Source organism: Opisthocomus hoazin, chromosome 7 (genome assembly GCF_030867145.1).
Source record: "Opisthocomus hoazin isolate bOpiHoa1 chromosome 7, bOpiHoa1.hap1, whole genome shotgun sequence".
NCBI classification, from domain to species: Eukaryota; Metazoa; Chordata; class Aves; order Opisthocomiformes; family Opisthocomidae; genus Opisthocomus; species Opisthocomus hoazin.
The window spans coordinates 58,874,862-58,946,950 of NC_134420.1; the positions used below are offsets into that span (position 1 = coordinate 58,874,862).

At 39.9% G+C, this 72,089-nt stretch overlaps 1 protein-coding gene across 2 annotated transcripts; it reads left to right on the top strand.

Annotated features, from left to right (window-relative positions):
- The first annotated feature begins 8,552 nt into the window (after nt 1-8,552).
- VRK1 (VRK serine/threonine kinase 1) lies at nt 8,553-46,543 on the top strand. Of its 2 annotated transcripts, none has more exons than XM_075427030.1 (13): nt 8,553-8,636; nt 15,756-15,914; nt 17,030-17,085; nt 23,899-23,968; nt 24,361-24,448; nt 25,815-25,923; nt 26,066-26,158; nt 27,119-27,251; nt 28,534-28,654; nt 29,536-29,594; nt 31,061-31,239; nt 35,461-35,551; nt 45,245-46,543. In XM_075427030.1, the coding sequence occupies exons 2-13, from the start codon at nt 15,761-15,763 to the stop codon at nt 45,325-45,327; spliced, it is 1,236 nt and encodes a 411-aa protein (XP_075283145.1). In that variant the 5' UTR covers nt 8,553-8,636; nt 15,756-15,760; the 3' UTR covers nt 45,328-46,543. The 2 variants fall into 2 exon arrangements, with proteins under 2 accessions (XP_075283145.1, XP_075283143.1); XM_075427028.1 differs by lacking the exon at nt 8,553-8,636 and adding an exon at nt 8,662-8,945.
- The last annotated feature ends 25,546 nt before the right edge of the window (nt 46,544-72,089 follow it).

Consider the following 72,089-nt stretch of genomic DNA (forward strand, 5'->3'; position numbering starts at 1 on the left):
GAGGAGGAGGTGGCATGTGCTGAAGAGGCCCCACTGTATAACCAGCTGCCAGAAGATGAGAAACAGTATGCCCTGTTCACGGATGGGTCCTGTCGCATTGTGGGGAAGCAGCAGAGGTGGAAGGCTGCTGTGTGGAGCCCTACACGACAAGTCGCGGAAACGGCCGAGGGAGAAGGTGAGTCCAGCCAGTTTGCAGAGGTGAAAGCCATCCAGCTGGCTTTAGACGTTGCCAGTCGAGAGAAGTGGCCAGTGCTCTGTCTTTACACTGACTCTTGGATGGTGGCCAATGCCTTGTGGGGGTGGCTGCAGCAATGGAAGAAGAACAACTGGCAGCGCAGAGGCAAACCTATCTGGGCTGCCCCATTGTGGCAAGATATTGCTGCCCGGCTGGAGCAGTTGGTTGTAAAAGTCCGTCACGTGGACGCCCACGTCCCTAAGAGTCGGGCCACTGAAGAACATCAAAACAACCACCAGGTAGATCAGGCTGCTAAGATTGAAGTGGCTCAGGTGGATCTGGACTGGCAACATAAGGGTGAACTGTTTATAGCTCGGTGGGCCCATGACACCTCGGGCCACCAAGGAAGAGACGCGACATACAGATGGGCTCGTGACCGAGGGGTGGACTTGACCATGGACACTATCGCACAGGTTATCCATGAATGTGAGACATGCGCTGCAATCAAGCAAGCCAAGCGGGTAAAGCCTCAGTGGTATGGAGGACGATGGCTAAAATATAAATACGGGGAGGCTTGGCAGATTGACTACATCACACTGCCACAAACCCGCCAAGGCAAGCGCTATGTGCTCACAATGGTGGAGGCCACCACCGGATGGCTGGAAACCTACCCTGTGTCCCATGCCACTGCCCGGAATACCATCCTGGGCCTGAAAAAACAAGTCCTGTGGCGACATGGCACTCCCGAAAGAATCGAGTCGGACAACGGGACTCACTTTCGCAACAGCCTCATAGACACCTGGGCCAAAGAACACGGTATCGAGTGGGTGTATCACATCCCCTACCATTCACCAGCCTCTGGAAAGATCGAACGTTACAATGGGCTGCTAAAAACCACTTTGAGGGCAATGGGGGGCGGGACTTTCAAAAATTGGGATACCCATTTAGCAAAGGCCACCTGGTTGGTTAACACCAGGGGATCCACCAACCGGCCTGGTCCTGCCCAGTCAAAACCTCAGCGCCCCGTAGAAGGGGATAAAGTCCCTGTAGTGCACAGGCGGAACGTGTTAGGGAAGACAGTTTGGGTTAGTCCTGCCTCGGGCAAAGGCAAGCCCGTCCGCGGGATTGCCTTTGCTCAAGGACCTGGGTGTACCTGGTGGGTAATGCGGAAGGATGGGGAAGTCCGATGTGTACCTCATGGGGATTTGATTTTGGGCGAGAATAGTCCATAAATAAATTGTACAAAGTTAATTGTTAAATAACCCTGTCACTGTCTGTTATCACTGTTGTTATATGTTGTACCAGTAGTAGCATAGTAAGAATCGTCCAGATTAAAGAAGGATGGACTTTTCTCGATGAAAACCTAGCAGAGCACAGCGATGATGGAACTGGACCTGGTTTTCAACAACTGGCATCCAGCAACTTCATCAAGATCAACATCTCCTGCAGACTGTGGGCACGGGCCACACCAGATACATCAGCCGTGAGCTCTGGATGCAGCAAGTGACCGCCCATCACCACACATCACCTCCCCTGCCACGGAAGACCATTACGACAGATGGAGCCTGAAGTCATGGATTAAATGAACTCGACGGACACTTTAGAGTGATGATCCATAGACTAAGGGAATGATATCTGGAGACAGGAGAAGTGGTGGTGATCAGCTGGACAATGGGGGACCTGGACATGACGTAGATGGTATGGAATAAGGGGTGGATAATGTCCTGGGTTTGGCCAGGACAGGGTTAATTTTCACCGGACTCCAGGAAGGGGCACAGCCGGGGGGTGGGGGCTGACCCCACCTGGCCAAACAGAGCCCGGTATTCCATACCATGTGACATCACACTGGGTTCCGGTGGGGGGGCGGCGCAGTGGGAACTCACTTGCGGCTCGGGAGCATGCGGCGCCGGTGCGGTCTGGGAGAGCAGGTCTGTTTTTGTCGTGTTTTCTCCTTATCTGTATCGTTGTTGTTCCTGTTTCCCTCTGTTTGCTGTTCTGTTAAACTGCCCTTATCTCGACCCACCGGTTTCTGCCTGTTTCTTTTCATTCTCCTCCGCATGCCAGCAGGGGGAGGGGCGGCCGCGTGGCGCTTTTGTTGCCGGCGGCAGCCGAAGCCAAAACACTTTGTCATGTCAAGCTAAACAAACTTCACTCAGCATCTCTGTGTCTGATTCTTCATCTGTAATAAGGGGTAAATATTTATTTGGTGAAGTGATTCTTTATTAAATTCTTTAAGAACTTGATCCTATCATGAAATAATATTGTACCTTCCTTTGGTGAGCAAAACTTAGGTGACAGCCTTATCTCATGTAACTTTTTAGACAGATGTGTAGTAACTCTATTGAGCAAATAAACTGTCTCATCAAATAGACTGAATATTCAAAATAATAGTTGATGCTCTCTGGTTTCTTATTCACTGCATTCTGAAGGAATTAATAAACAAAAATTTAAATTCCTACCTAAACAAATACAAAAAATAATGTAACTTGTAAAGATACCTGGAAAGATCTTAAACACATGGCAAAACCAATTATATTGCTAGCTATGTTTTACCAACACTCAGACACAATAGGATGTTGTACTGGTCTCCTACGATACACACAAGCTCTGAGGTTACTGGGCAGATCATCTTAAATACTATGAAAATGTACGTTAATGGATGAATAAAGACAACTCCAGAGAGCCATACTGCTATTCTTAGAGAATAATGATTACCCTTTTAAAATTTAAGCAAAGCACATTAGAGGAAAAAACCCACACCCTTCGTTTAATTTACACACATCTTTCCACTGAGGAAAACAGTGTGAAATGTGAATGAGAGGAAAAAAAGAAAGTTTACAGTAACCACATTTTTCCCCTGGTGTCAGTATACTCACACTACAGGGTAACACACAGATATGATGGGAAGCATAATTCTTTGTACACCACAGTAGGTACACTGGGCGGATGGTAACACAAGGCTACTGAGTCAAGAACTGCTTCTTGGAATGTGATCACACCACTGTTCCTTCTCAAACTGCTTATGGCCTCTGACCACCAACTTTTTAGCAAAACTTCTTAGGTCTAGCACTTCAGGAGGACTGTAATTTGAAGCAAATACTGTGGTGATTTTAGCAACAGTAGTCTCTGATCTCTACTCCCATCTGAGCTCCTCGAACCCCAGTTAGGACAGCCAAGTGCAGTGCATGTGTACTCTTTCATCAAGCATCTGTGGTGGCACAGTCTCCTCATTCATTTTGGAATTGTCTGCTGATTGTTTCTTAATTTTTTTTTTAATTTTGCTTTTTTTAAAGCATTGTGTGTAGTATGTAGTTTGTGCAATGTATAAGGATTTTTCTCATTTGACGAAGCAGAAGAATAAAAGGACTGCAGAAAGGGAATACATGCTGGAGTTCTGAGCCATTTAATTCTGTAATTTTTGGAAGACTGGAAATGTGAAGAACATCGTGTAAAAATACCACTGCAGTCTTTAATAACTTTTAAATCCAAAGATCATTTAATGTTTCTGTAAAGAAGTAAACAACAATATTGTGAGGTTTTATGGTAATCATTTTCAAGAACAAAACTTTAATGAAATGTATTATTTTTGCATTTCTAGATTGTTGCTTGTTTACTTGCATCTGTATGTGGAAATGCATGTGTGCATGTTTTGCTCCAATATTCCCTTCCGATATCTGCAGAACTTTAGTCCATGAATCACAGCCTGAAAACCCCTATGGTAAAACAGAATGAGCAAGTATAACACACCATCTCACTACCCACAAACATTTCGCATTCTCTTCTTTGGTTATTTTTACTGGAAGCCTCACATTCATGTATTCATAGAATCACAGAATAGTTGGGGTTGGCAGGGACCTTTAAAGTTCCAGCCTTTAAAGGTCCAAACCATCTAGTATAACCCCCCTGGAGTGAGCAGGGCCATCTTCAACTCGATCAGGCTGCTCAGAGCCCTGTTCAACCTGACCTGGAATGTTCCCAGGGATGGGGCATCTACCACCTCTCTGGGCAACCTGTGCCAGTGTTCCACCACCCTCACTGCAAAAAATTTCCTCCTGCTATCCAGTCTAAATCTACCCTCTTTTAGTTTAAAAACACTACCCCTTGTTCTATCACTACAGGCCCTACTAAAAAATTTGTCCCATTCCTGTGCTGCATTCTACCCAAACTTGTGAAGGGTTACAGTGGGTCTGAACCCACTTAAGAGATTTGGGCTACATTTCTGACCTTGCCTAATAATCTCTGAAGACCTTAAGCAAATACTGTAATCAGTCTAGCCTCAGTTTTCTTACTGTGGAATGAAATTGTAAGGCTAAATCATTTGGAACATTTAACATTTTTTTTCTTTTTCTTTTGGTGAGGTAGGAGGATTAAAATTTTCTTTGTTCTATTTTGAGTCTTTTGAGGAACATTCTTAATATTCTCCTAGTAATGAAAATGTAACTTGCATGTCTTCTGGAACTGATGAGTGCATGCAGCTCTCCCGAAAGAACAGCGATTTGTGAAATGGCTATTCTCCATTTACTGTGGAGATTCGCCAAAAACTTTTAAGGTTAATCAATCTAGGTTATTTTATGAGATGCTGGTTTAGAAGAATTTATACTGCAGTTTGATCACTATCTCTTCAGATGTCCTTTTCAAGCCGTATTCAAAATGTGATAGTTTTTGTCCCATTGCTAAATTAAAAGTGTCTAACAGCTTATATACTACAGTACAGTATATAATGCATATTTATTACTATTTAAAAGCAGAATTTGAACTGTTCTTAACAGCTGTATCTGTAGTGCACACATAGATTGGATTGCCCATTTCACTTAAGACTAGAGATCTTTCAATAAAAGATATAAGGTCCTCTCTCTGGAGAAGAATCAAACACAATTATCAAACCTAAAATAATTCTTAAAGCATACTTGAAAGTTGTAGTCAGCACATTCCAGGAATGCTCTTACTACACATGACAGTGAAGGATGATATTAAGAAACCCATTCAACACTTTCGACTGTTTGGTCAATACTTGCTGTTCTGAGATATAGTCAAATAATGGACAGTATATAAGAAACATCTGAGAAAAGTTGTGGCCACTTCAGATTTGGTTAATATTTGAAGAATCTCCAGCTGTAGCAGTATTAAAGCAAACTGGCTAAACAAAAATCCAGCCCTTTACTGTATGGAAACATAATATATGACAGCCTCTGCCCTGATAGCTTATTGGCAGAGTCTTTCTGTTTTTGTTTATAAGAAGTAGGATTGGTACACTGAAACTGTGCCTTTTGCTTAAAACTGAACTGATTATTCTGGCCTCACTGAGAAAAGTCAGAGGCACAATGAGATCTGTCTGGGTTTCTCTCTTCATGCAAAAAAACAAATATTTTTTGGCCAAACTTCTAGATTAGGATAGTAGAGTTTACTTTAGATCTCTATGGCTTCATTGTTAAGAGTGTTTTCAGACTGACATCCTGATGCTTTTCACTAAAGGAATGCATGGAATATCTATTAAATTCTTAATTTTATTTTCTATATCAGAACCTTAAACTGTTTTCATGATCCCAGTAATCTGATATTAAAGTGAATAGTATATTAAAGAGAACAATATTGAAGAGAAGGTGAAATTCTATCATGTGTGGTAGTTTCCTCCACTTCTTTCAAACCTTTTGGTCTTTCCTATGAGCAGTAATGCCCTACAACATTAAGAACAGCTCAGATTATTGAAGTTCTGTAGGAATCGTGGTATATGTTTCTATTGTTCCTAATGTAGCCCAGGTTTTCAAAGAAATATTCAGTGCAGGCACTATCATGATGAGCATACTGTGGAATTACAGAATCATAGAATCACAGAATGGTAGGGGTTGGAAGGGACCTCTGTGGGTCATCTAGTCCAACCCCCCTGCCAAAGCAGGGTTACCTACAGTAGGCTGTAGAGGACCTTGTCCAGGCGGGTCTTGAATATCTCCAGAGAGGGAGACTCCACAACCTCCCTGGGCAGCCTGTTCCAGTGCTCCGTCACGCTCAGAGGGAAGAAGTTCTTCCTCATGTTCAGACGGAACTTCCTGTGCTTCAGTTTGTGCTCATTGCCCCTTGTTCTGTCGCTGGGCACTACTGAAAAGAGCTTGGCCCCATCCTCCTGACACCCACCCTTCAGATATTTGTAAGTATATATTAGGTCCCCTCTCAGCCTTCTCTTCTTCAGGCTGAACAAGCCCAGCTCCCTCAGCCTCCCCTTGCAGGAGAGATGTTCCAGTCCCCTCACCATCCTCGTAGCCCTCCGCTGGACTCTCTCCAGTAGCTCCTCATTTTTCTTGAACTGGGGAGCCCAGAACTGGACACAGTACTCCAGATGAGGCCTCACCAGGGCAGTGTAGAGGGGAAGAAGAACCTCCCTTGTCCTGCTGGCCACACTCCTCCTAATGCACTCCAGGATGCCATTGGCCCTCTTGGCAGCCAGGGCACACTGCTGGCTCATGGTCAACCTGTCGTCCACCAGGACACCCATGTCCCTCTCCGCAGAGCTGCTCTCCAGCAGGTCCACCCCAAACCTGTACTGGTGCATGGGGTTGTTCCTCCCCAGGTGCAGGACCCTGCATTTGCCTTTGTTGAACCTCATCAGGTTCCTCTCTGCCCAACTTTCCAGCCTGTCCAGGTCACGCTGAATGGCAGCACAGCCTTCTGGTGTATCTACCACTCCTCCCAGTTTGGTGTCATCAGCAAACTTGCTGAGGGTACATTCTAACTCTTCATCCAGGTCGTTGATGAAGAAGTTAAACAAGACTGGGCCCAGTACTGACCCCTGAGGAACACCACTAGTTACCAGCCTCCAACTAGACTCCGTGCCACTGATGACAAACCTCTGAGTTCTGCCATTCAGCCAGTTCTCAATCCATCTCACTGACCACTCATCCAGCCCATACTTCCTGAGCTTCCCTAGGAGGATATTATGGGAGACTGTGTCGAAAGCCTTGCTGAAGTCTAGGTAGACAACATCCATGGCTCTCCCTTCATCTACCCAGCCAGTCATGTCATCGTAGAAAGCTATCAGATTGGTCAGGCATGATTTCCCCTTGGTGAATCCATGCTGACTACTCCTGATAACCTTCTTTTCCTCCACTTGCTTGATGATGACCTCCAGGATAAGCTGCTCCATCACCTTTCTCGGGATGGAGGTGAGGCTGACCGGCCTGTAGTTCCCTGGGTCCTCCTGCTTGCCCTTTTTGAAGACTGGAGTGACATTGGCCTTTCTCCAGTCCTCGGGCACCTCTCCTGTCCTCCAGGACCTCTCAAAGATGATGGAGAGTGGCTCAGCATATGACAGCTCTTAGTCAGTTTTGAGCTATTTAGTACTTCTAGAACTGCAGCATGTTAAGACGGTGGCCATGAAAACATAACACTTATTGTAAAGGTTTAAAACCCCCAGCAAATTAACAACACAAAGACATCACTGTTTTCTTTTCCTGCCTCACCCTGTAAGTCCCGTTTTGTCATCTTTAATCTTCCATGCCTGTCTCCCACTTCACAGCTCAGCAGAAGCAAGTGTGGGTGTGCACTCATTTGTGCTTGACAGCAAAAGAAGGAGATGTCGTGATACCAGATGACAAATGGATCAGACCTGCTAGGTGAACCAATGCTGTATGATTTGACTTGGGCCTGAACAAAAGGAGATTGGGATGGGGAGAAAAGAGAATCAGAAGGAGAAAGAGTCAGAATCTATGCTGACCCTTTGAAGGCATGGGTTCTTTTTCACGAAACTTTGCAATTATTATTAATTTTGCAAATGTTCTTGTGCTGTCAAACCAATTGAAGTCTCACAGAACCCGTTAAAAAAAAAATCAGTCAAAGCCAAACAAACACAGGCTTTGTCCCAGAGTAGACAGAAAGCTTCTTCAGAGCAGGGAGAAGCTCCATTGCACAACTGTGAGACAGTAGTAGGTAAAATCATGAAAGGGTCTGACAGGTAAGTAGGTAAAATCATGAGGTATTTAATGCTTTGTAATGAGGTAATGTGCACCCACAGCCTCTGGTGCTGAGGGGCTCGGTTTTGGCGTGGGCACCAGCCATACAAGATGGAGAAACTTATCCCCCTCCCCAGACATCCGGTGGCCTGCGTCTTGCCCTGTCTCCCACTCAGGGGTTATGGCCACAGGGTCTCAGCCTGACGAAGGCCTTTCCAAACCTATCTTAGCTTAAAACGCCGAGATTTTGTACTAAAATACGTCGCCTCTTGGCCCATCGCGGGCGCGGTGCCTGCCGGGTGGTGTAGTCCGTGACCTCCGCCGGCGACGGACTACACCTCCCGGCAGGCACCGCGCCCAAAGGCGGGGCGAGGGCGGGCACCCCAGGCACGGCGGACCAATGGGCGCGGGCGATGCTGGGAGGTGAGCGCCGGGGCGGGCGCGCTGCCTCAGGGCACTTCGCAGTGCGGGAATTTCGGTCGGGGCGGAAGGACCGGCGGCCGGGCCTGGGCACAGAGGAGGTATTTGAAGCCGGCGTCTGCGTGTAGGGTGGTTTTTTTTTTTTGAGGAGGCGAATTTTATGGTGCTGTTTCGCCTCCCCTTCCGCCTGCCGTGCGTCCCCGGCCCTTCTAGCGGCTTGCGGCCCGGTTTTCCCGCTTCCCTCGCTGAGGAGGCTGGTGGTACCGCCGAGGCCCGCTCGGGCCCTCTTGCTCCCGCTTGTCTGCTACCAGGGGTGGGGAAGGCACCCTCCCTGCTCCCTCTCGTCCCAGCCCGTGGCGCCGAAGACATCTCCTTGGGCCGGCAGGGAGGGAAAGCATGGGGGCATGTGGGTAAGAGCTCCCTCAGCTTCACTTCTGGGTTCTGCTGCACTCCCGCTTCCCTTGCCTTCGTGGGCTGTTGGTTCTAAAGCTGCCTTTGGTGGTAGCGGCCTAAGTTGCTTTCCTTCGTGTTTGGGTTTTTGTGGGGTTTTTTTAGCACTAAGGCGTGGTAGGGGAGGCTGAGTAAAAGCTATACTCTTTGCCACTTAAAGGTTCGTCACCTTCAGGAACATACCAGTGTGTCTAACAAACAAAATAACACCTTGGTTGGGAGTTATTCCCGAGTTTTGTTTTAAAATAAACGTAATATTTATTTTTTTAAAAATACAAACCTACAAATCACAAATTAAAATCTCCAATTTTAGGATCAGGGCAGCCCTGTTTTGTAAGAACTGAGCTGTACTGGTTTCTGTCGGTGAGTGGTTGTGGTTTTTCTTCGCTTCCTATTTCTCGCCATTTGCCTTGTGTAAGGCTTGTGCGATTGCGGGCAGGGTGAATCCTGTTGTTTTGTTTGGTCTTCAGTTAGTGCTTAAGGTTTTTATTCATAGGGAATCCACAGGCCCTTTTTATTATTAGCAAAAATATAAATGCTGTTCTGAAGCTTCCTGAAGCTATTACTGTATCAGAAGACTTGTGCCTTTCACTGTAGGAATAAGCTGTCCACCTAATTCTTGGGGATGGTCCCCAAATAAGGTACGATTCCTGATGAATTTCAGAGCTGTTGATTTTTATACAGTGTGACTAACTATCAAAAAGCCTTTAAGTGTCTCACATGCATAGGTACTTGCTGTTAGTTTGGAGTGACAGATGATTTGGCACCTTATAAAGCTCACTGTGTTTTTTATTTCAATAACTCTCCGAGTGATGCTCAGGATTTTCGGGAGAACCTGAAATACTGTTCAAAACAAGACAATGTATTTCTTGACAAGGCAATTTAAAATTAGTTAGCAACACGGTAATTATTCTTGTAAATGACTGTTCCCTATCTCTGAACAAGCTGCATTCTGGCATTTTAGAAAGTCTGCCACACAGCAGTGTGTTTAAAAAAAATTTAAAAAGTTCAGTTGGCCCCGTATAGTGCTATCGTGACGAAACGCTGCTCATTAATTGTGATCCATCAATGTACATTTATTCATTTTGTCTGAGAAGTAGTTTTCTTAGTTCTTGAGGACAGAACTCTAACTCCTCTTCTTTCATAAGTGCCATTACTTGTCAGATGCCTTAATCACCAGGAAATGAGACTATAGCAATACTCAAAAATGTTACACAACGAAAGACCAGTCACAGAAAGTCCAACTTATACAAGAAAGTCTTTGTTCGCTATTTATATCACTTGGTATTACAAGTCATTGATACTTCAAGTACTTTTTTTTTTTTTGTGGTCCCTCCTATGAAACAGTTCTACAGTATTCGGGTGTCTTAAAGTGTCATGTTCTTTCCCTTGCACTCCTTGAGCAAAAACTTCTTTTTGTTTTTTGACTGTCTTTATTTCCTTTTTTGCAGGCAGAGTTAGATGTTTTGCTGTGACTGATGAACAGTATTAATGATGCATAGATTTCAGGTCTTGCTGGGACTACCTATTCAAGAAGAGGAGCACAGGTCACCAGCATGCCTTCTCTGTGCTGGGAATGAAAATAGGTCCTACTGAGATAAACAGCCATAAAAATGGCAATTTCCAGAGAATAAAAGAGGAGGATCAGGAAGAAACCAGTCTGACTTGCCACACAGCAGAAAGACTTATTTCAACATAAATTTGATTTATATTAATTTTGGAGTTTTATTGAGAATGGATGCCAACACAAATTGAGAAGTGGCTATTCACATTTATTCTAAGAGTTCAAGTATCGCTAGAGCAGCAACCATTGCAGACAACATTTGTAAAGATAACACCACTAATAGCACTATTGATGCAAAATTGTCTGCATATCTCAAGTACAGTGTATTCAACTTCTTCCAAGATGTTTTATTAGGGAGTAGCAGGAGAAATAGCCTTTGTAGTACTAAGAGGCTTTTGGAGAGAGTTTAGACAAATAGACTGTTATTCATGCTTGTTGGTAGCAAAATCTTTGTGTTGAGCATATTGTAGCCACATAAAATGCTGCTGTTTACAATCATGCACCTTGAAAATTGTTCTTGTGAGATACCTTAGCTAAGTAGGGTCAGATCTGTTTGATACCTGAATGATAGTATAGTACTTGACATCTGTGGCACTCTGTTTCCAAGAACTTCAGTATGGTTGCAGGCACTAATGAATTAAGCTTCACAATACCTGTGGGATAGAAAATATTTCCATTTAGTGATGGGGAGAGCTAACCAAGATGCAGGAAAGTTAAAGGTGATTTTTTTTTGTGAGTGTGTAAGTGAATTTTTAAAGGTGATTTTAGGGAGAAGTGGATGACTTTATTCCAGTTGTGCAATGTACAGTAGGCAGCTCTATGTTGTGTTTGCTGCTTCATAAGTTTCCTGACAAACCCTTCATCTTTGCTGTATTGTGAGTTGAAAAGCACATAGAATGATAGAGTTTGCACCAAAATGTCGTTACCTATTTTCATTATTTTTTGTCTTTTTTTTTCCTGGTGCTAGATTTTCATGTAGATTTTTTTTTTTTGCAATCTCCAGGTGTTTTTGATTTCAATCAATAGAAGATCCTTGAAAGGATTTATCCAAATGAATGTGAAAGTATGTGCAGCCATTTCTTAAATATTTCCATGAATAACAGCTTTTTTGCAAAAGAGTGAGTGCTTAGTATTGTGCATGCTGCCCATTGAAAGCGAGCAGTGTTTGGCACCTATGGCCTACTGATAGTTTGACCAACTTGTAAGTAGGCACACTGCCATTTTAACAGATGGATATGAATACAGGCAGCCAAGAAACCATGTATGTGTATCTAGTGTATTTGTTAAGGGCAGGGTTCCCAGCTGGGGATGTTCAAGCTTATGTCCATTTTGAATTTTTGCTTTTATGGATAAAGGGAAGTTGTGATTAATTTATAGTTTTTTTTTTTTTTTTAACTAAATACCTTCAGGCATGCAATTCTTGACCATGTTAAACAAAAAAGGGGGAAAAAAAAGAGGGAAACACCAGCTCCTTCCTTAATACTCTTGAGGAGCTATTTTAAATAAACTTTATTCCTTTTTAAGCGGGACTGCTATCAAGAGACTTACTGTGAATGTTAGAGATGTGAAGTGTATGAATAGTTTTATTTCACCGACTTGCTAACTTTATTGAAAAAGAGGCTACTAATTTTTCTTTTACTGGGACAGCAGTCCATCCAGCATTCAAGCACCTAAGCGCCTCTGTCCAAATCTTTTTGGAATTATTTGTAGTAACTCGGAGATCAAGTGATGCAGCCCTTCACACCCTCTGCATGTCTCTTACATTGTTCTTAGCTTGAGGACAGTATGCTCTTTAGATGATAGTGAGTGTGATCTTGTCTCACATCTGAGCCATTAGACAACACTGCTGATTTTTGTGCTTTCTTTTTCACCTTATCCGAGTCAGTCTTTGGGCTCCTGACTTCTGGTTTATTTTGCCATTACTACGTCTAATGGTTTCAGTCTCTGCTTTGTTTTAATTGTTTTCCTGATCTGGGCGTCCTGAGAAGCTGCTTAAAGGTCTGCCGTGATCGTTTTGGCCTGCTCTTGTGATACTAACACGTAGCAATTCCTACCACTCTCTCTTCTTTCTGGTGGTTTGACACCATTACATTCTCATTGGTATGGTCTTAGCTGAGCTAGCTGGAATTGCATTTGGTGCTTGGAAGTCTCATTTTTCTCCTGTACAAAATCTGGAGGAAGAACCTTCCTCTAAGACAGTACGTCATGTATCATATTGAAGATTTAAAAAAAAAAAAGTGAAGAGGTGTGCAGAGGAGTTTCTTGAAGACAGGGTATGGAAAAAGCTGTAGGTGAAGTTACTCTTAAAATTTAAGTGTAAAATGTCAAAACTATATCTTGACTATAGAGGAGAATGTTTCTGTATAGAAGTAAGTGGAAATGTGGGAAAGTAATGCAGGATTAAAACATCCTGTTTTGTGATAATGAGGAAGCCCGTGCAACATAGGTATCGCAGTCTCTTCCTGTGGTGTGGGTATTTCATAATACTGTTGTGTTGAAGTTGCTCGTTTAACCACAGTAGGTGTTTGGATGTGGCTCTATAATATAGAGATACTTCTGAGATTAAGGACCCTGAAAAAGCAGAACTTTTCTTCAGTGTGGAATCATACCCCTTCTCTTCTGTGTTCCTATAGTGAATGTCTGTGGTGTCTGCAGACTGCTTGCTGCCAGAGCCCAATACTCTCTGACCAGGTTCTTGTAGATCTTCCATGCATGGAGGGGATAGTATTTAGTATCAGATTTACTTACCTGAAGATAGTTGATGTTATATGGAATTTCTGATTTAGGAGAGAGATACAAAATATACTGAAAACAATACAAATGTAAGTTGCATTTAGCAAAATACAGCAATTGCAATATGCAGTTCGGTCACAATACTGATGGGATTCCCATTACCGGTCTCTATAATACGCTCACTGTCACGATGCCGGTATCCCCAGCTGCTGGTAAGGAATAACGGGGTTGAAACCATCTCAAGCCCATTGCTCTCTTCAAAATTCTTTTGCTAGTTGTTTACTTTTTATACTCTTATGTTGAGCTTAGCATCATATTCACTCCCCCCATGCTGGCCTGGCTAACTCAGGGAGACATTTGCACCAGCGTTTGATCCACTCAACAATTTTTAACTTCACCCAACTGTTGTTTAGCTTTTTACCCAAAACAAAGAGTGCCCATTGGTCCTTTTTGTGTTGAACTAAAGTGAGCTCCTTTGCGTTACTACCTGAGCTCCTTGGGCTCATAACAGTTCCCTGTCTCCATGGAATGTTACATCCATCGTCGGACTTCATTCGGTCATATTGCACAGCTGCAGACTTGAGTATTAGCGGCAATAACATTTTCAGGAAACTTGACAGTTATCATTGCACTTACTAATGGGACAAATGTAGCGTATGGGTGTGTTGTCCCAAAATAAGGGTTCTTTTACCCAGTGTGCAAGAGCAAATCAACACACTGAGTCAAGATGTTTGTATGTATTTTGATTCCACGGAAGCGGGTGCTAGACATCTAACAGCCAGCACACCTCTCAGAAAAACAAAGCGTCTCTTATACAGAACAGTAACAAAGAAGAAGTTACAGTAAAGCAGTTGATTGGTCACTCATACTTTTCTTCACCATCCATGATTGCATATGTTCGTGTTTTAAACAGTTGGGGAGGTTCTTTTCATTACCATACTCATTAGTGATAAAGGGGTGTATTTTTTAACATTAAAAACATCTAAGGTAAATTCGGGACATGAATTTTGTTTAGGGTCCAGTCGAAGCTTATGCAACAAACCACAGATCACTATATACAATATACACTTGACAGGCCTATGAATATACTGTTGTCCTTAACCAGGATGCATATCTGCTGGTAGGGGGAGTTTCCATCTCTGTCTCCAAGGATACCTAATCTTGGTGATCATTATTTGATCCTATCTGCAACAGGTGTGAGCTGCTCACTTCAGGTGTTAGTTGGATGACAGATTATTTGGGAAGAGAAGTTGCTAAAGATATTACCCAGTCAGAAAAGAGGCTTGTAGAGCGGGGAGTGCTTTTGGAACAGCTGTCATAGTTACGTAGTTTTCTATTTGGGAAATTAAAAAAAAGTCCTAGGGGAACATTAGAACTAAAAGAGGAAAACTGATGTTAAGTAACTGCATTTGGCTTAGGGTTATTGTATTGAGTAGCTAGACTAATGGGAAAAAGATATTTTGATATCCAGAAACTTCCTGAATTGTGTATTAATACTGCTTCCTGATTCCCCAAGCAAAGTAAAATAATAATAAAATCCCACCAGAGAGAACGACATCTTTTAGAAGATAACGGTGGCTCTGTCTGCCTTTCAGCTTCATAACGTAGAAGGAAAGATCAGTTCTTTGTAAAACAAATCATTAAGGCCTTTTGTGTAAGGAGATCCTGTGCTCTTTCCTGTATCATGGCTGCGTATTCAGTAACTCCTTTTGGCTCTGCTAAAAACTCAAGATATGTATTTGTTCAAAACGAGGCCTGTTCTGAAGAAAGATGCACGTGTTTGATTCCAGTGGGCCATGATGTTATTTCTGAAAATATTGCCTATCTGAGACCTGAGACTGGGAGAAGGCAGTGGTGATACTTTTACATTTGTGGTCCCAAAGTAGGTAGTTATGTGCTAGTTTGTTGGTGATCTACTAAATGCTGCCCTGTGAACAATAAGCAGACTTTCCCTTTTGTTACTTGCACTTACATAGCAGAAAAAATAATTAACTTTGGCTTAATTTTATTTGGTATTTTTTCCAGCTAAGAGGAGTTCCTCATATTATTACTGAAGGCTTGGACTATATGACATTACTTCAGTAAGCATATTTCACTCCAGGAAAAGTGATGAGCTTTATTTCATTAGTTTACTTATTCCTAACTTTAGACCTATGATTGGTTGTGATTGATTGAGTACGATAGATTCTGAGATTTTTCTAGCGTGTATTATACAAGGTCTTATAATAGGTTTCTCTTGTGAAGATTTTTGCTGTCAAATTTTTTTTTTGTGATGACTGGAAAAATTATTTGTTTTTCACTTGGAATTCACACCAGTGAAACTACTTTATTTGTTTTTTGAAGTATCATTGTAGTAACAAAATGAAACTTAAACAATCCACACTTGTTCATGCTTCTAACAGATTTTTGCATTAAATAAGTCAGCAATTAACCTACGCTTTTTTTTTCCTTCCCTTCCCTCCTCTCCCTCAAGAGAAAATGCCAAATAAGAAGACTGCTGGAAAAAGAGCCCCTGCAGAACGGAAACTTGCTGAAGTGTTTGCTCTGGGGGAGGTTCTAGCAGATACATCAAGAAAAGAATGGAAATTAGGTGTCCCTATAGGACAAGGAGGCTTTGGACGCCTGTACCTTGGTAAGTGTAATTATCTTTGATAATGCTTTAAAATGGACAGCGAGATGTTTATCCGTATTCAAAGCAATTAAAAACTGACACCGAGGTAGAAACGCAGAGTATCTTCAAGTGATCTTTTTTACTAGAACCTTATTTTGGTTCATGGTGTTGAAAAAAAATGGCAAGTGGGCAAATGATTGTTGTAGGAACTGTGGTTGTATGGGATTCCAGTGGTAGTTCATTCATATTTTTTAAACCAAAATATTTTTTACTTCTTAGCAGTGAAAGGATAGTTTAGTATTTGTGTAAATTTGATTTTTGGTCTGGCTGAAAGAAGGGATTTTTGCATGAGTGTCCTTACATCACAAATTCTGCACTGAAACTGTCTAAGCTTATTCTATGGAGGGTACTGATCAGCCAGTATTTTGGCTGGTTCTGACTTTTTCATTGTCTTGTGAACTTCTGACATAAGTTGTATAATTTTTTATGTAACCAATGCTCGGAACAAATTGAACTCTTGGACCTTACAACTTAAAGCATTAGCACAGATCTTGTTTTGCAATATTGTTTATTGAATTCAAGGAAAACTTTTAGTGGATAGTGTTCATACTTAGTATCTCTGTTGTTTGAGCAGATGAACACATAAGAGAGTTCTTGAGAATACTCAAGGAATTAAAAAAAAAAATTGGTTGCCCCTAGTCATGTTGCAAACAATTTTGAAGGGATGAAAGTTAATGTGACCATGATAATAAGGTTTTCTTTTGCTATGCATTTATGGTCTTCCTCCTCTTGGTGAAAAAGTTGCACTCAATTCATACTGAGTTGGAAAAAAAAAAAGTAATCTGTCCTGCTTTCAAAATGAACAGGCTGCTGTATAAGTGGGTTAAGAAGAAAAACAGGACCAGTGGGTGGCTTCTTGCCAAAGAAGCTCGCTACTACTTACTCAGCCTTGCTCAATGTGCTACTAAATTTACTGAGACTGGAGTTCCAGCTCACTCAAAGTGTGTAGTTCTTTATGTTAAGAATTACTGCTTTGTTCAAAGCAAAGCTTGTCATTTGTTTGTCTATGCTGCACAGTAAACAAGTTTTGTGACAATTGCCTCTCCTACTACTAATAAGCGCTTCTTTCTTAACAGCTGATGTTAGTTCTTCAAAGTCGGTTGGCAGTGATGCACCTTATGTGGCGAAAGTGGTAAGAGAACATTTGAATCTTTACTTCACAACTTGAAAATGTTTGTTCTGGAATAGCATGTGTAACTTAAACCATCTTCTGACTGAAAATAATACAATTGCGTAGTGCTCTTTAGGATAAAAGTATGGTGATATATGGGAGCGCTGTTGAGAAATGGGACTCTTGTGTATGAGGGTGGATAATGGAACATCAGCAGAGTTGAAAAAGGTTCATGAAATGCATCAGATTCTGTTTCATTTGCTGCTTCCTGTAAACAGCCCAAATATCACAAAATGAATGAAATCTGGCTAGCTTTTGGAGAATTTCTGTGTTTCAGCAGTGAGTCTGTGTGAACTGTTGCTCACCACTGGATGTTGGTAAGCTGACATATGGCTTGGGAGTAGAAACAGCAAAACTTTGATTCCCAAGGTCTCCACAGATATAAAGTCCTTTAAATGTTTTATCATAAGACACATACATATTCTAATTTCTATGGAATTAAAATGGTATTGACACATTTTTTTTAACCTAATGATTAGAGAGAAGAAAAAACATTGTTAGCCTATTGTAGCAAATCAGCAAATTCTTTTTATTAGTTGACATTTTCTTATGTTTTCAATCTTAAAATAAAAAAGATTTATGTAAGTTGATTTGGCTATAATATTCTTTTCCTCAGGTACAAAGTATTTTTTTCTTAAATTTTGCTAGGTTATTTTGTATGGATGCTACAGTTATATATGGTTCCCTGGTAAAGTCTTAGTAAAAAAAACTGGGAATACGGGAATTGCCACAGTAGATCCAGACCATTCGTTTTCTTGGTGTACTTCTGGTCCTGTGACAAAAGTAAATACTGGAAACTGTACAAGAACTTCACAATGTAAAAAAAAATAGTTCTTCAATACAGTTCAGAACTGCAATGTTTTAATCACTTACTAAACTATGTGGTGATACTGAAATGCTTTACCGCAATAGCTGGCCACTGATGTAAATATGCTAATACTTTTAACATTTGTTCCTGAAACTAAAAGATCATGTTAAGTTAGAATAAATACGTTGTAGTTAGTATGTGCCTTTAATCCTGGTATTTATATCTGCTGACTACAGGGAAATCTAGAGAATCGGGTTTGATACTGTTCAGATACCCCAAGATACTCTTGGTGATGACCCTCTTTCCGAAATGGTGTCACTTGCTGAAAAAAAGCACTGCTTAGTATGCAAATATCAAACTGCCACACTTTCAGCATCAGCAGACTGGTACCGCCTTAGGTGTTTGTGGGCAGAAATTCCACACAGACCAGGAGCCTCAGCCTGCAGCTATTGCATGGTGGCAGCCTGCTTCTGTATGTCCAGCCGGTGCCATCAGGGGCAGGGGGTGTGCATTATGCAGGGCACCTGCTGTGGCTTGGTTTAGAGGCCGATGACAGACACTGAAGTTATCTGCAGTGGCTTGCTGTTGAGAGGCAGTGGCTCCTGATTCCCAGCTCCTGATGAGTTTGGACTGATCAGGAAACAGGGAGCCATTTAACTTTCATGGAAGAATCCAGTTTGACTTGCTTGGAATTTTGTCAGATATGCATTATTTTATACTTCTGTAATTGCTGTCCTTCGTTTTCCCTGAGGTTGAAACCTGTCCATCTGCTTCTCTTCTCCTCTACTTTGGGCTCTGAATATAAGAAGAGTTGTCGGAATTTTTGTGTTGCTTTTATGCTACGTTCATTTTGTTGGAGCAATTTGTAAATACCTCCATTGCTAATCTCCCATATGACTACTCGCTTTCAATTTGTCTTTTATAATTTTGTCTTTATGGCAGTAAAGAGTAGCCCCAGTCTTTGTGCTGCCCTCACAAATGACCCATAATGTATTATGCCTCTACAGTCTAGTATAGCACTGCTACAGATAAGGGCCTATTTTCTGATGCCTGGGTGATTCCTAGTTGATCCATCAGCTGAAGCAAAGTGGTTAACAGCTTTGAACAATTATTAGTGTTTAACAAAATATGTGCTTCTATAGTAATGTTCTTCAAATTAAGCTATTAAAGCTGGATGGAAATTGGCTTAGTCTTTGACATATCCTCATAGTATTGATGTCTGAGCAGTATGAAATGAATCACAGTTTTTATTAAAAAAAAGAAATGCTTTTTAACATGTGGACCTTTCAGATGTCATTGTTCAGGAGTGGATGCAGAGTTTAATAACACTTCATTAAACTGCTGACTGAAAAATATCAGAATTCTTAAAATACTACTTGAAGAAATTTGTTGGGTTTTGACACGTACTCCATAATCTCTTTCATTATGTTATCTTTCCTAATTAGACTTTAATTTCAGTTTTGCAAATCATGTGTTTAGAATGACCCTGGGCATAAAGTTGTAGAAATTTGTGTTTGAAGTATTTCTGGTTTTGGCATATTACAAGGTGATTAGTATGGCAAATATTGGACATCATTACATGAGCCTTTTTAACATAGCGTATGCATTTTTTTATCTGTATGTGGAATTAATGGTATTGCGGGGAAACAGCTTCGTAGTCAACATGATGATCTGTTTTGTGGTTAAATCATTTATCCATCCCATTAAGTATGAAAAGATACCAGATTTTCAGCATTTCACAGAATCACAGAATCACAGAATAGTAGGGGTTGGAAGGGACCTCTGTGGGTCATCTAGTCCAACCCCCCCGCCGAAGCAGGGTCACCTACAGCAGGCTGCACAGGACCTTGTCCAGGCGGGTCTTGAATATCTCCAGAGAAGGAGACTCCACAACCTCCCTGGGCAGCCTGTTCCAGTGCTCCGTCACCCTCAGAGGGAAGAAGTTCCTCCTCATGTTCAGACGGAACTTCCTGTGCCTCAGTTTGTGCCCATTGCCCCTTGTCCTGTCACTGGGCACCACTGAAAAGAGCTTGGCCCCATCCTCCTGACACCCACCCTTCAGATATTTGTAGGCATTTATAAGGTCCCCTCGCAGCCTTCTCTTCTTCAGGCTGAACAAGCCCAGTTCCCTCAACCTCTCCTCGTAGGGGAGATGCTCCAGTCCCCTCACCATCCTTGTAGCCCTCCGCTGGACTCTCTCCAGTAGCTCTTCATCCTTCTTGAACTGGGGAGCCCAGAACTGGACACAGTACTCCAGATGAGGCCTCACCAGGGCAGTGTAGAGGGGAAGGAGAACCTCCCTTGTCCTGCTGGCCACACTCTTCTTGATGCACCCCAGGATCCCATTGGCCTTCTTGGCAGCCAAGGCACACTGCTGGCTCATAGTTAACCTGTCGTCCACCAGGACACCCAGGTCCCTCTCCGCAGAGCTGCTCTCCAGCAGGTCCACCCCAAGCCTGTACTGGTGCATGAGGTTGTTCCTCCCCAGGTGCAGGACCCTGCACTTGCCCTTGTTGAACCTCATCAGGTTCCTCTCTGCCCAGCTCTCCAGCCTATCCAGGTCACGCTGAATGGCAGCACAGCCTTCTGGTGTATCTACCACACCTCCCAGTTTGGTGTCGTCAGCAAACTTGCTGAGGGTACATTCTAACTCTTCATCCAGGTCGTTGATGAAGAAGTTAAACAAGACTGGGCCCAGTACTGACCCCTGAGGGACACCACTTGTCACCAGCCTCCAACTAGACTCAGCGCCGCTGATGACAACCCTCTGAGTTCTGCCATTCAGCCAGTTCTCTATCCACTTCACTGACCACTCATCCAGCCCACACTTCCTCAGCTTCCCCAGGAGGATATCATGGGAGACTGTGTCGAAAGCCTTGCTGAAGTCAAGGTAGATAACATCCACAGCTCTCCCTTCGTCTACCCAGCCAGTCATGTCATCGTAGAAAGCTATCAGATTGGTCAGGCATGATTTCCCCTTGGTGAATCCATGCTGACTACTCCTGATAACCTTCTTTTCTTCCACTTGCTTCATGATGGCCTCCAGGATAAGCTGCTCCATCACCTTTCTCGGGATGGAGGTGAGGCTGACCGGCCTGTAGTTCCCTGGGTCCTCCTTCTTGCCCTTTTTGAAGATTGGAGTGACATTGGCCTTTCTCCAGTCCTCGGGCACCTCTCCTGTCTTCCAGGACCTCTCAAAGATGATGGAGAGTGGCTCAGCAATGACATCCGCCAGCTCCCTCAGCACTCGTGGGTGCATTCCATCGGGGCCCATGGATTTGTGGACATCCAGATCGCTTAAGCGATCCCTCACACAGTCCTCCTCGACCAAGGGAAAGTCGTCTTCTCTGTAGGCTTCCTCTCTTACCTCCGGGGCCTGGGATTCCTGAGGGCCAGTCTTAGCACTGAAGACTGAAGCAAAGAAGGCATTCATTAGCTCTGCCTTCTCCGCATCCTCCGTCACCAGGACACCCGCCTCATTCAGCAGCGGCCCCACATTGTCCCTAGCCTTCCTTTTGCTGCTGATGTAGTTGAAGAAGCCCTTCTTGTTGTTTTTGACATCCCTTGCCAGCTTCAATTCCAGGTGAGCCTTGGCCTTCCTCGTCGCATCCCTGCATGCTCTCACTACGTTTCTGTACTCTTCCCAAGTGGCCTGTCCCTCTTTCCACATGCCATGCACCTTTCTCTTCTGCCTGATCTCCGCTAGAAGCTCCTTGTTTAACCATGCAGGTCTCCTTCCTCCTTTGCTAAATTTCTTTCTCAGGGGGATGCATTGCTCCTGTGCATGGAAGAAGTGTTGTTTAAAAAGCGACCAGCACTCATGGACCCCCCTGCCTTCGAGAGCCCTGGCCCACGGGATTCCTCCCAGTAGCTCCTTGAAGAGGCCAAAGTCAGCCCTCCTGAGGTCCAGGGTTTTGATCCTGCTTATCGCCCTGCTTCCTCCACGCAGGATCCTGAACTCGACCATTTCATGGTCACTGCAGCCGAGTCTACCTCCAACCTTCACGTCCTCCACCAGTCCCTCCTTGTTTGTTAACACAAGGTCCAGCAGCGCGCCTTTCCTTGTTGGTTCCTCCACCACTTGCATCAGAAAGTTATCATCGATGCTCTGTATTTGCTCTGACTAGAGAAAGATATATCTCTTTTTCAGCACTGAGACATAATTTTTTGTGGAATAATTTATTTAGAGATAAATATTTTAAGATTTTTTTAACACCTACTTTTTTTGCTGTAGTAATTTAGTAAGAAAATAACATTCTTCAAACCTATGTAAATTGAATCAAAATAATATGTATAATTCATATTCTAATTAAGTTAGAGTATTAATGCATTGTGCTACAGAGAAACAAATGAATAGGTCAAGTAACATTTGTCTGAGAACTACAGTAAAAGAATTCAGCTATTTAACCCTTCTTCTCTGGATATATAATTCCTATATCACTAATTTGTTGTCCATAGTGGATAAATAAACTAACTGAAAGTAAATATGCGTGTATTGAAATTTATGTGCATTGATCAGTTGGTCTAGTTGGTTTTGTTTCAGATTCATGGCTTAAGTCCGAACGTTGGTCCCACAAGGAGAGGCCAGAAAACTGTTGTCTTGCCTCCATTGTTTATCAGGGCAATGCTGCCTGAGAAAGTGAGGTGGAGACAGGCAGTAGCTTTGTAATCAAGTGTACAGGCCTGGGAGTGGTGCTTAAGCTGGTATCTGCTCTCATCCTGACCGGTCTTCCTGCTCTGCTTCTGAGCCAGTACATCAGGAGCACACTAAAGCCCACGTTCATCAGTGTGTTTGATCTCTTTACGTTGCTTTGTTAATGTTGAACAGCAGTAAACCTCTATTAGTGGAGTGGTATGGTCGGGCCTTTAGCAATTTTCTGGATCACTACATCTGCATTTAAAAGTTACAATTAAAACCATTTGAGATTGCTGTTATATATCTTGGAACTTTTGCTAATATCATGTGATTATATTCTCTCTGGGTTTCTTTTCCAGTAATCACATACTTTTTTTTTGGTTCATTTGTTAAAGTGTAGGATATTCCAAAACAGCTATTTTCACTGAGATAGAATCAATTTGGGCATATATGAGTAACTAGACTAAAACAAATTCCTTAAGCTTATCACAAATTGATCAGTTGGTCTAGTTGGTTTTTTTCAGATGCAAGAGTTGAAATCACTTTCAACTTAACAACGCAGGAGTTGAAATCACTTTTTTTTTTCCCCTGCGCTAAGTTCTGGTTATTTAGAGTCAAGGTACCTACCCATTTGAAATTCTTGCAGTATTTCAAAGCCTTGGTGTTTTTAAACCAATTCTCTTGTACTTTACTTGTAATGTGTGCTTACCGTAGATTTGTCCATAGAAAGTGGAACTGAAATACCTTACGTTCGCTTAAATACAAGGTAGACTCTGAAGTCAAAATAGGTGTAGTTCTTACAATTTAGTTTAAGAGAAATTGTGAAATCCTCTGTAATAATTGTTACCTTGATCAACTAATGTATGAAGGGAACAAAATACCTTATGTTCAGCAAGAATTTAACTTTTGTTATGATTTTTCTATCAAATCATTCAGGTGTTACTTTAGGCTCACTAATAGCTACTGCAGCAGATACAATCCAGCTTTAATCTGGAAAATCTGAAGTAATGAATGTTGTTTAATGTTCTCTGCTAAACTTTTGCTGCCAGTTATTGGTAATATTTCTATACATTTCAGATAATTTGTTATTCTTTTTGTTCTGGGAAAGGATTCTTTGATACCCTTAATGTTAAGCAATTTATAATAAAAATCACTTTTTAGAGGCAACCTTCTTTTATAAAACAAAGATATTCTATTGAATTTATCAGCACTGGGTAGAGCATGTGAGGGATAATATGTTTTTATAGGGTGAATGTTGTGTTTTGTGAGCTTTAAGTACTTATTAGGCACTAACACGGCAGTTCTTAACTAATTTTAAATTGTCTTAAAGGAACCCAGCCAGAATGGACCTCTTTTTACTGAGTTAAAGTTCTACATGCGAGCTGCTAAGCCAGATGAAAGTAAGCAGTGTCTATTAAAATGTTTTTAATGAACTACAACCATTTAGCAAAGTAGAGCCTACAGGACTAAGGTCAAACTTTAAGAGAATCTTGTTAGGTCTTTTTCAAATTTGTTTTTGAATGATTGAGATCTAATTCAGACATACATTAAAATTAGAGGTTTTTGGTAAGATGTTCTTTACACTTGTGTTGTCTGGTATTGTCTGAATTGAAACTTAAGTTGTATCTCTGTCGCTGCAATGGAGGCATCATTAACTTTGCAGTATACTTAGCATACAAGTTTCCATGAAATAAGCAGCTCACATGTATGCAGAAACTGTGACGCGAGTAGTCCCTTTTTGTATGTCTCTGCTGATGTGAATTCCTGAATTTATCTTTATTTACATTTTCAGTTCAGAAGTGGACTAAGTCCCATAAACTGAAATATTTAGGTGTACCAAGATACTGGGGTTCTGGCTTGCATGAAAAGAATGGAAACAGGTGAATATATCTTTTCTTGGCATATATTGGGATTTATTTCATAGATGACCACTATCCCTTTTAACCTAATTTACTTTATAAGATGTATTTTCCACCTGGGCTCATGTTGTTCGTTTCTGCTACAAAGTTTCATGTTCATAACAGGGTGTGTTTAAGTAATAGATACATTTTATCTCTACTGTTACTGGTATTTGTGTCTATTATATTCTTTGTGACTTAGTTTTCATTTGTCTCGAACATTGCTGTAATACAGTGATGCTATATGTGTGTGGTTTAGAACTTTTCATATTTGAAATAAAATAAAGTCAACTTTTAATGTAAAAGTCCTTGAATAATATGACTACCTTTGAAGTTTTTCTTCTGTTATAATGTGCACTTAAAGGGTATTTTCACTCGTATATATAAAGGACGTGGTGCTGTCTCTAAATCTGTTTTATTTTCCCTAGGTGTAGGTTTGTTGACTCAGTCTGTGAGCTATAATAATTGTTAGTCTCATGTTAAATTTGTCTTAAGTCTAGGGATGGTTTTTAGTATTGTTCCATGTCATGAAGGGTTTTTGTTATGTTATGTGGTCTTGAGTAGTATGCCTGTTTATGTAACAGTCCTTGTTTCCTAGTGGGCTTTCTCTAAACAGCTGTGTTGTAAAGGAGTTTTAATAGTTCTCTGGCAGTTTATAGTAGGTCAGGCTTCTTTGTGTGGATGACTGGGTAGGGCAGTTGGTACGCACGTCAAAAATATCTTTGTTTCAGTAGATCCTCAACTTTAAAACTAATGTAAAAAGAACATTAATTTTGAGAGGCAAAAATAAATATAACAAAATGGTATTTTTTTCCTCAAATAAACTTTTCTTTGCATTTGGTGTTTAACACATGACTTTAACGTAGCTGCTATGAGCTCTTACAGTAATAGAACTTTTAGAGACTTTTCTTTATAATAATAGGTTCAAAAATAAATTTCAAGAAACAAACTTTAACCATGTTCATTCACTTTGTCATTTATAAAGCAAAAAATGTATTTCTGTAAGTAAATGATGCTTGGTTTTACCTATAGTGAATTACAATACAGATATTATTCTCTGTGGATACTTGTTACTGTACTGCATAACTAGCCAGGAAAAAAAGAACAGTTCTTTTAATGGACGAGCTTTTGACTAGCTGATGTAAAGAAGTTAAGAGTTGATGCACAATGTTAAAAAACAAGTCAAGTATTTCCCACATTTATTTTCTGTGTACCTGCAGTTTATCTTTTGAGATAAATATTTCCAATCAGTGATTTGTACAATTAACACATAGATAAAACACTTTACTAAGTACAATTCAGTAACTTTGCTGTTTTGGGGTTTTGTTTTTTTTCCCCTCGAATTTAGTTATCGATTTATGATAATGGACCGATTTGGCAGAGATCTTCAGAAGATGTATGAAGAGAATGCAAAGCAAATTCCCCGTAAAACTGTACTACAATTAGGCCTGAGAATAGTAAGTGTAAAAAATATAGTATATTTTTACAATCTGGCTTCCCCATGTAAGTCTTTCTGTTAAATCACACTTTTGTGCTGAGTACAGGTCCTCTGCTGGGTGGAGCTGGGTACTGCATTAACGTGACTGTTTGTTTTGTTAGCTTGATATTCTGGAATACGTCCATGAGCATGAATATGTGCATGGAGACATCAAGGCCGCAAACCTTCTTCTGAGTTACAAGAACCCTAATCAGGTATTTCTGATGCATTTTATTCCTCATGTTTTAAACCTTCTATTTGACAACACATGGAAGTGCTTTGAACCTGTGAAATCTAGCAGAAGCTCATTTTTAAGAATGTGTGTGATAACATTATTTCTGCTTGACATTTATACCTAGTTAATATTCTACAATTTCTTTTTATGCATTTTGCTGTAGAGTTATCAAATTGACTATTTGGCCTAAATAATATTCTGGAGAAATTCTAAAGATTAAAAAAAATTGACTCACAAATAGGTATTTGCAGGTGGAAGCTTAAAATTATATAGCACACTGGTAAATTATGTTTGCCTGTCTGCATTGTTACCTCATTCCTTTGTTAAAGAAATCCATCAGATAAGTGTTCTGTTACTTGGAAAAATTGGTCTTTCAAGTGTTGGTTGTTCCACTTGATTTATGGAAGTCTTTCGTTTTTCTGTGTTTTTTTACTATTCAAACAATGCATATTAAAGCTTCAGAATTATGTATGTCTTCCTGCTCAAATTTCTTAGCTCATGAAATAAGTAAATAATCTCTCTTCTCTTAAAGTAACTGTAGTGTTAGTGAGCATTAATAGTGTGTAGCAGTGTTCAAATGGGACAGCTGACTATAAAGAGGGTAGGACAGTAAGTGTATTTGTAACTCTATGAACATTACTTTTTTTTTATTTAGTCTTACTGATAATAACTGACGCTATTACTGTACTCATCCTCTGCATCAGCAAGAAGTGACTTCCAGATCAGACTGCTGTATGGAAAACAACAAAAACTATCTAACATGTTGTTTTCAGATCATATGTAGTAAGCTCAATAAAGCATTGAGGATTGCTTAAAGTTGAAAAACCATTTTTAATACTTTTTATGAAGCGATGAGAATGGTTGAGTGTGACACTTATTATTTGCATATTTTCTGTATTTCTAGTTCTTTAATCTTAGAATTCTGTGTGGAAATTACTAGGTGTACTTGGTGGATTATGGACTTGCCTACCGATACTGTCCTGAAGGAGTTCACAAAGCATATAAAGAAGATCCTAAAAGGTGTCATGATGGAACTATTGAATATACCAGTATTGATGCACACAAGGGTGTGGGTAAGGATGTAAAACTTTGTTCTCAGCAATAGGCATTTGTGCATCCATTTCATACAAATACAGAAGACTTTATTTGCTGCACTGAGTTTTGTAAACAACCAGCTTTCTAAATCTATAAAAATATTTTTTTCTTCTCTTAAGGACCATGCTGGCATTTTTCTTTTTTTCCATTTACTAACTTTTGCTTTGATATTAATTCACTGTAGGTAATGTAGTTTTCTTAAATAAAGTTCCTTAATTTTATAAAGACTGTTAAGATATTTAGTGTGTTGCTCTTTATTAATGAAGTAGAAATGGAATAGTACTTATCAGATCTTGATAGAAAAATGGGCCTTGTTTTCAGGAGTTTTTGTTACCAGTGTGAACATTTTTCCTTCATGTTTGGCAGCAATGCAAAACATTCTTTATCTTATTTATGGCTTAATATTTAGCAGTTTTTTAAACAAAACTTCATTTAATCATGAAATATTATTTCTTAATTATGCCTATAGTCACTGAACATCAAAAAGCAAGAAGTGAGAAAAGGTTGAACGTGAAAAGGACAGGTCTATGATTAAACATTGAGGATTTATAGTGAACACTAATTTTATTTTCTTCGTTCTTAAATTTTGTTCTATTAGAATAGAAGGGTGTCTTGCAAAAATAGCAGTTATTGATAGTTGTTATTTACTTGAGGTTGAACTGTTGCACCTATGCTTAAAACTGAACATGAACAAAGATGACTTGCCGTTTTCTAGTGTAGTCTGTGGTAAACGTACATGTGGGTTGGTTTTTTATTTTTTTTTTTTTTTTCCTTTTTCTTTCGCAAGGCTTAGTGATCTGATCTATTATTCTCGTCTGTTCAGCTTTCAGGCCACATAAAATATTTCAGCTTTGTGGAATACTTTTTTCAGGAGATGGGGTTTCAGCACTATTACCTTTTTATAGAAGAAGGGAAGTAAAAACTGTTTTGAACAGAAAGTCAATCACTTCACTAACTTTCTCTATTTTTTTCTACAATCTGAGTACTTAAAAAGCATCCCAAATTGGGATAACTGCAGCATGTCATGTCCTTGAGTAGAAGAAAGATTGAAAAAGGACTTGAAAATGAAGTTATCCTTCCAGAAGTAGGAACAATATTTTTTCCTTTCTTGCTTTCACACTGAAATAAAGAAATAAATAACAGATACAGTAATGTTGCATTTTTAGAATTGGCTTTCTATTGCCATAAGATATTTACAACTGTGTGTGCTTTATTAGCTGCTCTTATGGTTCTGGTTTTTATGTGTGCTTGTTTATTTAGCACCATCGAGACGTGGTGATCTGGAGATCTTGGGTTACTGTATGGTTCATTGGCTTAGTGGCCATCTGCCATGGGAGGATAATTTGAAAGACCCAGATTTTGTCAGAGACTCAAAAATCAGGTGAGAAACTACTTGTTTTCTTTCTCTTTAGAAACTGAAAATAGGAATGAAAATGTCTTCATGTAGAAATGCTTTGTACTTTCAGTATGTTCCCTTTTGAATAGGCTATTGTTTTGTATACTCCCCAGCTTCCCTTCATTGCGTCTCATGTATCCTTGGCTTGCTTAATCAAACTTCACTTGTACTGTTCTACTGTCCTCTTTTGCATGTGAGGGATGCTTATTTATCCACCGCAGTACTGTCGCTTTAGAGTACCGCCACAGTTAAGCCAAAAAGCACTCTTACCAGTATACAGGTAATCATTAGTCGTGCTTTACAGAAAGAGAAGCATGGAGTATGCGTAGACGTTCTAACACCATGCTCTGAAGTCAGTGGCAGAGATGGGAGCTAAAGGTGGATATTAAACTTCTTTGAGCATCATTCCAGCTAGAGGATTACTAATGTGCGATTTTTTTGGCCTTCATCAATCTTAGCGAAGCCCGCTCTCCCTCCCCCCAGTTATTGTTTTGGCAGGGAGTCTGCTCTGAATAATATCAGCTAGAGAAAGAGCCCTGTAGCAGGAAGAAGTGAGAGCATTGGTGTGTGAGGATTTAAAATGGACCAGTTCTTTTCCTTAGGTCTTCTACTTGCTTGCTTTTACAAGAATAAAAACCTGTTGAACAAAAACTTAACTATATTTCAGATAGCCTGCCTGGCATTCGTCAGGTTCTTAAACGTACTGCACTCCTGAAAATGGCTGTACAAAGCCATACCAAGGGTTTATCTAGTAGTGTCTCCTGTCTCTGACAGTGGTCCAAGCTAGGTACTTAGGAAGTTTATCAGAACAGGGCAAGATTCAAACTGTGAAAGAAACAGTAAATTTGAATAATTTTGTTTTTCAGGTGTAGAGATAATATTTCAGTTTTGATGGACAAATGCTTTCCTGGGAAAAATAAACCAGGTAAGAGGAGCTATTTTAAGTTAAGATGCTTTGATTTGTACCATGTGGTAAGCATTTTCTAGTATTTTGTTTTAATGTCCTTTTTCTTTAAAAAAAAAAAAAATCCATCAATCTGTTTGGGTGCCATCACCAAGCTGTAGAGAACTTTAGACAGTGGGTAGAAGCTCTGAAATCTGTATATGCGTGGCGCATGTGGAGTGCGTACAAGGGAAGGCGATGTTACTTTGTATTCAAATAAAAGCAGATAAATTCAGTTGCAGCAAAAGGTGAGGAGTTGTCAGATTTTCAGCATCTTTTCTCCCGAGAGGTGTGTCTCAGGCACTGTACTTTAAACTGTTGCTTCTTTAAGACCTCCTTGTTTACTGAATCGTAGAATCATAGAATCATAGAAAGTTTTGGGTTGGAAGGGACCCCTAGAGGTCATCTAGTCCAACACCCCCGCAGCGAGCAGGGACACCACTAACTAGATCAGGTTGCTCAGAGCCCTGTCCAACCTGGTCTTGAATGTTTCCAGGGATGGGGCCTCCACTACCTCTCTGGGCAACCCATTCCAGTGTTTCACAACCCTCATTGTAAAGAATTTCTTCCTTATATCTAGCCTAAACCTACCCTGTTTTAGTTTAAAACCATTACACCTCGTCCTGTCGCTAAAGTCGTCACTGAAGTTTGCCTATTTTTCTTCTTACTTTTATCAGCAAAAGTGAAGTGGCATCAATTAGATTGTTGATTAGGAGAAGTTTAGACTCTCCCTTTTGGCTGCAGTTATGAACTTGCGGACATTGTTGCTTCTGATAAAAGACAGTACTAAGTATTTGCAAATGTGAAATGTGTAAGTTGGTTTCTCACAATTGAAGCTTAGAAATTCAAAATATAAAGGTACGCAAACTTGGAAGTCTAGATTGTTTCTGTTTGGCACTGGTGATTTGCTGAGTAGTTTTTTAAATTTTTATTTGTTTTTTATTTATTATAAATACAGCTTCTTGTGATTTTAAACTTAAATATTTAGCTACTTCTGTCTACTCGTGACTGGAAGAGAGTTTTCTCTGTCAAGTGTGACTTGTCTGGTTTTACAGTGGTCAGGTGTTTCATGTATCTTTTAATATGTTTCAGTCTTGAACTGAGGAGGTTCTGCGATAACACTGAGTTTTCCATATTTTTAAATATAGACATAAGAAATAACACATAATCATTCATTGGTGAAGACTGGCCTATTATATTTTTTTACGACTGACTGTTTTCTTCATTGCAAAGAATGTGTAAAAAACAGTGATGCTGTCATCACTAGGTAATGAACATTGGTATAATATTTTTTCTAAGTGTTGTAGTAAAGTCATAATTATGGGCTTAGAAATAACCATTTAAAAATGGCATAAATAATGCATGCATAAGTTCTGGTCCTTTTGTGGTAAAAGTGAATGATTAAAATGTTTTCAAATAGAAATTAATTGAAGGTACCATTTCTTTAGATGAAATAGCCAAATTTATGGAAAAAGTGAAGCTACTGAGCTATGAAGAGAAACCTGTTTATCAGCATTTCCGAGAAGTACTTCTGCAAGGTCTTAAGGCCATTGGGCAAAAAGATGATGGAGTACTTGACTTTGGCTTGTCAGAGAATGGAGACTTGCAGACACATCCTATGCAAAAGGTTTTTATTCTGAAATTTATGCCAGCTTTTAATGCATTTTTTTTTTTTTTTAGCTAAATAAGAGTTAAAGTGGTTTTGGAAGTAGTCATAACTGCATCCAGTAGGAAACAAGCAAATAGTGAAACGTTTAAGTCATACTCTTAGGCATTATTTCTCTAATTAAACTTCACTAATTGTTATTAAAACTTAATACAGAATGTTTATACATGTACTTTCGTAATAGATAATATATTGCATAACAGAATGTGTATATATGGTTGTAATGACATTTGAACAGATGAATGTTCAGTTAATTTACTTCTTTTCCTTTAATTGGTAAAACCCCAGCTGCGTTAAAATACATGTAAGATAAAGGAAGTCTAATTTTTGTTCCAGGTTAGTTTCCTTTGCATGACTAGTTCAAAGCTTAGTCTTTATTTGGTTTTGGGATTCACATGTTGAATTCACTATCATCTAATATGTTATTTATGAGTCTCAACTGTAGTGGTAGGCTAGGGGTATTTTAATCTTTGTATTTAAGAAGCCTTAAACTCTAGCTTTAGACTCCCATTTGAATACAGTGTAAGAACTTTTTAAGACTTAGGGAAATCACACGTTAAAACAGTTTATAATAACAATAAAAAATGGGCATAGAATTATTTAGGTTAGAAAAGACCTTTAAGATCGTCACGTCCAACCGTATGGAACCATAAATATTATCCTGTACTTCAGATTGCATTTATTGCCCATTTATTTGCATTTGTTAATAACAAGTGCGCAGTTTACTGGTTCCTTTAGCATGAACCAGGGAACTGCGAATTGTAATGCAGCATAATAGTACAAGAATTCTGCCTGCTTACTGACATGATCAGCAAAATAAAAAAAGCTGTAGGATATCAAAGTCTTTTGAGGATATACGTCCAACTTACTTCTTTTTGCCCCCTAAGTAGTACTTTGGCTAAAATCATACAGCCGTAGTCTTTATACTAGTATAACTGAGTGTAAAGATCTGTGCAAAAGGAGAGTTCATTAGCATAAATTCTTTTGTTCCCCCTGTGGATCAACATGGCTTGAGACCTGTGTTTTTTTGGGGGGGTGGAATCTTTTTTTAATGGTTGGCTGGTTTCTTTGCTAAGTAAGTTGGCCTGCTGCACAGCCAACATCTGTGACCTTTTATGTCCTTGTCCAGCAGAGATGGCTGATGCACGTTTCCAATGGAATAAAACTTCAAAAATCTTATTTTTTTAGCCAATATCAGTCAAGACCATTCCCAAAGGGTGAGATAATACTTTTCCATAGGTTCTTACCTACCAGCATCAATTAGGAGTTAATTTTTACATTGGGTTTCTTTTTTTTCCCTTTCAGAGATCATATGCGTAGTCAGCATATGTTCAAGCACTATATAAAACAATCAGTGTTACTGGCCCATTTGCGCATCATATTGCAGTGGACTTTGTGCTAGCTGCTTCATGCCAGCTGCTGCTAGGGTGCCCAGACAGAATAAGACTGTTTTCTTGAAATCAGGTTGACATAGCCTGCTTGCTTTTGATCAGATACCGGGGCAGATGACTCTTCCTTCTATGGTGGATTTTTCTAGGCCTTGTAACATCTGTGGTGTAGGCTAGGGTAGAAGAATAAATTGTTTCAGTCCTCCTTCCTAGGGTGTATTTTTCACTTTTCTTCAAGAATGAAAGAGGGTCTTCAGCAGGATGTCTTCCTTCCCAGAATATATGTTTGGGAACTCATGGTGCTGGGTTTTTCTTCCAGGGGGTTTCAGGCGTTGAGAGGCTGGGTGACCAGGAAGACAATTTCTGCTAGTTGAGAATAGCTGGACATTTAGATACACGGAGGAAGAAAGGAAGACCATAGAATGCTAATGAAAATTATATGTATTTCCAGCTGTGACAGGAAGCTGAACTTGATGACTGTTTTAAAGATAAGCTCCAAACTCTGTTAGATTTTCCATAAAGACAATGTACCATTGATCTGTAGCATCTTTAGCATCTTGCCTCTGAGAGCCAGTATCTTCTAGCACGTACTAAATTTCTTTCAGCATGCTTAATGTCTAATTTGGAGAAGAAAAATACAGTGTGGCATCCACCCTTGAGAAGGTGGTGGTGTCTAATACAGAGTATTTATGGTATTTTGCTTGTACTGATCTTTGAATCATGACAGGTCTTAAGACACCTACTCTTCAATTCCTTTGGGGCAATCTACCATAATACTTTCTTAAAACCATGTTATTTGGTGTTCTGAAGTTATGCTATTTCACAGCTAGGAAACAATATTTCTAGCTTCTGTGTAAATAAATTCTTAGAATGTAGGATTCTGCTGTGTTTTCAACTTGTACAGCTAACTGAGCCATGATGTGCATTGTATGTTGCATATAAGCATGGCTGTTTTGGAATCTCAGTCATTCTCCAGTATTGGTATCTGGCTAAAACTCAGAGATGTCCGCTGTATTAAAAGTTAACGTTTTATTTTCTATATCATGACTCAACTTTCCCCAGATGTATAAGTAAATGAAAGACAGCCCATAGTTCTGCTGGAGTTGTTGGCTTGGTTTTTTTTCCTGTGTAGTAAATGCTTGTTAGTTTGTGTGTGGTATTTTATAATAGTTCTAGCAAAACATGAAGGTTTTACTAGAAGTGTATTGAAGGAAGTATCTGGAGCTCCTGACTAAATTATTTAGGGCAAAGACCACGTCTTACTTTTGTTCAGTGCTGAAGAGTTGCTGGGAAATACCGGGAGTAAACTAAGCTGGAAGAATATGGATCTTAGTGATTTGTTGTTCCTTCTAGTGTTCAGCTTCAGATGTGCAGGTGTTGCTTTTGTCAGATGAATGCTGCCTGATTTCTACTACTATGTAATTCACCTGAATCAAGATTAAGAAACCACTTTTTATAAATAAACTTGGAAACAAGATAAATGTATTTTGCTTTTGTGTCGCATGTATTGGAGATCTGTTTTTCTGATGAACGTTTAAAATGTTTTCTAGTACAATTGGGAGGAATGCATTATCTCATATAAAAGCAGTACAGCACTGAAATAGTCCTCTTTAATTTTGGTCAGAATGAACAAAAGTGTCTGTGTTTATTCCTGCCTAATGCATCACAAATCTGCTGACATGCTAACCTTGGAGTCTTGGCTGGCAGTAATCAGGCCTGTGCACCGGCAGGAAAGATGTACCTAATGCACTCCATCAGTGCAGTTTGCATATGGAAGTTCTCACAGGGGAGCTGCCCTGTGCCAGCTGAGGGTTACCTGCCCACTGCAGTTATTGTATGTAATTATCGAACCAATCTGTTCAGCCCAGCAGGGTTTAGATGGTAATCATGAAGCAACACTTTGGAAAGGAAAGATATAATGCACTCTCCCCTTCTCTCAGGAGCTATGTGAAGTTGTAGCCACTTTTAAAGCTATATTAGTAGAGCTCTAGTCTCACACAATTAAAAAAAAATTAAAAGGAAAAGGTAAACTCTGCCAGTGTTCATCAAAGTTATTATCTGTGTCTGATACAGATACAGGTCAACTCATCCTTTGCAAAAATCACATGGCTTTAGAAAAAAAATCTTTCCATAACCACCTTAAGAATACTTTGCAGTAGTAAGTTTAACTGTAATACACAGATAATAACGGTTCTATCCATTTAGAGGCTTTAAGATAATGTACTTTGAATAGAGTTCAGGTTTCCCAAGTACTTCTCCTTGGAGCAGAACTCATAGTTGCTATTAGAAAAAAATAATAATGTACTGTCAGTGGGTGTTAGATACTTTTAAGCTGTGCAAAGAAAGCCTTAAGAAGCAAGGATCCAGATAAACTTGAATTTAATGAGGTGTAATTGCTTTTAAAAAAGCAATTAACATCAGCTTTGGGTAAAATGTTTTTCTGTGTTCTTCAAGATTTTTCAGATTGCTCCTTTTGTAACAGTTATTCAGTGTAAACAAAAAAAAAAGGTTTTGATCATAAAAACTTGTGTTTTCATACATTAAAATTTCAACTCCTAATGTGATCCATTGCCTAGTACTAGTATTCTTGCATTAATATATGAATAAATTTTCTCTACAACTGGAGACGTTTTATAATATGTGAAGAAATAATGCTTTAAAATTGGGGAATACTTTGTGAGTATAAGATATTTTGTACTTCGTGTGGTGTTTTCTGCTCTGGATTTCAGTTGCCCTGCTGCTTTTTTAGTCTTTTTTTTTTTTTTTCTTTTTTTCCTTTTTTTTTTCCCCCCAGAAAAAAAGAAAGGCAGCAGCTGCATCCAGTGAGAGGACTGAAGCAGAAATGGAGGATACAGAAAGTCCAGAAAAAAAGAAACGTACTTCTAGTAAGCCAAAATATCGTTCTCAGTCACATGTATTGGTGCAGTAGGTTAACCCTGGCTAAGGGCCAAACTCCAACCCAGACACTTGTTTCTCTCCTCAGCGGGGCAGAAGGAGAAAACAGGATGAGAATACTCATGGGTCAATACAAAGATGGGGAGATTGCTTACCATTTACTGTTGTGGGCAAAACACTCAGGTTGGGGAAAATTTATTTAATTTATTGCCAATTAAAATAAAATTGGTTAGTGACAAAGACAAACATTAAAACACCACCTTACCTTCCCCTTCTCCCAATCTCAGCTTCTTCACTCTAGACTCCTCTACCCCCTTCCCTGAGCAGTGTAGGGGGGTATGGAGGGGAAGTGTGTTATAGTCAGTACAGAGTGTTTTCTCTCTGCTGCTCCTCCCCCCTCACATTTTTCCCCTGCTCCGATATGGGCTCTCCCTCCTGGGCCACCCCCGTAGCTGACCCCAGCTTAGCAAAACCTGACCGCATGGCCACATATACCCAATACAACTGTTTACCTTTAGGAGTTCAAGTGCTTTTTGTCTTTCATAATTTCCTTTTAGATTAATAAAACTGAAATATTTAAACTTTCTGTGTAAGAAAGGTATGCTCTCCAATTATATGCTGCATAAACCTGGTAGAAATGATAGGTGATACAAATTGGTGGTTGCACCCTGTTCTTTTGCCATCATTCACTCTCTCTTCCATTCTTATTTCTGTCCTTCTGTCTTGTCCAATTCACTGTCAGAATATGCTGACTCCTCAGGACTTCTTCATCACAACGTGTTAAAGCCAGGGCCTAGCAGCAGCAGCTTCTAAAATTGAGTGTGTTTAAAGTCAAGGAAAGGATCAGATACAAGGACAGAAAATGCTGAAGCTACATTTGAGATAATTTGGCATAGTTTCAGTGCTGTCTGGAAAAAGTCATGGCCAAATAAAGTAGGATTATTGTAAGTCCAAGATCAAAAATCTTCAGCAGATCTGTATAGGATAAGTTTATGGTGACTGTCCAGTCAAATTGTTTTCTGGATCTAACCTTGTAACTCCTTCATGTACGTGTGAACTGAATTCAAGTAATTACAAAGATATTTCTCCTAAAGAATTTTTGCTTCAGACTTCAAGTAAAAGATCAGATGTTGACCATGGTCAAGTAGTCTAAAAATAATAAAGCAATAGCACTAGAGTCTACCCCAAAACAAATCCACTTGTTTAAAAAGGTTTGATGAAAGAGTATGGCAGGATGGGAAAATGTAACAGTTCAAAGACAGTAATATTCTTGGTAAGTTATGGATTTACCCTAGTATATTTACTCGAACAGTATGGTATGAAGTACAAGTAATTAAGCTAATGCTGTTCCAGAAGGTGACACTGCTCTGTTCATATTCCGCTGTTCACATTATAGAATTCTGGTCATTAAAATCAGTGATTATTTCTCTTCTTGAATAACTTTTGAATTGTTGACTTCAATTATGAGTTTTGTAGTCTCTCAGTGGCTGACAAAATCTTAATAAGATTATATTTTTTTGAAGGAAATACAGATATTCAGTAAGTTGTTGATGTTTATTCATAGTTTTAGCAGTTCGGGTTTTATTTAAGGCCTTATAACAAAATATTTAATACAACTGACTATTTTCTGGTTGTGACTTTATAGACATGAGCAGAATATACTTTCATTTTATAGTGTATATCATACTTGTTTTTTTCGGGGATTGTAGATTGAAATTCTCATATATAGAGGTGAAAAAGAACTTGAAGAATTGCAGTCCAAGTGGTAGCATTAGGTTTTTGTAAATGCTGAGTTTTTTCAGATGAAGTAAAGGTATTTGGGAGGCTATGTATATATATTTTCAGCATCCAGTGGTTAAAATGAGTGATGGACATCAGCTTAAATTTAAACCTTCTCTTGCCAATTCAATAGTTACAGGTTAAATGGTTTTAATTTCACCTTTTCATACTACCCAATTTAATGAATTCCAAGTAGGAGGAGTATATCAAATTATTTCAGGTGAAAATTGATACATACACTTACTCACTTTGTTCTCTCCAAATTTGGAATTCAAAACTTTACCACTTAAATGATTCATAAATCTGTGTTGAAGGAAAGGGTGACTGTTTCATAATCTTATGATTATGATGCTTTTGATAAATTGAAAGTAGCTGATTGTTATAGAAATACTTAAAACTCTGTTTCAAAATCTGACTAGTTTTATGTTATCACGGCCTTGTTTCTCTATTATGGGATGAGTCCTGTGACTAAAAAAATATCCTAAGGACTACTGTCCCGTAAAATAGATAATTTCTTGATACCTTCTAATTGTAGAAATTGAAGTTGTGTCATACGGGAACATTTTAAAAGTTCTGGAAATGCTGTTTTATTCGTTTCTAAAAGGGAATAAATATGTCTGGATGGGGGTTACACTTGAGGTATTCAAACAACATCTTGTGAGTATTTGGACTTAAAACAGTGGCAAGAAGAGCTGTGCAACCTCTTGCTGTTGACCTGATCAGCATTAACCGCATCTGATGATGCAGTTTGTCTAATCCAGTCCAAAAGTTTAGTTGGCCCAAAAGAATTCTGGTCAGCTGTGCAGCAGTGTGAGTACACCGGGGTGCTCAGTGGCTACAGCGACTCTGCCAATAATGAAATCTGCTGCTGCTGAGGCTGGGGAGCCCTGAGGCTTGATGGAGGAGGAAGAAAGAGGGGCACTGAGAAGGGACGATCATCTTGACATTCTTGCTCTCCCTGATTCTTCTCAGCATAAGACTGGCTACTTCGGAGGAGTTCAGTAAAGGCCATCTCTTTCAATCATGGCAGCCATCGGTGTTTCTGGAGCTGCCAAGCCAGAGTGTTAGACTCTTCTTTTTAGAAACAGAATTTGAGACAGCCCTCAAGAAACAACCTGTGTTGTACTTCCAAAATAAGATGCACAAAATTTTGTGTAATTCTTAAATTGTTTTTTGTTTAAATTAGCATGTTATCAGTTTCCTCGTTTGTCCTGTCATAACTGGAACGTATACACTTTCCTGAAAGCTGGAATTTTAAGAGGTATCCATTTTTAAGGTAATAAGGATGGTGTTGAAGTATTATGTCAATGTCTCTCTACCAGGAAAAATGCTATCAGAAGAGGTGATTTCTATTTAAACGAAAAGTTTTCTTCACACTCTATTACAGCTCTGTTTTCAGTATTAGCTGCCTTCATGTATGTTATATAAAATATACAGGCTTGTAAGTGATGATACTGTTAAAGCAGAATACCAAATATTGGCATGTATCCACCAACGCTTCTGCAGGGGTGTAACTGTAATATTAATAGGACTAATATGCTTATTTTTAATCAGTTTGTGTGAAAAAGGCAGCTAGCATAGGGAACTTCGAGAATGGCATAAACGCTGGAAAAGTAAGAGTTTCATGAGAATTTGTGAATAATCCTAGGTTCAAAGTTACCAGTAGAGATAAAACCTCTACCACTGGCAGGCATTTTAATCTTTGGGTTGATGAAGATGGGTTATAGAAATATAGATTTATTTTTTGTTTTAGAATGGAATTTTTTTTTACACTAGCCTTTTTTAATTTGTTGTGAAATTTTTTTAACAAATTGGGGATTTGTTAGTTGGGATGTTATAGATTGAAATACTAAAGTAGGCATGACAATGAAAATACTGTATTTTTTAACGTACTTTTTTAATAGTCAGGACTGCTATGGGTAGGAATTGTACATGTCTGTATTGCTGGATAGCATCTAGCATGGTAAGGCCTTAACTGGGGTCCTTGGTTACTCTTGCAATATAAATAACTATGTGAACAGCTCTGATATGAAAATAGTCATACTGATGGATTGGTTGGAAGGCATTCCAAAATGGAAGTTTAATAGTATTTCTCAATTAATAGGTACTTAGCTTGATATTTATTTACATCGCATAGCTTTGCATAAATCAGTATTTGGGTTATTGTCTTAGAAATATATTTTCTTTATTCAAGCAAGATTTTTACTTAATGTTGGATTAAATCTACACTTAGGCTCATTTTTATATTTAGGGAATTATTGGCCTTGTCATCAAGCTTTAGGAGAAAGCAAATCATACTTTTTTTTTTAGCTTATGGCGCCACTTGTTACTTGTCTTTCTACTCCACACCAGTGCCCACATTATATGTAGATTTTTACCTCTTTCATTTTATATCCTAATACAAACATTTTCAGCAAAACTTGTACTATGCAATAGTTCCAATTGTTTGTTATTTGTCCATTCCTTCTTGTGAAGGATTTGGTATTGACTAGTATGTGTAACAGGCTCCAGGACTAAGTGGGTATTAGCCTTAGAACAGTGTATCCTTCTCTGACTAGTCACCAAAAGATCTGTCCTTTTCTGCCCGATTCTTAGCCTTCCCTTACCTGCTTCGGGAATGTTGCAGATTAAATGTTCTAGTACGAGTTACGTGATCTGGTTTTTGAAGTTAAAAGCATATGCTACTATGTTGTATCTACAAATTAACAGGAAGCTTCAGGTTTTAGAGCAGAAAAATACTGCTCTCAGTTGTCAGAAATATTAACAAACTCACTTCTGTATTTTGCATTAAGTATATTCAAACACGATATGAAGTGATCTGTCTTTTAATGGCCTGCCCCAAAATTGTTTGAGGTGAGGTATGGTAGGAGGTGATTTTTAAGTATAAAGATCCTTAACTATTATGGGTAAGAAGGTTAGAATAAATTACATGTAAAACAAATATATCTTTGTGATTCTTCCTGGATAGTGGTTTTCCTTCGCAATTTGCAAGTGACAGATTCACTGAGAAGCACCTTGAACGCATGCCACTTAATAATAATAATAAAGAGACAAATTAATGTCCAAGATGTAAAGTATGGGAGTGTTCCTGTTTACTCCTGTGTCTGCTTGGAACAGTTTTCTATTTCTATTTCTAGCCTTCCTTTATGTTTTAAGCTTATTTCTGTACAATCTCTTCAGACGACTTCTAGCATTTAAATATATTTAAAATGTAAATACATTTAAGTTCCTTGTTACACTTCATGGAACTTTCTTGTGTTTGCTGCTAATAAAAAGCATTAAATTAAAACAAAACACTTTCTGAGGAAAATTTTACATGGGGTAAGGTTTGTCTAATGACTTTACACGTAGAATTAAATAATTTAAGAATAAGTGATGTCTGCTTTTTTGTTGTTTTTTTCTGTGATCTGAAGATGTATTCCTTTTTCAAGGTTGCAAGTAATGTATTTGAATTAAACTTTGTTCCTCTTGCAAATCACTGTGTGGTGGAGAGGAGGGCTATTTTTAAACAAATGCTGGATGTGACTACTGATTTAAAGGTGTATGTACAATTGTGTTTTGGAATGTCTTCAGTAAAGCAGTTTTTACAAATAGAAGTAAATTGGTTTGTTTTATCTGCAGCAATTTTATGTTAAAATTTTAAAAATAACACTCAGATTCGATGCTGTCTTTAGGAAATACACAGGCATAAAGTCATCAAATAATACATTCTTGTGTACTGATGTGGCAATTCAGTACGTGTGGCATGAATATGTGGTGAAAATATCAGTTCTGTCATAAGACTGTCCTGCTGTGGCACACTGGGTGTCTGTACAGAAATGGTGATTAAGCTCCATCTATGTGGAGACTAGTCTGAGAACATCTCTTCCAGTAACCACTTGAGAACTCTCCACTGCATGGCCCAACTCTACAGATTTGTTGACCTTTGTTTCTTAGAGATAAGCGTATAGCGGAGTGTGTGTGAGATAATGCACACACATTAGACGTTCTTTTTTTTTTTAAGAAAGAGAACTTTGCTGTGTCTGATCAATGTACTTAACTGCATGTGCTTCTTTTGAGGGTGAAAGATGTTAGCTGTGTTGTTTCATGATGATTGCTACAAGTCTAGTGTAAGAGCTTGCATAGACTAGAGTTGCTGGAACTCTTCATCCATTATACAGAGACTGACATGTACTTAGGCTTTGTCAGGTGTAAATTCAGCATATGCAAGTGATGCAGTTGCTAACCTCCAGCATGCCTGCTGCTAGATATTTTTCACTTACCTGGTGTTTGTCTAGAGTCTAAAATCTGTATGTGGTTCTGTTTTCAAATATTCTAGCTTATGATGTAACCTAGAAGTCACCATTAACACCTAAATCATACCTGATTTCATCTGCTTACTCGCTGTGTTTTCATGTTCAGAATCTCTCGCTGTCCTCGTTTCCATCAAATCAGTCAATTAATTGGGAAACCTGGGACTCTGCTGTCTACTTATTTTTACCAAAGGAACCTCTGTCATTTTATAGAAACGTTCATTTTTTGACTCAAGTACAGTTTTATTTCTCTTACTTACAAGACTTCTGTGCATTTCTAAAATGACATGTGTAGACTTGGGGAAACAAGATGAGAAGGGACATCAAGAGGTCATCTGCTCTATACACCAGCCTAAGGACAGGCTTATGTATCTACATCTTTGTTAATCTTGACACATACCAGTATTTTTCTCTTACAACCTCTATGATTAAGTTTCTAAAACATCCCTGGTCAACACCACTTGAAATACTTAACTATCCTTACTACTAAAAGGGTTTGATAAGGCAAAGTATTTTTATTTGATATTTTTAATATGGATTTCCCTTAAGGTTATTAGTTGTCCTATCTGCTGCGGACATGAAAATTGCTCTCATTTTATGCAGCAACCTTTTGCACATTTGATGAGTATAAAAGGCTGCACCGTCACATCTCTCTTCCATTTATTTTAATGTCTTCTGATAAACTAGGTAAATTCAGTTCCTTTTTTTTTTTTTTTTGTTAGAGAACTAGAAACCATGATCAACACTCATAATTTTTTTTCCATTTTTCTCAGAACTTTCTTGAAGGATAGAGCCAAAGACTATGCACAGTACTGCTGGGTTTCTTTTCTGAAGTTACTTTATAATACTGTTTACACAGAGAGGATCAGATATCACATTCAACTTGTCTAATAATTCCTCTAGAGCCTGTGGGACTCTATGTCTCTGCTGAACTTTGTTCCAGCCTCAAAATAAGCTGTGCAGTGACACCATCTGGTTTATTTTTGCCTATATAATTCTTCCTCATTTAAATGCTGTTTCAACCTAATTCAGTTTAATCTGCTGTATAAAAACCCTCTCCTTTGCTTGTAATAGCTTTGTTTGTGTCCCCATTTGGTGTTTTCCACACAGGACTTCTCCTGTTTTTGGAAACAGAATTGACATTTCTCCCACAAGAAAAGTTTGCGGGGAGGGGACAATATACGTTATTAGGCTAACTAATTTTGAAAATGTAGATGAGCTTTTTGTTACAGGAGACCTTCAGTTCTGAAATAGCTGTAAACTTTGAAGCTAAACATGAGTTGAGAGCAGTCATTGTGAATTTATCATAGTTAATCAGATAGTTGAAGAGAATATTTCTGCTGCTTAAGGTTGAAATGATGAATAAAAGAACCATGACAAGGATTTTTTTCCTTTTTGTTATGATTCACTTGGAGATTCTCCATGATCATTGTTTGTTTAGAAAAGCCTTGAAAATAATTTCTTAATGCAATAAAGAGAAAGGAAAAATAAGAGACATTGTAGTTTTCTTCTCCCTTTTGGTGTTCCTGCATGGACAACTAGAAATGGGTAAGCTCTTACTGAATTAAGAATTAGTAAGCTTCAATTGCTTGTATTGTCTGTGACTACCATGAAATACTACATTCCTGAAATACAAACATGAAAATCTGGTAACTCATTTCACCCATAGTATTTTCCTGCCTAAGGTCATAATTGTCATATTGACAGTCTTTCTGATAATAGAACATGAATTTGACCTGTGTTTGCAGCATTTGATTATACAATCTGTGATTGGATGAGAAAAAGAATCACAGTTACGTTAATCAGAACCGGTGAAAATTAATGAAGGGGAGAAAGATGGTTGTTTTTCTTGAAGAGAAAACTTTGGTCATTCTCTGCTTTCTCTTGCAATACAAAGATTCCAGGGAAAAATCTCAGGAGGATGGAGAGAGGAAAACTGTTGCAGTTCACGCAGTTGATAGGATAACTTGGCCTACATACCACAAAGACTACTCAATTTGAAAACTCAGAAGACATGTCTGTTGCTAGAATTCACAATTATAGTAGCTGAAATATTTTGTGACTTTGAAAAGTATAAACTACTTCTTGAAGATAAACCAGACTTTAAAGTAATATATTAATCAAAGATGTGTTGTCTGACAAATTCTGTTTGTAGTTTTATGTTGAATGCAGCAAGTACTTTTGGAGAAAAAAGGAACAAGAGTTTTTTCATTCTCCATTTCATTTTCAAGATGGAAAAATTCTTCAACATTGATTTTGGTGGTTTTAATTTCAAATCAACATTTTAAGAGCAAATTAAGTTATGTAAAATTGAATGTGGAAGCAAAACTGTTTGCAATAGTTCGTTACTTTTCTTGATGTGGTTTTGGTTTTGGGTAGACTCAGGGCTGTTGTGGTTTATTTGGCATTTTTCTCTGCCTCCTTGCTTTTTCCCAAATTTACTCCTTGAGCTTGAATAATCAGTGACTCGTACCACTCAAGGGCTGTTGTCTTATGCAAGCAGCTTTTTTTCTTAAGGACTTTTATGAAATGTGGCTTTACCTTTCCCTTGTCAATAATGCAGGTTTGGAAGTTGATGGGAACTTTAGAGTGCTATATAGTTTTACAAACAAGAACTTAAGTAGTTGGGCATACTGACTTCAAGGAGGAAGTCAGGACTAAAAAAAAAATTGAAAAAATAATACCATGACTAGGAGATGAAAAACATTTCATTGTTACTGCATTTGTGAAAATGGTAGTAATTTTTATTATATGTAATATTTTTTCTCAAAGTGACTACAGTTGAATGGGATTCACAGAACTGAGCTGTGGTAGTTGGTTTTTTTTTTTTTTTTTTTTTATTTTCCCTGCTACTGGGCAGGAAAGAATCAAAGTGCAGTTTTTTATTATTGAATTTGTGTGGTCTCTTTGAACAACCTGCCTGCCAGGTTTCTTAGGAATCTTATTTAGGTGGCCCTGTTCATTACCTTTGTTAATAAAGTATTGCCAAATAATAGCTTGAAATCTGTAGGTAAAGTTGCACTGATAGCTGAGCTGATTTAAGAGCTTGACATTGTCAAAGAAAAATCTTCCTCATTTCTACCTAGAATCGTAGACTCATACCTGTGTGCCTTCCACCTCTCCTTGTATAAGCTCCATTCTTAATGCTCTAAGATACTGCAACTGAGTAAACTATGAGAATCCTACATCAAGACAAATTTCTTTGCCGGGTTACGGAGCTGGATCAGCTCAGCACAAGGTCCAGACAGCACCTCCTTCTGGGAGGGATCACAGAACTGAAAGCTGGCACATGGGGAGGAAGGAGGGGCTTTAGGTTTTGAAAAGGATCAGATTCTTCATGACTTGATGGAGGTGAGCTATTGATTGCTTCAGCTGTATGTAATGCTACTATTTGAGAAGCTGAATTGTACAATGTGTTTTTCAGGAGAAAATCGGTGCCCAGAAATTGTGGTAAATTCTTATGAGTCCCATGTCATGTGTCCCCTGTTCCCCGGTCAAAACAAAATGAATAATTTGAGTTGATCTTGTCCTCTTAAAAGACTACAGGTATTTTCTGGTGATCTATTTCTGTTATTTTATAGAAAGTCTTGTCTTTTTTTGTTTTAATTGCAGATGCAGTAGCTACCAGAACCCGGAAGATGACCTCGCCAAAACCCAAGAAAGGCACAGCAACCAGAAAGAGAGTCCAGAAGTAAATAAAAGATGGAGCAACAAATTAAGTTGCTCTTTGGCTCATCTCTGGGTTTTTTTCAGTTACTGTAGCACTGGAATTTTTTTCTTTCCTTTTTAAATGATGAGTCTTGTAAAAACATGGACTGCTGTTTGTACCCATTTCTGAAGAATAAATGTTTTATTAAAATATTAGCATAATTTATGCATGCCTAAATACTAATGCAAAATTTTCCCGACTTTGAAGTGAGGATGTGTTTTTATTCTTTATACACATGATTTCAGATCTTAAAGGCAAACTAAAAGAAAGTGGTTTTTTTCTGCTTTATAATGTAGAAATAAAGCCTTATTTAGTTTCTTTATGGGTACTTTATAAGGAACAGTGGTGTTGCATCTGATTTCTTCTACTTTTGAGTGAAATCTTATTGGACATCACTGATAGGACATCTGAAATGGCAGAGACATCTTTTAAATATTTCTCAAGTGTTTGAATTAAAAAAAATATGACAAAAATCACATCCTTCCATTCTAGTTTGTTATAAGCTATGTTTAAACAATTCTTTGGAGATCAAGTAGTGAATTGTAGGGTTTTTTTGCATAGTATTTGTGTTTGTATCACTTTTCCAATTATTCAGAGTTTCTCTAGAAAGGAGACCAGAATTTCAGACGTAGGGTCCAGGGCAAAGAAAACCAACCAAAAACCAATGCCCATTCTCAACCTCCCCCTCAGGTTTTGATTTTATATTAGTGAAAAGACTAGTAAAGATATAATTATGAAGAATAACTTTGTAAAGTATCTAGTTCCAGTGAAAGCTTGACTCACATGTGCTTCTTATAACAAAATAATGGTTTACCTTTTTTTAGTAGTTGAGAAGCACATAACCTTTTTTAAAAGTGCTTCCTTGCTTGTCTTTGAGTCTTCAGAGTTGTAAGTCAAAAAATGCAGTGTTTAATTTCAGTGTGAGATACTGCTACTTCTCATTTAGATACTGCAAAAATAAATCTCATTTGGGCATGAACATGTTTCTTATCAGGGGGACTGCTTTACGAAGTTTGGCAAAGCAAAAGGAATCCATATGAGCCAATGGGCAGTGCGTTTGTGTGGATGTCTAGTGCTCTGCTTGCTTGATTGTGTAATGTCCGAGTAGCTACTCACTGAATTAAATATGTTGTAGCATAAAATGTTGAATGAATGATGAGGTTATGTTTTGAAAACAAGGGAGTCTGTTGTTTTGAAATAAAACTGGAATAACATTTAAAAGGTCTAGTGCCTTCTCATTTCTGTTCTGACTGCTATGCAGACTCATTTTCCTGGGTATTTGCAAAGTGTCGCTGACTACTTTTAAGCATAAAAATAAGTAAAAATAGGACTGCTAAAGCCTCACTCATATTTAAAAGTCCTCAAAACTATCTTATTAATGACTTCATATAATCATGTTGTTCAAAAAGTGTGTTACACTGTTCTGAAGAACTATTGTCAGGAAGGCATATTGTGTTCTCTTGCTTGTCTTGCATACTCAAAGTTAATATTCTTTTGCACTTTAGTTGTTTGATGTTTTAATTTTTTTAGGAACTTATTTACTGGTAAACTTCCTTTCTTTACTTTCCAGGGAAATGTGTTTCCTTTTGACACTACCAAAGGCAAATGCAACAAGAACAGACATTTCCATATACTTGAAAAGAACGTTTTGAGGTGCAGATTTTGGTTTGTACTGGCAAGTGTTCTGTGAGGAAAAAGGGTGCTTTCCATTCTAGGTGAATGTTGTTTCAGGGCTGGTCTCTGCTCACAAGAGGCTGCACAAAACTCCGGTCTGCACAGGCAGGAATGTCTCTGGCTCACTGTAAACTGCAACAATGTTTAAAGTGTGGGATGGTCAGGAGGAGCCGTGTGGAAGGCTGTGATAATGCCTACAGTACTACTGTATGTATTGTATAACATGCTTACACGTATGTGTTTTTGCCGTTTTGCAAAGCAGTGATGGGGAAATACACCACTTCATAAGAGGCAGAGGGTGTAGTAGGTTTTTGTTGACATCCCCATTTGAAAGTAAAGCCCCTAACACAAAAGAAGCAAGCTGCCTTTAGACTGCATTTACTGCTCTTGATGACTCCAGTTGTGTGTAAATATTAGAAAACAGCAGGGTCCTGCATTCCAAGAATCACTTGAGCAGTGCCATGAAGACAAGTGTCCTTACTGGTATTGTAGTTATACTCCCAAGCTCTCCTGCTGTTTCTAATCTGTGCGCACAGCCGTGAAAAAACTGGACTGACATTTACAGGCACAGCAGGGAGACACTTGAGTAGGGAATGTTAAAGACTCCGCTACCTATGTTTCAAAGTGGCCACCATACATGACAAATCTTGACAGGAGAACTAGTCGGCACTTCAGCTGATGGCATAATGAGAATATTGATAATGAAGCACAGAATGCTTCTTTTAGTGCTTGAACATTTTGCAGACAGATTGTTTATATTTTTTCCCCGAATCTAAAATATCTGGAGAGAGAATCAAATTCAGGACGGGTATAAGATATATGGTGCTGATTTGATAATTTTTACAGGAATATTTCCCAATAAGTTAATATAAATTGATAACATAATTCCCAGTATCTGTTGCAGCTAGCATTAAGAAGGGGGTCGGTTGCTTTCCTGGGTAGTTTGACAGACTTCACTCACTGTTTTGTCCCAGTGAGCTGCCAGATTTGGGATGCCATAATACCAGTAATGCAATTAGGTTTTCTGCACGTTGTCTGGTTGACTTCTCAGTTAAGAGTTTCTTTCCCTTTGGGAATAAGACTAGACAGACTGTCATTTGCTATTACTAATTCTGCTTAGCATTATCACTGGAGCTTTTTTGTAATTAGCTATCTTAGTTGGCTCTTAAATTTTAATAGCCAATTGAAGCTACATTTTAGCCAAGTTCCATATCTAAATTGCATTCAGTCCATTAACAAAGTTGGTTAAAAGGCTATTAAAACAAAAGCCAATATATGGTGGTTAGCACTTACATGTTTGCAGTAGTAGCAGTACCAGCCTCCAATGAATATTCTCAAGAAATAGCACTTCCTTCTAGCAAAGGATGTGCACGAAGAATGACCAAAATTTGTTTTGGGAACAAAGGCTGATTATGCAGAGTACTTGCAGAAAAGAACAAAAATGAAGTGTGTCTTTTCTGGAAGAAGGTGGGAGAAATGGGAGGGAGAGATAGAGAAGGGGGCAATTAATGGTTCTGCTCAGATTTGACAGGTTCTGGAAAAGCCAAATAAACGCAGTGATGTTTTTCTCCATTTCAGCTGATCAAAATTATTAGCAAAACCATCTGAAGCACCTTCTGGTGGAATTGTCATCTTGCTGAGTTTAGTTTGTAAAACATCCTGCCAGACATTAAAAAAACTGTAAGCATGCCAGCACATAGGCTCAGAGCACCGCTTCTGTAATTGATAGACCCTATAATTTTCTTTTTTACTGAAGACCATGGCTGGATACCTCAGCCTCCTGAGTAATTTAACGTAGCATCAGTCTGAATTTTTTATCCCTAGTAGCACTTGTTTAAATTAGATTTTTCCCCTCTTTTCTTTCTTAAGGTGTAGACAGGAGATTAACAGCCTTTGGATCATCCTGTGACAAATAATGGCTTTCTCTGACTTTTCTGCCTTAAAAAAATCTTTACTGTTGTGAAGATATCAGATATTAATACCGCTAGAGTTTTAATAGAGAGTCTACCAGTTGCTGATGAGTTGTTTCAAGGATGGTTTGCAGTACCCTGTATGGGTGAGAAGTATCAGTAGCTTCATTGTAGGAGGTGTGAAGCAATAGGTGTCTGAATAACCATGATATATATGCTCTTACTAGCATATATAGTGGGACATCTAAATGAGAGTTTCCATAGTGCGCCACTTCCATTGTTAAACAAGATGTAGAGCTGGTGCTCACTGAATGTGAGTCAGATCCTGTTGTAGCTGGACTGCAACATCAAACTGACTGGAAAAGCTCTGTGGCAATTGCTTCACCTCCCATCCTGTTTGGGGTGCTGGGCTTTTTTGTAATGATGCGGTACTCAAGGCAGAAGGAATCTGCTTTATCTGTCTGAGGACAGATTTTCATTGTGTTCTTTCTCACAGGCAGAGAGAAAGCAGGTGCGGTGCAATCAGCTTACTCAGAAATTCCTAGAGTCCTAGAGAGCTGGGATCTCATGGATAGTTTTATGCAACTGCGTGCTAGCTTACATGCATTTGAGTTTTACTCCCTGGTATTTTCAAGACTGGGCGGCTGCAGATTTAGAAAGGTGATTCCATGAATTCTTTGCTTCATTTTAGGCCTTCTTTATCTCTGTGGATGATACCTCTATAGCAACAGTCTGGGTTTGCTTTTTTTAATTCCTTTTCTCCTGAAAGGGTATAGAGGAAAGGGGACGTAATGTTTCTGTGAACTGGGTTTTGTGTGGATGCTGAGTAAGCCAGACAGCTCAGAAAAATACAACAGCTCTACCTGGATGCTACAGACTAGTTTTCTGTACAATGACACGCCATGTTTTTAAACATGCAGTCACCAACAGTATTGCACTTGTACTTCTTTCTAGTGGTCTGTGTTTCATCTTATCCCAACCAAAACCTGTCTTCACAGAATCACAGAATGGTCGGGGTTGGAAGGGACCTCTGTGGGTCATCTAGTCCAACCCTCCTGCCAAAGCAGGGTCACCTACAACAGGCTGCAGAGGACCTTGTCCAGGCGGGTCTTGAATATCTCCAGAGAAGGAGACTCCACAACCTCCCTGGGCAGCCTGTTCCAGTGCTCCGTCACCCTCAGAGGGAAGAAGTTCTTCCTCATGTTCAGACGGAACTTCCTATGCTTCAGTTTGTGCCCATTGCCCCTTGTCCTGTCGCTGGGCACTACTGAAAAAGAGTTTGGCCCCATCCTCCTGACACCCACCCTTCAGATATTTGTAAGTATATATTAGGTCCCCTCTCAGCCTTCTCTTCTTCAGGCTGAACAAGCGCAGCTCCCTCAGCCTCCCCTCGTAGGAGAGATGTTCCAGTCCCCTCACCATCCTTGTAGCCCTTCGCTGGACTCTCTCCAGTAGCTCTTCATCTTTCTTGAACAGGGGAGCACTTCTTTCAGACTGGAGCATACCCTGCCCATGTAGACTTCCATGTCAGACTTGACTTTAAATATAATTTTGGATTCCCTTGCATTTAGGTCTGCTGCATACAAATATGTGAATTATTTTCAAACGGACCTCAAGTTCCACAGCTGCCTAAGCTGCAGACAAGTGAATCCTGACAGTGCTTTTTTCACCATTGTGAATGCTGCAGCAGGCCAAAATTGAGGTTTTGCATTTTCTCATGGATACCCCAAAGGGTAAAGGAGTTGTGGAGAAACTGTCATCTGATAGGAGAAAGATTGCCTCCCGTATTTCTACCCCTTTTCTTGGAAGGTCAGCTTTCCAACCCTGCAGACCTTAGCCGCGGTGATGGGTTTTTCATAAGTATACTTGAAAGAAAAGTGATGAGAACACAATGAGACAGCTGTGAAGTACAGTAGAAGTGAAAAGAAAATATACATTTTTATGAACTTTCCTGGACTAATTCCTTTTGCCAGACCACTCCAGACAGGAAGAAGCCGGCACAGTGGTAACCTGCATCTGCAGCTTCTGAGAGAAGAAAAATGATTCCTTGGCAAACAGAGCAAGAAACCTAGAAAATTAAGGATTAATATGTTCATTTATACAGAAGCAGTGAGAACACAATAACATGAAATACAACCAAGGAGGATGCATTTAGAAGACAAAAGAGCCCTGGAAGGGAAGTTACTTAGCTTTGTTCAGAATGCAAACTATAACATGCAGTTCTGGGAATTGGTGAATTGCACAGCTGAATGTTAAAAGAAATTACTTCATACCACAAGAAATACACGATCTGTGCCTTGAAAACGTGAAGGTACTTTCCTTTTCCTTTCTGCCAGGAGAGGAGTGGAATGCTGGATCTACTTGAAAATAAGTAACCCTCCAGCTAATTTTGTATAACTGCTGCTAAACCTGGAAAAAAATAGTTTTACTAATAAACTGAATTCTATTCTGAAAACTGGTATATCTATAAAAAATAAAAATGCCTTTATTCTTACATTCTCACTAATCTCTCATTATGGAGCTGTTTCCTTTGGAATGGTGAGGGTGGATCTGCCTTAGCAAATGTGCAATCCCTGACTCACTTCTCATAATGCTTGGCGATAGCCATAGCGGAAGGTATAGAGTAAGCAGCACCACATTTAAAAGACAGTATGGCGTTGAAAATGTCTGGACGTGGTCTAACAACTAGTTCCTTCTGTCTGTCACAGAGCTGATCATCAGTAATTTACAGGCTTTGGTTTTTCTTTAATCAGTGTTGCCGAACCTGGAAGAAGGTGGAATTTAAAACTCATCTCTTATCCAGACCAGGTGTCGCTTGGTATACCGCTTTAGAGAGTGACAACATTTTTTGCCTCTCTTATCTTCATACATCAGCTGGTTCCATGTGTGGCAGTGAGTTTTCTCACTGATTGCTTGTTTCCCTTCCTCAAATCAAAGCCCTCCTAAAACCAATTTGAAACTTGTCATCCATTTCTGGTAAAAGCACAGCACAGGGTTTTCTCTAAATCTGTCCAGAACACTTTTTTCTCTCCATGGCAACTATTCTGGTTTGGGGGTGACTTCTGGTTGTTTATATGGAAAGCCTGACTTCTCTGAGGTGGTAGTGCCCAAAATACCATTTGAAGACAGGAAGAACTGCAGGTATCGAGTATCTCTGAAAATCAAGATTATGTTCTTCTAAAAATGTACCCCTTGCCTGCAAGAAAGATAATTATATTTTTGGCTCTTTAGCACACTGCTGAATTATCCTTTAAGAGTAGTGACAGGAGCAAAATTGCAAGAGAGGCCGTAATAAGAAATGAGTTAATTAATTCATAAGTGAAATTGCACACTGCAACACAATAACTGTTAAGCTAATCCACAGAATTTATGCTTGAACTTGACATTCCTTGGTTAACTAAGGGTACTCTGACCGAGGTCATGAGGAACCGCAGGAATGAGAAACAAATGCATTGAAATGTGTTTGTGTTTTTGCTGTGTTCTTCACAGTTTTTGCATGTTGGGTTTGTTTTAAGCTCAATCAAGAGGTGGTTGTCTTCTTACCCATCTGTATAGCACCTGTGTAGTAGAATGCAAGATGTTGAGTTCCTATGGTAAAATGAATTTTATTAGTTACTTTGCTTACTTCACATCTATATGCTTCTTCCTTCTGCCTTCCAAGGGAATGTTTCGGTTATTCTAACAAATAGTTTAGCTTTATTAGACTAATTATTTAGCCTCATTAGGCTAATTATTAGCCTTTTTGGCATTTACATTGCCCTGATCAGCATTGAAAATGAGGAGAGCCAGAGCAGACCTGAGGCTTTGGCAGGCATTGGAGCAGGCCAGGGCGAAACAGACTGTTGTGCGTATAGCTGAGGAAATGCGATTACTGTTCTCGGCGGGCTCTCTGCTTCTTGCCTAGGGTTGACGATTCGAGGTGTGGGCCTTTCCTACAACAGTGGTTCCCTTGCTGCTTCCCCTTCATCATATCTGCATGAAAAAAAGCAAAATAGAGCCATCCAGCATGGGTCTTTTCTTCATCTGTGTGTTTCAGTCCTATTCAAACTGAATTCTTCCCCCTTTAATTGCAGGCAACTTCAAGTGCTGTTCGATGAACTGTTCTAATCAGAGCCACGCATGCCAGGTTCAAAGCCCTGGGACCAGAAGTGTGAGTCCTGCCTGGGCACTGGGGGACGCACTGGATCACTGGGGGTCAGCTGCCTTTCACAGCTTGGCAGGGGCTGTGGTATTACAGGGAGACTTCAAGGGGACAGTAATAGTGGAGAAGAGTTTGCTCTGTACTCTCCCCTAATTTCTCTCCTTTTAGTCCTTTATTCCACTGTAGCATTTTCTCAGATCTTCACAGAATCTTCAGACATTGCTTTTCCCTTTTCATCCATTTTCCCTCTACTTCTCCCCCACAGACACATCTGAAGACTCACCAGAGAAGCCTACAGTTCACACTGTGTTTCCACATCATGGTGTTGCCTTCCACAATCCTATTTGTTTTTCTGAAAGACCGTCAAATTGGGAATGAAAAAATTGTACTGAAGAAGTGATTTCTTCTGGAAAACAATTTTATCCAGATGTATGATGTTCAGGCATCAGAGTATTCCTTTACTTTGTAGGCACGATAGTTTTCTATGTATATGTATTGTCTTGGTATGGTTTCTTGGGAGTGTTTGAATTTCATGATGTATTAATGGTCCCCAAGGGAGAGACAGCGTAGATTATAAGCCCTTATTTATCTCATGAGTTCTCAAGTATCCAGATTGGAAGATGGACAAAGATTTTTGTATATATCAAATTCCACTGGGAGCTTATTTACTGGGAAAACCTGCCTGAATGCATGGATAGCCCATGTAGGTCAGCAGCAAGCAATGGAGAGACTCCAACATCTTAAATTGCAAGTTTTATTTCGAACTGCAGGACTTCTGTAGAGAAATGCCGGGGCAGATTATGTGCCCAACAGCTGAGCAGACTAGTAGAACACCAGCCAAACAGGGATCTGAATCTCTGGTGGCAAAGGAACCTGCATCATTTTCTGTCTTAAGAAAGATTGCCTGTTCATAAAATGGAGCTTTAAATCAGAAAGAACATTTATTAAATAGATTGTTCATAAAGAAAAAAATGAGTGTCTGCTAAGATATTTCTGTTCTTTTGTTGTCTTTGTCACAACCTGAAGAAGATGTCTCTGTATGAACTGGTGAATTTCCAACTCTGCCCTAATAGGTTCATTCCAGTTATGGGCATGAACACACCGGCCGTTTCATCACAAGCAGTGATATGTTTCTAGCGTATGATCTGCTAGCAAGTTATTTAAGCCGTCAGCCCACAAAAGACTATCAGACTTGTGTACCTACATACCTTATAGCGGAATTTATGGGCATTACCAGTTACTTATGTTTGTACTAGCTGTGGTGCAGATGTGATCTGTTCTTGTTCAGCTCCTGGTGATATCCCAATGTCTGAAGAAGACATTCATCAAGAGAAAGGGTAGGGAAAATCTGGTGGGTGGATGGGAAAGAGTGATTTCAGGATATCCGCCCCACAGATACCTGTCTCCAGGAAGTCGCAACTCCCAACAATTTTGTGTAGGCTTTCTAATCATTACCTCTGTCTTTGATGCTAGTCAGCTACCCAATTTACTGTCACCAGCACTGTTGTAGGATGCACTAGAAAATTTTTCCATCCTGTCATAAGTTCTTCCAGGTCTTATTACAAAATCTGGATTTCTTGCTTCGTGTTACTCTGGAGGAATTGAGGAAACATGTATGATTACTGCTGAATTTTCTGCAGTAGATTTTAGTGTTAGATTAATCCTGGTAATTAATGAAGCACTATAAAATGTAGTAAGGCAGACTTTTCTATCATTTCCAACAGGAAGGTTGGAAAGAATTAGTGAATTTCTGAATGGAGCACTTCCTTCCTCTCCAGAAGCCTGTGGGTTTTTTTGGTCTTTGTGGAGTATCAGCCCAGTCTGAGATCTGAAACAAGGTGGGGGAATAAAACTTTGATACATGTTTGATCATTTAGACTCTGCAGAAACTCAGGGCAAATCATTGCTGCTTCTTTCTGTTTTCAGAACAAGGGTTTTGAGAGGAGCCAAGTTCAGCAATTACTATTTTGGAAGTTTAAACAGATCACTAAAATGCATTCATCTTTTTGCTTCCTCCTCATCAAAGTATTTGATTACCATTTGATGGTTGGAGGACATCACAGTCAGAAACCCTTTGCCTCTCACTGTTGTATCCTTTGCAAAGAAGAAGCTGAGTTCAAGACCTGCCCCAAAATTCATGCCTACTTTCTACCTCCTTTTGAGAGGTTGAGGGGTGTTAAGCGTTGTACATAGCTTACAGAGCGCATACACAGAAGTGATACCAAATGGAATTGAACTATTTCTGAGATGTCGAAGAGTACCTCTGATGCGGAGCACAGTTCTTTTAAGAATTAGGACATGCTATTCCTCTACAGTTCTTTGCTGCGGTAGAAATGGACAAAGCAGTGGATTAATTATGTGAAATTTGGTTTTGCTTCACATTAATGATAAGGATAGCATGTGTAGAAATTTATTTTTATGTTCAGGATTTCTTACCTTATTTTACCATAGTTAAGATTCAGTGCATTCTCTGTCTGGCTTTTGTATCCTTATCAACAACCCTGACATTTTATTGATGAGATATACATGTGAAAGGGAAGAGTCTACAAACTCAAACTCAGAAAAAGAGCTTTTTATTAAGGCTTTTTTCCCAACTTCAGCTATTCTGTCCTCCCTGCCCTACAAAACATACGCAAGCACTAGAAGAGAAGAGTTAATCAACAGCAAACCAAATGATATAAAGAGAGACATTATTTTTCACCTGTCCTTTTTAGAAGGGTAATTGAAAGAGACAGAAGTCAACTAAATTTAGTACACTAAAACAATGTACAGTACTGTGAGTTCCTCAACCTAATGGATCAAATATAGTTCTTTAAATCCTTCCCATTGCAAATCCAAGGAGAGAGCATAAAAGGAGGCTTTATTTTCGGAGTTGTTATTCACTTAACTGTAAAATAATTTCCAAATATAAAAAGACATCCTTAATGCTTTACACAGTGTGGATTCAGGGTGGATTTTTTTTGTTCTGCAAAAAGTTTTCATCACCAGAATCGCTTTCCTTCCTTGTTCAGGCATTAAAAACCCACATTCAGACCTGTCAAGTCTTATACTTGCCGAATGAGACTCATTTGGTTGATTCCTGTCTTGCACGTTTCTATAGATAGGCTGGATATCAGTCAGAGAGTAGATTCACATTACAACCAAGCCAATCTAGTGGGCACATGGGGTCAGTAACACAGTCCCATTTCCTTTCGCTGCTCCCTGGTTATGTGCTCCTGCCCCCTTTGCTGTGCCAATATTGTTGCTCGTTCGAGCCTGCCATGAGCTTGGTAAAGCTGCTGAGTGTACAACTCTTTCGTTAAAACAGGGGTTGGATTTTTTGTTTGTTTGTTTTCAGAAGGAAATTTTAGAGACCCTTTTTATCTAAGAAATGTTTCTTTTTCCCTGGCCCTTAATGTCATCTGTTGCTGGGCTGGATGGAAATCATTCAGGCACTGGCTGAAAGTAGTTGTTGGGCAGCAATAAATACCTCTCCTGTCCTAGGAGTCCTACGCTCCTTTCTCAGAAACTCCCTTCTGCCTTCAAACACTGGAGAATTAGCCGAGTACCTGATCAAGCTTCATCATCTTGCCTTATCACGGGTATATTCCTATTGAGAAACACACATAATAAGTAGCATGTGAAAGTCAGTTACGGAAAGCAAACTTTTGCAGGCCAAAAGAAGAAATGAAAAAGCTACAATTACCTCGTTTTCCACCATTGCTTCTAGTAGTGGAGCCTCAAGCATCGCTAGGCATTGTCATACTCAACCTGGCGCTCACGCCACAATTTGCTGCTCTTCTTGTCACCAATTAAGCAGGCCACAGGGTTAATTCTAGAATGTCCATTTCAAGCTATTAACTTTGTAATCAGAAGTGTTGGGATGGAATACGATGAACTGCGTTAGAATAATTTCCAGGGCTGTCAAGATGCACGTGCTAGCCCTATGACGATAAAAGGCATCCAGTGGAAGCTGAATGATTGGAAGGGATGAGTTAGAACCAGTTTTCTCCTAGGACACCCTGTATGGGTTCTTGTATTATAATAAAGCTATGCTTATACAATAGGCAGATTTGATTGTTCATGAAATGGATTACCAGTAAGTCTGTGAGCTGATCATGACATTATCTTTCACTGTAACATTGAAAGGAAACAAAATACGCATCCTTTCATGCAAAAGCAGTGGTCCCCAGGAAAGCCTCTTTGTGTTGGAAGGATAATGAGAGCCTTCAAAATTTTAGGCCTTCACCTGAAATGTGCATGTCTGAAGCTTTGTGTGTTGCAATTATGAAGGGAAGGCATTCTTCCCACAAGTATACTACCTGTTTGAGAGAAAGACAAATTACAAAGAATGTGGAGTGTAAAATCAGTCTTGATGTTTTAAATAGTATTGACTAGGGACTCTAAAGATTTCCCTGGGCTGCCTGATAAAGTAGAAAGAGACAATAGAGAATTTTCTACATGCTGGCTTTGCAGAAACATGTTCTATATTTGATTGTTTTATAGAGTGCAGCAACAGAGTATACAAAACATTTGGGATCAATAATGATTTTATACATCTTTCTTCCATAGATCCCAAACTATTCCACAAACGTTGAGCCTTACAGTCTCGGCAGGAGGAGCTCGTATCTAGGAGCTAGGTATTCTCTACCTTGTAAAGACAGGGAAACAGGGGACCAGAAACACTGTTCAGCTTTCTCGGTGTCACGTGCCAGGTCAGGTGCTAAACTGCATATAAAATCCCCAGCCAGCACATGTCACTTCCTCTCCTGGTGCTTCACACAAGTCCTGGAAAGATTTGCTCTTTATTCAATGTCCAGCTAAATTACTTAGGTACAGTGTTAATGTCCTATGGAGGCCTTGTGGAGTAAACCAGCTTCAGTACATTCAGTCAAATCTAAGGAGCTATCTGTAGTGGACGTTATACAGGTTCTTCTCTAAACTCCTTTATCTACCAGTCACAAATGAAGAGTAGCGTGGGTATGTCCTCAATTACTTCTCTTGGTAAGTTGCTTTTCAATACCAGGGGTTGCACTGAACTCATCATCTGGCCTCTCCTGGGCTGGGAATTACATTAATCACCTTAAAATGGCACATGTATGTGCTGCACCAACCAAGCATTCATGTGGCTGCCGATTTCCCAAAGCTCTGTAGCAGTTAAAATATAATTACCTGGGCAAACACAAGATGGTTGACTGACCAGGTTGTGTCATCACCTTAATTATAATGCTAGGACTCTGCTAGTGTTATGGAGGGCAGAAGTTAGCATGTTTCTGCCTCTTTATGTGAGGGAAACTTCCTAATGCCTACTACAGCAGGGTACTGGGAGTCAGCATGCTGCTGGGTTAAGTGTCTGTTTCTGTTGCTGAGACTGGATTAGTTTTGGAGCCTTTCTTACCCGTCTTTAAGAAACAGCAAAAATTCATAGTCTGCTTCTGAGAAGTTCTTTGCACTTTGTAGATGAAGAACCCTATGCAAAAGCAAATTCTGATTGCTTAATTATTTGCAACAATTAGTGCAATCTCTCCCATTACATCCCTGAAACCTTCCACTTCGTTCAAGCGGGGAAAGTGAACTGGTATATGTTTTCTTTGCATTTTGAGGATCTGGTCTTTTCAGAATGGTAGCTATTCTTTTATAGGAAGCTGTTAGTATGTAATTAATACTTTACCTTTTGAAATAATTGTTTACGATTTGTCAATTTTCTAGTAATTCTGTGATTGCAATCAGTTCATCGGTTTGTGGGATTAATTCAATCTATATATTCATAGTGGGTGTTTTCTCAAAAAGGGAAATAATGTTGCTCAGCATAATGTGTAAAAGCAGTAAAAGTCTTCCATTGTTTATACAAGCTTGGTTTAAACGGAGGGTGTTTTGTAATGCTAGTAAAAACAGCTGTGCTTCACTTTCTGAGGGTAGTGAGGGGAGACAAAACTGGTGCCTACATCTTCTGAAGTTTCAAAGGGGAAACTAGATTGTCAGGAAATGGTTTGAAACAGATGCTCAGGTATTGTCAGGAATGCAAAGTACAGTGTCCAGCATTCCTAGATCCCTCAGTGCTGAATACAGCCTCTCTGAGTAGACATCCCACTCTCTTTTATAGTAAGTGTAATTAGCTCATTACAGAAATGTGTTCTGTCTTTATCTTTTCACTGCTTGCTATAGCAGCACAGAAGGAAGTTGACCCTTCATGTTACCTTGGGTTTTAATAGCTTTGTATGCAAAATCTCCACTGCTTATCGAATTCTCTGCTTGAAGACAGCTATGGCCTACCATCAAAAGCTATTTATAAGGTTTCAAGAGCATGTCATAGTGGGTTGGTAAAATCAGTAGAGCCACAATATTACTGTATGTGGTAGCCCATAGAGGGGCTAGTGTACAATCATGCAAGGTGAGTTTTTGTCAGAAATGAACTTCTAAAATCAAGTTGCCAGCTGTTCACAGTGGAGTGTATCACTGTATATGGCTTTGCTCAAGCACAGAGCAAGAGTGGGAGCAGGAGGACCCACTGAGGAGAAGCCCACGGAAGTTTGGGGGTGACATGTGGGACAAAGCCTGAGCCTAAAGATAAATTATGCATCTGAGAGTAGACAGGCACTTGCTGACGCTCCCTGCTCCCACTCCCCAGCGGGGTTTGCTGCAATTCAGACACAGCAAGGCCAGGGTTAAGTCATCCAAAGAGCCATCCTGCCTGACAAAGGAAGATGGTGACCATGGAGCACAGGGCATGCTGGAGGGTGGGCCAGGGCTGAACCTTAGGCTTGTCAGCAAGTGCAGAGCGGTGTGGGCTGCAGAGGGGCCGGGGGGCTGCGAGACCCGGGGTGGCACTAAGGGGTGACAGCCTGTGTGTCCATTCAGACAGCTGTGTGGCTCTGCAGGTGCCTGGGAGGAGCACGGTGCGTGGGATCTGGTGACTTCAGGGATTACAATGAGGCTTTGTCAGGAATTTGATGTTGTAGGAAAGCTTTGGTTTTTACGCACAGAAGAAATCCTCTTCACTTGGGTTACAGCTTCTGCTTAGCTCCACCTGCAAGTCCATAAAGGTGCTTAAGACTTCCCAGTATTTTGATACTCAGCTCAAGCCCCATAAGCACACACTAGACCTACATCACAGTTCTGGCTGAAAGACTGACAAAGCTTTTAAAACTTTATAAAGTTTTAAACATATATAAACTATATATGTACACTGGAAAAGATTAAGATGTGAGAAGCATCAGAGAAGGCACATGGTAAACACAAAGTTAGTTACTATTTTATTATGTAAAAGCTACAGGTCTGCCTCATAACTGCAGAGCTCTGACCACAGGGAATTTGGGAAGCAGCTTGGCATGGCTTCAGACAGACCTATTTCTGTGCTGGAGAAATGCTTTCACAGGTATTTGGGGCATTTGAGAGAGAGACAGAAGAGTATTCCCTATTAGCTAAAAGTGGCTCCCTGTATCTGAGCGCCTTCTGCAACCAACTTCACAAAGTGCACAAAGTATGAAGTTGTCATTCAGGGCACCAACTGGATCTGTGCAGAGGGCATGGATTTCCATTTTTCCTGCCACACTAAATCTCTTAAATTTATAACTTCTAATCATTTTATAATATTTGTATTTTGCAGCTGCTTGTAAAGCCATGAGGTATACCCAGTTCAAGCCTCCTCCACAGAGCATTCACAAAAACGTAGCCATAGGCCTTTGTCCACATAAAGTCATTTTAGACGTGGGCACCTCTGTTGTTGCTCAACTACTCACTGACCTTTAACCTTCTATGCTGTATTTCACAGAAGCCAAGTGGTGCATTTATTTAATAAACCTTCACATGTTTTCAGGACTTCAAGCCAGGTGCCACCAATAAGCAACAGGTCTTGTCTGACTTGGGTGGAGACTGGTGGTGTAGTGGAAAGGTGTTTTAGTAAGCTGAGAAAACCCCAAAGGGGTCCATCAGGGCTGACCGATTGTGCTGGAGGGAGTCCACACAAAGCTGCAGAGATGTGCCATGAGCAGGACCTGCAGAGACAACTCCGCAGCCGCTTTGTGGCAGCAAAGAAGAGGAACTTTGCTAGTCAGTAGGTGAGAAACGAGCTAGAAACCATTCTCAAAACAAAAATAATCTTTGAGCAAGTGAGGTGTTACTCCTCCCTCAGAAGGAAGTAGGCTCAGTACTGGGCTGGCCTAAGGACCCAGGCCGGGTTGTGGTGCCCCTGGACGGTGCCATAAGGGAGCACATGGCTCTAGTCAGGAGCTGCTTACAGACCTGTGCTTGTCGTGATTTGAAGGTTTGTTTCTAAAAGAGCATTTGTGCTCTCGGTCAAACTTCTCAGCTTCTTGCTTCTCTGTTGCATTGCCTCTGAAAGTGTTAACAGAGGAGTGAGCTCCACAGCCACCAGACTTCAGAGGGAAAGAAGCCCTGAAGGCTGGAAAGGGCTGAGGCCCAGCGCAAGGGCCTGGACAGAGTGTGGGGCTCTGCCAGCTGGATCAGCCATCTGGGAACATGTTTCAGAGACCCCAAGCCAGAAAGAGTAACTGACTGATCATCAGGTACCCCCTCCTTTTGCCTTTTCGGTGGGCATGGGGGCCTGTTGGAGCGTGTGAGACCAAGGGGTGTCAGCGCAGCAGTGGGTGGCCGAGTGACGTGCCATCGGAGGGCAGCAGCGTTGCTTAGACACAAGGCCAGACGCCTTCCTGCCTTGTCCTGCACACACCCATGGAAGGTCTCCTTCTTCTCCGAGGACCTCTGCACGCTCCCTGCCTCATGGGGCCCACTGCCCCTGCCATCGGCTTGGGACGCTGTGTGGGAGAGCCAGGCTCGTGAGAGGAGCTGCTGAGCCCACGGCCTGTGTTAGCTGCTCACCCATCCCTCAGCAAACTCTGCTGTCCTTGAGCTAGCTCGCTTTTTTTTTCCTTTTGTCTTCAAGTGTCTTCAAAAGATAATTACAAGGAGTTGGGGCCATTTGCTCAAGTTACTTTTAATCCCCATGGTGGTTTAATGAAGTGTGTATTGCACATCCATTTTACTAAAGTAGTGTATAAGGACACACTTGACTTGCTTTCCCTCTGCAGATGAGAAAGGACAGATCATTAAGAAAACAGGTTCACTACCTATTGGAGCCTTCAGATGGTTCCCCCAGCCTGACTCCTTCGGAAGAGCTGCAGACTGCGTCTTTGACACTTTCCCAGGTCTTTGGTAAAAGGCTTTAAAATGCTTCCTTTCCCCCCAGTTTGGTGCTGATCCCAGCATCATTGCAGGTTTTATCTCAAAGCAGACAGGCTGCCTTTGTTAACTCCACGAGAACACCAATAAAAGCATGCTAGTGAATGGGAGTAACGTCCATTAGAGGAAACAAAGTAGAAACACCCCTTAGCAACAACCACATGAACACATTTCTGAAGATGTCCACTTTGTAACACTGGCAGGTGCCATTCCTTCATGATTGAGGTGGGAATTGGGCATTTGGGTGTCTACATGCTGGCTGGCCTGCCTTGTGCTGAGTGCCTGATGTACTGGTAGAGGACAGCCGGTTTCACATTCAAATCCTCCCATCCCAGTTCTCAACTGCACAGAAGTTGCAGCACATATGCAGATGCATGTTCATTTCTTATTTCCTGAAAAACTGGCTCCTCAGGGCTGCTCTCCATGGAAGTGTTGTCCTGCAGTCTCTCACAGAGGAACCGATGACAGGGATTTAAATCAAGCCCTTCCCATGTGTCAGAAGAGTATATAATTCCCCAGACAGAGTGCATTTTGAAGCTGAGATTACATTGGAGCTTTCAAGCTAGATATTTTTTATATAAAGTAATTATGCAGTCTTATGTTTAAGATATCCACTCAAGTTTCAGTCTTTGATCTAGGAAATGCTTATTTCCCAAAGAGGAACAGTGTCAATAGGAGAGATTCATACCTCAAATATCTTTTTTTCTTCAGGGCTTGGGTGCTGTCCTGAGAGACTGAAAACAGGGCTGTTCTGTTCCAAGTGATCTACCTAAGCATTGCAGTTTGTGAATAAAAGTCAGAGGTGAAAACAGGGAGAGCTGGCATCAGCACTTTTGTAACAATTTAGACTTGCGTTTTCTCTGCCTTTTTTTTAAAAAAAAAAAGAAGTTACCAAAGTGATTTGTTTCATTCCAAACAAAGTGCAGGGTTTTTATCTTTGTCACAGAAAACACAAACATCTATTTGGTCTGGCTCAGTCTGATTTTTTTCTCTTTCTTCTTTTATTTTGGTTCACCTGGTGACTTATATTCTCAAATATGATTAGAGGGGTCTGTGCGGAGATTAACTGAGCAGAAACCTGTTCATACTTTTAGAAAGTTTTGGTCACTGGACTTGGCATTGTCTTTCAAAGCTTTGATTGACATGACAACATTATGATGCATTTTCATCCATAGTGACTGATCCAACATCCTTTGCTAGGAGTGAAGGGGAGTTACGTTGCTTTTGCATATCTACAGAGGGATACAGACACCAGGAAGAGATAGGGATAAATTCCTAATATTCGTTATTCATTTGCCTTTGCATTATCCTGCCATCCTCCATTTCTTCCCCCAAGTTTCTTATTGTCAGGACTCACTAGGTTGAAAATACTAGGTTAAACGTAACTGGGGACTGAAGCTATTGCTTATGGGATTGGGGCATTGCCTTAACACGAAAGCACCCCACCACTGATAAGGTTTTGGTTCACTGTTCTGCAATTCAAGGCAACTTTGAAGTCCACATACGTAAATTACCAGAGTAAACTCTGAATGACCACTAAAAGTAAACCCATTTGCTACTCATTATTTTGTAGCACTGCTGAATATGCTTGTTATTTCAGGGATGTGAAAAGAAAAGACCTCGTCCTTAGTTGTCTCTGCAGAGCATTTGCAGACAAAGGAGTCAGCATGGACTGGTACAATATTTGTTATAATCATGCTACTACTTGACTACATTTCCATAGTAAGGAAAAGATATTTGCTTTTAGGAATTAATGGATTCAATCCTTTGCCCTATGTTAAACAGACAGTAGCTCAGACTGAATGATTTTAGTGGTCCTTCATCCCTTAAAAGATGTTAACTGAATCTACTACTTTGAGTTAAAAAAGTACCATTGCTGTATTAAAGTATTGGTGGGTTTTGCAAAAAAACTTTTGAACTCTTGATTATAATGAAAAGCTCATTCAGAGAAGAGCAAAATAGTTAATTTTGCAGTGAAACACATTCTCTGAATTTTTCCTGCGGTAAACTCAGCCAGGTGAGATCTCAGGAGAAAGCAGAAAGTGATTCCTGTGATGTTTAGACTTGCGGTTTGCTGCTTTGCAAAGTGCCACGTAAACTGACTGACAAAAATATTTATTTTCAATTAGGTGTCACTGATGAAGCATCTGTACTTCTTTCAGAGCTTGCAGTACACTCCCCTGCTGCATTGTTATGTTCTGCCATCGTTATTTCAGAAGTCAGTGCTGGTTTCTTCTGCACATTCCCCTATGGCAGCCTTAAATGCCTTTAATTTGCCGTGACGCAAGATAGGTATCAGTCTATTTTTTTTCCTTTCTCACTGTATCTCAACTTGAACTGAGCTTTTGGTGGGCACACCTCATGCTTCCCTTAGTATCACATTTAAGGCGTCCAGATGGGGTGACAGAATGGAATAAGACACCAGCCCTCCATCTGTTAAAAAAAAAGAAAAAAAAAAAAGAAAAAAAAAAAGAAAAAAAAAAGAAAAAAAAAAGAAATGAAATACAAGGTTTTATTGTTCCTTAAGTAAGAACAGATACAGTTTGTATGTCAAGGCCAAACTATATGCTATTAAATCTATCCTTTGAAGTCTTCCATTGGGCTGACCAAGGACAGATGGTGAACTGTTATCATTTGATATGGGATTAGGTCAAGTCGAAGTTCAAGTTTGAAGGCAACAGTGAGAGTCTCAGTTCAGCTGTCAAATATATTAGTTTAATGAATAGCACATAGTCAGCATCTTTGCTACTGTTCTTCCAGTTTAAAAATTGGGAGATTTATTTAGCCACAGATTTCCACACTCTTTAGAAGTCTAAAATGGCAACATGTATCTGTTCTGTCTTAGTAGTTGAATATCAATACAACCCTTATTCTTTTGGAGAAAACAGTTTAGGTCTAGGATGTACCAGCCTAAAATATAATGCTTTTTTTTTTTTTCCTTTTTTTTAATCTGGCTCATACATTTTTGTCATTTTCCTTTGTGTGTCTATTTTCTTTGCATATGTACCAAACCCATAATATTCTCATTGGAGGAACTGATTGCTAGTATCAGATGTAGGGAAGGCTGTAGCAGCATTTCCCTTCTCACACTTTATTTTCACACCCAAATAATGAATGAAGACCATTGACCGTGAAGCTGAAATGCTGCATACATGTCAGGCTGTCTATTCTTTAAATTTGGCAGTGGAAATTAACTTGCCTCAAAAAAAAATCTAACCAAATGCATTTAGAAACAGCTTTCACAGAACTGGCTGATGTTTGCCATATGACACATGCAATGGACATTAGACATAATCTGGAAGTAAGCAAAGCAGCTAAGTGTATGCTGGTTGAAAAGATGAGACAAAATGAACTTTCAAGATGTGGTCATAATCTTACACAATAATCCTATGGCAGCCTCATGGCTTAAGAACATGCACTGCTTGTACGAGTTAAGGACTGATGGGATGAGCCTTTGCTGGCAAAGTTAGAGCTAAAGATGCTCAAAAAAACTTCCTAGAGAACAGCCCTTCTTTATAGCTCAGTCTTATTTATTTTTTTTTTATAAACTCTAGAAGAAATTCAGTGAAGAGGAAACTCATCTCTAGGGGTGTTGAGGCAGAAAAGAGGAACAATAGACATGAACCCTGATAGAGTGTGGTGCTGTACAGTCACAGAAGAAAAAAGCGCTATTGCACCATAGGGTTTGTGTTTCAGGTATACGAGTCAAGAAATTAAAACAATCTAAGGTTTTTCTGATATGTTCACTGCATTATGGGTACACATTGACTTCTCCATATGACATTTGTTCTTTTATGTACTTATTACATATGTTAATGTGTCATGTGAATAAGTAAATATTGCCAGAAAAACAGGACTTTTGAAGTTGTGACACTTAGTGCTTCATCACTTGACATTCAACAGCTCTTTTTATTTTTTACAGTTGGGATGATGTGTAGCTCACTGTAGCGTTATACTGTGTTAGTAACACATCCAAACTAAAAAGAGAGACAACCCTAGAACTGCTTCTGGTTTGCTCTCAGCTCAAAGAGGTTTCTGTCTAAAGGCTCAGGACTCAATTCCCATTTTAACAGATTTTTAAGCTTGGCTGGGGGTGGTGGGAAAGTCACTTCATACCATTTTTCCTGTCCTCTGGACTTGGTCTGGCTGAAGCAACTGTTGTAAAAAGCCTGCAGGCTTCCTCCTGTCACAAGGAATGCTGTAGTCTCCCTGAGTATTGCTGAACTTCAAGGCTCAAATGCGGCACTGTCTAGTCTACTGCGTCCTTAGCTATACTTCTTTCTCCCCTTGCTGCCTGCTTTGCAGTGCTGAGCTAGCAAACACTAGGCAGAGTGATGGGTGAGATCTGGCAGGCAGACAGGGACTGCACAGGTGATGGACAAGGCATAACGTGGACCAGCATGCCTGCTTCTTCTTTAGAGATCCATAATGCACTGCACTCTATTTGACTGATCTCCTCGCTTGTACGATACAAATTTTTTAACTTCAATTGCAAGACTGGTAAATCTCCTGGAAACATCAGCTGTGCAGACTAGCCTTTTCCTTACCCACCCCTCCCAGGTAGCTGTATCCATGTCTGCGAATGGGGATGGCGTGAATGCAGCAGTATCACTTGGAGAAATATTCCTTGGAGAAGAGGCTTTAGGAACTTGTTGAGCATTTCTGTGAGCCTTTTCTCACCTCAGTATAAGGTTTATATGATTATCATGGACAGTAAAAATGGGAAACTATGACATCAGGTGGAAAGAGGCTAGGATCTACTTTCTGGCCATGTTTTAAAGTCATTCAGCGAAAGCAAAATATTTTTATTTCAGAATGCTGGTCTTTTCCACCTTTTTGTTTAACTGTTTATAATGCTTACCTTGACTAAGACCCATCCCTGTATTCCCTACTCACACAGGAAGAAAGCTTCCATTATACTTGGCAACATAAAAGAAATGTTCAATAATCAAAACCAAACTGCATTTGTTCAATATATTTCGTCATCCAAATATATTCAAAATACTATATATATATATACACACACACACACTTCGAGGTCCTCCATGCACATTGCTGTGGTCCTTTCACTTTGCTTTTTTCTTCACACTTTCCTCTCTGCTCATTCCTTTGAGAAGGGATCCACAGCCTCCTTGGTTTCAAAATTCTCTGGCTACTGTAACTTCATTTACTGGAGTCCAATTGTCTCGCTGAGGCTTTAATTAGTATTCTTGGGTTTTGGGATAGATGGTGAGCAGACTGAATCCCCACAAGCACTTGGTGTCCCACATCCAGTGCTAATTTTTCTCTTTGAGGATCCACCAAGTCCTACGCTCCTGAAACTGGAAAGTTCTGGGGAGATCCTGAACTTGCCTTCACTTCATTTTTGGGCCCAAGCTGACCTGACCCGGAACTGCACATAAACAAATTTGGGCATGCTCCCTGTATCCACTTTCACTTACAACTTTTCTCTTGACTGTTCATGTGACTTCTCAAGAGACCTGGACAATCGCTAGAGGCTGGTGTGCTCCCCATGACCCTCAGGAAGGCACTGTCTCCTCAGAGTGTGAGGTGCTCAGGTCAGGAGGGTAGGGCACCCTAAAGCTTGGGAGTCTCTGTGTGTCTTTGGGGCATGTTGCCATACTCTGTTCCACTCAACACGGACAGCCCTTTGTATGTTTGCACCAGGACAGGCATAATGCGGACAATGACAATATACTAAGGCAGATTTGAGTCCATGGGTGCAAATCGACAATTAGGCTTGTTGTCATAATTTTTCTCCATAAGTACCAGCAGCAAACGCGTTGCTTTGTAGAAGGCTATGATATAATAAGTATAAATGGTAAAAATGAAAAAATCCTGTTCTGCAATATCTGGGGGCCATGGCTGTCAAGGGCCAGCACAGCACAGCCATCAAGAAAGTCTAAAATTAAAACAGACAAGTTGCCAATGCATAAAACTGCCATCATTGTGTTCACTTCCCAGTTTGTTTCAATGACCATCCCATCTGTGAAACATATTTCTGTGGGACAGTTAAGGGTTGCAAGCATAAACCAGCTTGTTCAAGTGAATGCCACAACCCAGGTGTCACTCGTTTGAAAAATGCCTGGGTGGCCCCGCTGCCAAGGATATAACTGCAAATAATACAATCCAGAAATCCCTTTCCAAGGCAGTGAGTAATTGAAATTTATGTACTTGCATAACTCATTTATTGCTGGGAGAATGACGATTCCAAGGTTGTCAGCTCCAGCCATAGGGGTTGTTCCCTGATCCAAGAGGCCTGTGACTTTATTGTTTGAATGGGAGAGCTGAGGCTGGTGATTGGCACTGCTGTTCAGAGCCTGGGATGTATGGCTGGGGACCGGCTGGATGAGAAGTAAGGGCACAAACTGCTCTCCTTGGCAGGAAGAAGAATACCTCAGCGAGAGTCTTTTACATGAGTAAGGGTTTGAATCCGAGGCCTCAGGCCAATCTGATAGACTCTAATTATTTTCTATAATGGAAAATGTCTCTGATTTGCCCCATTTCTAGCAAAGTGGTAGCACCCCGAGATTCTTTTTTACTTCCAATTCAGATGGAAAGGCTTTCAAGATCAGTTCTGGCATTATGCATTGTTGTGACTGAGGTTCAGGAAAGAAGGCTAGGATATCCAGAAGAATATCATGCTGGAAAAATTCCTTCCATCTAGGAGATCTGGTTTCCCTATTTCTGCTTTGTCATGGTGTGAGCTGAGTCCGTAAATTCAGTGTAGCTTAGGAAGACACATATCTGATAGCAAAATAGAAAGTTTTTTCTGTGAAGGATCTGTGAAGCTCTTAAATGACAGATGCTATAGAAATAATAAGTATTATTGCGCCTAATAAAATAATTTGCCACTAAGGTTTGCTTTAACAAGCAGGTGCTCTCGTGTCAGGCATCCAAGCAGGGACAGAGTCTCAGCTTCTAGACTTTGGGGCTTTGTTTTCCTCTCTCTTCCAAAGCACCCATCCTTTCTTCCATTTCACTGTGTGTTGTGGTAGTTCTTTCCCTCTTACAGAGAGATGAGGGAGTTCTGTTTAAGAGAAGATACCCCTAGTGCTCCACGGATTAGACAAAAGATATAACATACTATCACCCTCTAGCTTTCTTCAATGGTAAAAATTTCTGGGAGTATCATGGCATTTACCTAAATATTGGGACATTTGATGAGCAACCACAACATTGCTGGTACCTCTTCATTTTTTAAAGCAGAATGATACAGTACATGTATTGTAGGGGAGAATGGGATAAGACTTTGGCTTTCACTTTTAGACAAAAATTCTTGAATGGGAAAGTCACTGACTGCTATTGCTTATGGTGGCAAGCTTCTCATACATTGAAATTAATACCAAGAAGCTTTGCACTCTGAATTGGGACTACTCTAAGACCCAAAATCTCTGTGTACTCTACAGATGGTGGAGAAATTAAATTATTTCATGGCACCCTTTCATAATCAAGGAAACTGAGTCATGGAAAGGTCAGTCAAGCTGCTCTTACTAGTGGGTCAACTGCAAGCTCTAATGACTTGTCTTTACCTGACTTCAAGTTCTTCTCTGCACAAACACCTGTCCTATATCTTGCCCTGAATCCTGAGTCAACCGGATCTATAGTGTGAGGACTGCGATAAACATAACATCTTCTCTTCTTCCTTCCCTGGTGGTGAGAGACACTGGCTGAACTGAATATATGACTTCCTATGTCCCTTTAACCACAGGCCTGACCTTCTTCATAAAAGTCCCTATGTTATTATAGTCTTGTCAGGATTTAGTGGTTGTGCTTACAATTAATTAAGAGGTACTAAGTTTAAAAAGTCATTAGAAATCAAATCACACAGGGTAAGTTAAAAACCTTTCTGTGAACTTTGACATGCCCCTGTATTACCTCTAAACCCACATCAACAAAAAGGGACATTAATAAAATCATTATATATTTGAAGAGTAACACCTTGCCCATGTAGAGTTTATGGCTGCAAATGAATACATGTCAGGGAACACCATCAAGTCAATTAGGCCAAAGATTTCACTGATGCTATTCATTTAGAGGGGATGGAACTTGTATGTTGCCATGATGGACAGCAGCATAAAAAATTTAAAAGAAGGATAAAAGACCCTTTCTCCTTTTTTGTCCCAGCCTTATAAGCCATACAAATTTCTAGGTGTATGAGTAAAAATAAAATTTGCTGTGATGATTTACTCATTCATAAATCTTTTTTTTTTTCTTTTAATCACTAGAAATCTATTCCAGTGCATGTAAAGTCTTAATGAGACCTAGCAACATTATAAGTGCTGGGAGCAATCGCCCTTCAGCCTCATGCCTGCAAACGCTCTCGAGGCATGCATATATCTCATTATGGCCGAACGCCCTGTCATATGTTATTCCTTACTTAGTGACAATTTGTCACTGTCACCCTTGACATGTCACTCTGCTGCAGAAGGATTTGACTTCAGAGCAAAATGTGACAATCAGATGAGAGAATTTTGTAATCTGAACTGAAATATGGGGCTGAGAGAGAATAATTTCATTCAAACACAATCCTAATAAAACATAAAGGGGAAGAAATGTTTGCTTTTAAGGATTTTTGTTAAGGTTCCCTTCCAGCCCCCGCTCCCCCACTTCAATTATTCCTTAGGATAATGCTTTTATTTTTGAAGGATGAAGTCTTACATTTTAATACCATGCATTTTCAATTAAGTGCACTAAGATCCATGGATATAACTATTACTTAAACTATAAGTAATGGTTACAAGTAAAAATTAGGGAAACATATTGTGCTTTAGATAAATTACATTCAGATTACTTCTTATTATAAATGGGGTAGAAAATGGATTTTTAGCTCTGGCTGGCCAAAGAGCCAGCATTTGTATCTACTTCATTTGTTTAAATATATTTCAAGCCAGATTGAAATCCATATTGCCTGACATTAATTGAGTACTGAAGCATCAGTGTACTCAAGTTTCATAAACCACTGATGAGTGAGTTTCTACAGGCTTGATTTAAAAATATACCATCCCTTTTATATGAAAATCATATTCCATTTATAGTGTAATTCTTAAAGACCAACATTAAATGGTATAAATCTTAATAAGATGAATGTAAATATGACATTTGTACTGTCGAGTTGACATCTTGTTTGCTAAGAAAATTATATTTCTCTACTTGATATTTATTAAAATATTCTCCTGTATGATATTCTAGGCAAATGTGGTTATTTTCCATTGAATCACAGAATCACAGAATCACAGAACGGCAGGGGCTGGAAGGGACCTCCGCGGGCCATCCAGTCCAACCCCACCGCTGAAGCCGGGCCACCTACAGCAGGCTGCAGAGGACCTTGTCCAGGTGGGTCTTGAATATCTCCAGAGAAGGAGACTCCACAACCTCCCTGGGCAGCCTGTGCCAGTGCTCCGTCACCCTCACAGTGAAGAAGTTCTTCCTCATCTTCAGACGGAACTTCCCGTGACTCAGTTCGTGCCCATTGCCCCTTGTCCTGTCACTGGGCACCACTGAAAAGAGCTTGGCCCCATCCTCCTGACACCCACCCTTCAGATATTTGTAAGCATTTATTAGGTCCCCTCTCAGCCTTCTCTTCTCAAGGCTGAACAAGCCCAGCTCCCTCAGCTTCTCCTCGTAGGGGAGATGTTCCAGTCCCCTCACCATCCTTGTAGCCCTCCGCTGGACTCTCTCCAGTAGCTCCTCATCTTTCTTGAACTGGGGAGCCCAGAACTGGACACAGTACTCCAGATGAGGCCTCACCAGGGCAGTGTAGAGGGGAAGGAGAACCTCGCTCGTCCTGCTGGCCACACTCTTCTTGTTGCACCAAATAGCAGAGTGGGGGTGAGAGCGGGGTGT

Excerpts from the sequence above, each read along its gene's own strand:
- VRK1 (XM_075427028.1), top strand. The coding sequence starts at position 8,696 with ATGGTGCTGTTTCGCCTCCCCTTCCGCCTGCCGTGCGTCCCCGGCCCT. Across the intron at positions 15,915-17,029 it reads CTTTGGACGCCTGTACCTTG|CTGATGTTAGTTCTTCAAAG; the intron begins GTAAGTGTAATT and ends CTTTCTTAACAG. Across the intron at positions 26,159-27,118 it reads GTTACAAGAACCCTAATCAG|GTGTACTTGGTGGATTATGG; the intron begins GTATTTCTGATG and ends GGAAATTACTAG.